Here is a 72,089-nt window from a genome sequence, read left to right as displayed (position 1 = left end):
CGATTTCTATTTAAATATGCACTTTAGGTAAAATGCAAAAACGGGGATACACTCTTCACACATAAAGCATTTCAGCAAGTTAATGTGCTTTAGGGATCCTGGAGTATCTTTTAAATATGATATGCCTGAATATGTCAGGGATTTAGTAGATAGAGCCCAGAATGCAGTAGCAGGCGGAGGGCAATCCAAGGTGAAATATTAACCGGAATGAAGGAGAGACGTGGTCAAGGTAACAAAGTGTCATTCAGGTAGCACAGATTCATAAACAGAGTCATAGAGGAGCATGAGAGTGCAAGGTGAGTGACAGAGCAGGGACCTGACAGAATATTGCGCTTTTGTAAGAATTTAACCAGTCGCTGTTTAAAAATCTTCACAAACTCTGATATAACCACCTCTTCAGGCAGAGAATTCAACATTTTTATTATTCTTACTGGAAATAACACTTTCATCTGCTTCAGACTAATCTTCTTTCTTCCAGTCTAAATGGGTGACCTTATGTAACAAGTATCCAGAATCAGGGCTTGAGTCCTGCAGGAACGCGTGGGAATGGGGTTTCTGCGTTTTCTCCACAGCAGGAACGCCACTTCCGTTAGTAGTCCTGCAGGACCTGACAGGGCCGATCCTGGGCGGGTGCACGGGATGTATGACTTATATTTGCCAAATATATTTATAAAATGTTATCGACTGAGCCACTATTTTTCTAAACTAAACTGATTTAAATTTGTTAGCCTTTCTTCATAACTAAAAACTCCCATTCTTCTTATTAAGTTTAACACGTGATGAGAGGTTTCATATTTTGGTTAGTCTTCCTTTACTAAGCTCCACAGCAGCATAAAAGAACTAGAAAAAAACATAAAGCAATCAGAAACAACATAGGAGGTAATGTAAACCTGAACCACAACAGGCACCTCCCCTTTTTTTGCTGCTCCATCAACAGCATAGGTCAGAGTATTACTCTTCCCCTACTAATTTAGCATTTCTACCACTCTATTTTATATTGCTTTGTGTGTATATATATATATATATATATATATATATATATATATATTTAGCTTTATTACCTTCATTATTCCCCAGAGTCTCTCCTATTTGCTGTCTCTCCCCTTCTTTGTTTTGCATTTTATATTTGCTTTCTTTTATTTTATTTCTGCACCTTCCTCTTCTGGCTGATCGCTTTTTTGCCACAACTACACTTTTATTTTATTATTATTTATCTCGGGGGTTGCCAGGATGCTAGGCAGTGGCGGAACTACCGCTGGTGTGGCTGCAACAAGTCACGCACACTGGGGTGCATGGCATATACAAACACTCAGACACACACCTTGACACACAGTTACACATACACTGACACACAAATTATAGTGATAGTGTGCATATCCTTGTGAGCATGTGTATTTGTGTGTCAAGGTGTGTAGCGTACGTACGTACGTACGTACGTACGTACACACACACACACCTTCAGAGTCTGTGTCAAAGTGTGTGCATATGTCAAGAGGTTGTGATAGTGTCACTGTCAGAGCCTGCTAGAATTGCGTGCGCTGCCTCCACCGTATAATGGTGTGCCATCTTAGGACGATTAGTTTAAATTGTTACAAAGGGTTAATTCAATTAAGTTTCATACCTGCCTAATATACACTATCACGCCCACCAATTCCCCACTTCTACCCACAGAAAACTTAACACCTAACCCCAAAATTAAAGTAAAATTACTGAGTGACCATAGATCAAGCAACTGCAACCAGCTCTAAAAGGTTTTTTTTTTTGTTTGTTTTTTATAGGAAAAAAATATCCAGCTTGATCAGAGAGCCCTTTGATCACACCAATACCATGCAGTACACATAGTGTACATTACATTGATCATGCAGCAGGCGAAAAGGTTAAAAAATAAAATCTGCTATAGCTGACAAAGTGTTAAAAAATGACTTCGGTAATAATTATCCTTAATCAATCTGATCACATGGTTAATGCTGTGATCAGGTCTGAAAGTGTTAAAAAAAAATTTAATTTAAATTAAAAGGTTTTAGTTTTAGTTTTTTTTGCATTATTTTTAACACTTTTCACAGTTTTGTCAATCATCTCTCTGAGTCTCTAGTCTCAGTTCAAAGTGAGAAGATAGGATCAGAGATGTTTCAGCTAATGTTACAAATCAATTGTATCAGCGATAATTACGTGTCTGTTAGTCCACCCATTGTACAGCGCTATGGAATTTGCTGGCGCTATATAAATAATAAAATAATAATAATTGTGTTTACAAGTTGTCACCGTCCTACAGATCACTGTGATTAGATGCAGGGGACTGCCTGAGTTGCCAGGCAGGTCCCTTTGAGTACGATTTGCATGCTTGGGAAAGGAGGTGGAGCAGATGGAGGGCCCCAACAGTGTTTGAGCCATCCTCCTGCAGGACGGCAGTGCACGCCCTAGAGGTGTGAAAGCTTTAATCATGTAGTGCATGATAGGGTCAGGAACACAAACATGTATTCCTGACCTCATAGTGTTAAAACCCAATCTAGCCCCCCTGGGCCCGTCATGCCTCCATAAATATTGCAAAATCTTACTGTATTCAAGCCAGAAGCTGTAAATCTGCATGCCGTTTGCCTAAAAAAACAAGCAGTCTGCTGACATCATCAGAAGGGGTGACCTGATCCAATCACAGTGCTTACCCATAGGATTGGCTGAGACTGACAAAGAGGCAGATCAGGGGCAGAGCGAGCATGTTTCAAACACAGCCCTGGCCAATCAGTATCTCCTCATAGAGAGAACTGAATCAATGGACCTCTATGAGGAAAGTTCAGTGTCTACATGCAGAGGGAGGAGACACGGATTGTTTGGATGCATTTTAGGCAGCCATGACCCAGGAAGGATCTCGAACAGCCATCTAAGGAGTGGCCAGTAAAGTTATCACCAGGTTTTAATGCATCATTTACATTACAGCCTAAAGGTAATGATTCTACTCACCAGAACAAATTCAATAAGCTGTAGTTGTTCTGGTGACAATAGTGTCCCTTTAAGACAAAATTTTACTTACCGTAAATTTATTTTCCTTAGGATTCGAGGAAGTGCATTACAACAGAGATATCCACCATCCCCTTCAGGGAAAGGCAGGCAGGAACTCAAGGGGGAATTAAAAAAAATAAACATAATCCCCTCCTAACTTCCCTTCCTAAACATATAATTTAACATATAGCCAAATTGCCCCAGAGAGTACACAAGCCAAGTAAATGCAAAATCAATTAATTAAATAGGGAGGGAAAATAAAAGAAGGGACAGCAGAGGACTTCTAAGCCATCATAATTGCTTCTTCGAGCCATCTGGCCAAGGATCCTTTGGACACCATCAGAACGTTCTTTGATGATGAGATTAAACATAGCTCTTAGTTCTTTCCAGGTAACAAATGAATACTTTTTACATTCAGACAACTGAATTTCCTTTCTTTCTGGTTCAGTGGATTCTGCCAAGAAGTAGGCAGAAACATTCTTTAATATTGTCTACTGAAGCCACCTTAGGAAGAAAAGAGTTTAAAGTTTTAACACCACCGTATCCATATGGAAGATTAGGTGAGCATAGGCTGCAAAGACTTAAAACTCTTCAAGACGGTTTACCAATGTGATTGCAATGAGGAAAAATACGAATGACAATCATGCAGTGATTTTATTTAAGGCTGGCAGAGAGCAGATACGACCAAATTAAGATTCACCTGATTGTAGAAAGGGGAAAAAAAGATCTGAAGAATCTACAAACGAGAATAGGATGTCAAGTATCTGATTAAACAAAAACTTATTTCAGAAACTTGCACTCTTAATAGATTACTGCAAACTTTTTTAATTATTTAGAGTGGTTATGGTGGTAAAAGTCTGCATGTGAAGTGTTTCAGCTTGAACGAACAAAAAAAAAAACCCTCCCTCACTTGCCTGGCCCCATAGAAAACAGCAACCCTTTAAAGAAGCAAGACGTAACTCTTTTTCAAAGCCCCGTTGAATATGTCTCAGAATGCAGGGAACAGAAGATTCTTTCTTAGCAGCCACTCTAATATCTACCATTTCAGGGTTTTAGCATTTAGTTTGAACATTTAATGTCTACAGACAAATTTTGCTCTGATGTTGAAAGGTGAAAAAGTTTCCTTGGGACAGGCTCATTGAGATGAAAGACCAACTTCTCCAGGGCTAGAATCAGGGCTCGAGTCCTGCAGGAACGCGTGGGAATGGGGTTCCTGTACTTTTTCCACAGCTTGAACGCCATTTCCGTTCGTAGTCCTGCAGGACCTGACAGGGCCGATCCTGGGCGGGTGCACGGTGTGCATTGCGCGAAGGCTCTAGGAGGTGGGGAGCGCCGTGCGGAGTGGGCCGATGACCTGTCACAGGGAGCCCAGCAGGTGGCCAGTCGGCCACCTGAGGGTGCCCCCGCAGCAGCACTTATTTAGCAATGCAGAGTAGGCACCTACTTGTCCCAGAGACAGGGCCGGGTGAGGACAGAGTCAGACGAGGAAGCGTTGTCTGAGCTGATGAATTTCCTGCTCCCTCGCACGCCCTCTGTGGTGATGCCGAGAACCGGAATATGACGTAATTCCGGCCCTGCATCACTAAACAGCGCGAGGGAGGAGCGAGGAGAAGGAAGAGCATCGAAGACACTGGACCCCAGGGAGAGGACTCAGATGACTCCTAAAGGTAGGAGAAACAAGCAATACAATGAATTTGTGAGTGTGTGCAAGACTGTGTAAGTGTGTATGTATCTGAAAGTAAGTGTGTATGTCAATAAGGGTGTCTATCAGTAAGTGTGTGTGTTTGTCAGTGTTTGTGTGTCTGTCAGACACATACACTCACACACTTACTGACAGACACACTCACACACTTACTGTGTCAGTGAGTGTGTTACTGTGTGTGTCTGCTACTGAATGTGTGCGTCTGTTAGTGAGTGTGTGTTTTGTAAGTGAGTAAGTGTGTGTCTGTCTGTCAGTGAGTGTTTATGTATGTCTGTCACTGAGTGTGTGTCTGTCAGTAAATGTGTGTCTGTTAGCTAGTGTGTATGCGTCTGTTTGTGAGAGTGTGTGTGTGTGTCTTAAGCACTTACCTTTCTCCAGCGCCGGACTCCCTTGGCGCTGGGGATCTCTCCACCCCGATCCGCCTCTCCGCTCCGAATGCGCATGCGTGGCAAGAGCCGCAGGCGCATTCAAACCGCCCATATGAAAGCATTACTCAATGCTTTCCTATGGACGTTCAGCGTCTTCTCACTGTGATTTTCACAGTGAGAATCGCAGAAGCTCCTCTAGCGGCTGTCAATGAGACAGCCACTAGAGGCTGGATTAACCCTCAGTGAAGCATAGCAGTTTCTCTCAGCTGCAGGATTAAAACTAGAGGGACCTGGCACCCAGACCACTTAATTGAGCTGATGTGATCTGGGTGTCTGTAGTGGTCCTCTAAGTGAATGTGTATCTGCATGCACTGGAGTACATAACGTGGTCGCAGGGGTCGCAGCCCTGCGACCCCTGCGACCAGGTGCCCGCCGCCATGTGTTCTGGGGGAGCCCACGGATCAGTTTTTGCACCGGGGCCCCATGGGTTGTGTGTACACCACTGATCATACCCCATTTTTGAAAATAGAGTTCTTATGTGTACCATGATTTTGGATTTGGTTAGTGGGTTGCAGTGTAGATTTAGTAGCGGGGCGTTCTTTTCTTGTATCTTTATGCGTGGATAAAGATAGTCAAATAACTGTACGGGGCACCATTTGTTACCTGTGGGCAGGGCCGTCTTTAGCGCGGGGCAAACGGGGCAGCTGCCCCGGGCCCAGTTGCTCCTGGGGGGCCCCAGAGCAGCTGCTCCATGGGCCCCGCGATTTGCGCAGCCCCCCTTGGACCCGGCAGTGTGGCTGCACAGAGCCGCAACATCCCGCATGCTAAAGAGGGCCCCCGGGTGGCCCATGCACAAAGGGCCACCCGGTGGGCATGTGCCAGCAGGGGCCCAGTCGGACGCTGTTACGCTTAGACAGCGCGACCGGGCCCCTTCCTGTTCGGCAGCCGGCAGGGAGGAAGTGAGTGCCGCGCGTCACTTCCTCCCACCGGAGATTAGAGCCGCACAGGAGGAGAAAGGCAGGGAGGAGGGGAGTTTCAGAGTGGAACTCCCAACTGCCTCAGCCTGCCACTGGACTCCAGGGAAACCACCCTCCAGAAAAGGTAAGGGTGGTTGGAGGGTGGCTAAATGTATGTTAGTATGTTTGTGTGTGTGTGTCAGTATTTCTGTGTGTGTGTGTCAGTATGGCTGTCTGTGTTTCAGTGTGTCTGTGTGTGTATATCAGTATGCCTGTGTGTGTCAGCATGTCTGTGTGTGTGTGTGTGTCAATACGTCTGTCAGTGTATGTGTCTGTATGTGTGTCAGTATATCTGTCAGTGTATGTGTCTGTGTGTGTATGTATGTGCGTCTGTGTGTATGTCAGTATGTCTGAATGTGTGTCAATATGTCTGGCAGTATATATTTGTGTGTCAGTGTATGTGTGTGTCAGTATGTATCTGTGAATGTTTTAATATGTCTGTCTGTGTGTGTATGTGTCAATATGTCAGTGTGATTGGGGGTTGGGCGTAATTGGGGGTTGGTGGATTGAGAGAGTCGCAGGGCCAAGGGGGCCCAACAAAATTCTTTGCCCAGGGTCCTATTCATATTATAGACGGCCCTGCCTGTGGGGTATATTGGTATTTCGTCCGGAGGTCCCGTTTGATTGGTTTTGGAGTGTTTTAGTGTCAAAACATAGTGGTCTCCAGTTTTGTTGAGGTCTGCATTTGTAAGCTTGTTGGTGGTATGAGAGGTTTGGATAGTGGTGAACTCATTTGGTCTTAAGAACCTGTAGAAGGACAGATAAATAGCAATTTTTAACGTATTGTTCGTTTCATTTTCAAACAGCAGTGTATCCAATGTATCGGATAATGCCCGAAACTTGTTTGCATCTATTGGTTGGCGTTTAGTGGGTTTTTGTACTTCAAGTTGTAAGATGCCTTTTAAAACGTTTCTAATCGGATTAGTGGACATGAAAGTGCTGTGACTGGGATATGTTTGTGAGGTGATATTGTATACCTGTGAGGTATAATTTTATGGTATTATGCGCTAGTTTTAGATGTAGGTGGCAAAAAAAGTAAATGCCACCATGGTGTCTAACAACCATGGGTTACTGATTTTGTACTCTGTGATGAACCTGTTGAAAATGGTAAGGGCTCGGTTATATGAACGCCTGGTGTTTGCAGAGAGTGCTGATTGCGCTAGCATTCTGCCATGCGCCATGAGTGCATTTAGTCCAGGATGAGGTACTGGAACAGCGGATGGTTGTATGGGTTTATCTCGGCCGTGGGATGTTCTTGACGGAATACCTGAAAGTTAGAGCGAGACAGAGCATCAGTTGCGGTGTTGTGGTGGCCCGGTATGTGCTCGCATGTGAGGTGAAACTGTAGAGTGGCCATACTGGTCTCCTGATTAACCTCATTATGGTCAAAGTGGAAGATCTGCCTTTGTTGATAATATCGCATGTGGCTGCGTTGTCAGTGTAGCATTTGATGGTTTGTCCCTTCCATAGGTGTCCCCAGACTTTAGCAGCAGCCACTATAGGGTATACTTCAAACAGGGCGGAAGTGGTATTAAACAAGGGTAATGCAGCTGTCTCGACTGGCCATGCGCTTCTAAACCACCTGTCACTAAAAATAGCTGCGTACCCCATGTGTGCTGCTGTGTCAGTCCACAACACTGGGGAAAACTCTGTCCATGGTGGAATGAACATATTTATACCATTCCACTGAGACAAGAATTGTCTCCACATTGACAAGTCTGACCTAGCATGTTGGTCAAGAGTGACTGTGCTGAGGTCATTGCGTAATTTGGGTAACAGGCTGAGTAGCCTACATATGAACGACCGTCATTGTGGAATAATTCTCATCGCAAAGTTCAGAGAACCAAGTAGAGACTGTGGGTTTTTCCGGTTGGTAGTACCTCTGTTTAGAAACAGGTCTATCTCTGTCCTCTCAACCTTGCCTGCGGGGAGACTAGCCTGCATGGTGACCGAGTCTAGGCATATGCCGAGAAATTACAATCTAGTGACGGGCCCCACTGCTTTGTCCAAGGTAACCGGTACTCCAAGTGTTGCAAATAGTGCCACAGTATTTGTAATGATTAGTGGGACAGACTTGTGTTTTTCTACTGTCAGGAAGTCATCTAGATAGTGGATAACCACTGGACAGCCCCCTATATTTAACAACACCAACATAGTGTCTCAGCGAATAAATCGAATAACTTTGGGCTGCTTTTTGCTCCAAAAGTTAGTCGAACGGCAAAATAGTCTTTCCATTTTACTCCATGTAGATGCCACAGTGACTGGCGTATTGGGAGCAGCTTGAAGGCATTGGAAATGTCTGTTTTCCCTAGCCAGGCTGCTTTCCCTGCCTCCAATATCGCCTGTATAACGTTGTCTACTGTGGCATACTGCAGGGAGAATTCATCTGACAGTATGAGTGCGTTAAGGCTAGGTGTGACAACAGAATGAGGAGCTGATAGGTCTATGATTGTGTTTTTTATTGTTGTAGTTCCCTGTGGCGATACCTATAGGATTGGTACGCCAGCAGGTGAACGCGGGCGTATGGAATTGCCCGATCATGAAGCCTTTCTGGACTTCGTTATGAAGGGGTGGATCCACTGTGGTGGGGTATAAAGTTGCCGACTGTAGGTTGTTACACTCAAGCGTACCTATGGGGAGTGCAATTAGCCCAGTGTGGAACTCTTCGGTGAAGCCCGTGATAAGGAAATTGACTAGGTGCGGGGATGGGTGAGTGACAAGGTAAAAGGCTAGTGTATCAACTTGTTCCTCCATTAGTCATTTTTGGGGGAATTGACAATTAGGGCACATTGTTTTGGCGTGGGCTCTAAAGCAGATGGCACAGACATGCAACAACCTGCAGGCACTGAAACTGCAACCGCCCATGTTGAAGTTGTTGCATACCTGTGCCTTCCCCAGAAAGACTATCGGTCTACCCAGTTTGTCCCTTAAACCACTTTGTTCAAACGTGCTGGTGCTTGGTGTATTGTAGTTAGTGGTGCTCGGTGTACTATAGCTAGTAGTGGGTAAGCTGGGTTCAATGGGGCACAAGTTGGAAGTGTGGGAATTAGACGAGCAGATTGCCAGGCGAGTGCCACCAGCTTGTGCTAAGTGGCGGCAGAATAACTCGTGTCCATGTGGCTCCAGTTTATCCTTATATTAAACTGAGCTTTAGCCTAGAAGGACTTGTGATAGTCGTAAAATGTAGTGCCACCGTACTTGTTACCCAGGTCTAACAACTTGTGCATGTAGAGGTCTAACTCCTCTCTGCGTTGTGGGAAATTAAAGCAGATAATATCTCTGTAGAGACGGAAGGCTAGCACAAAGTCCGTGATTGACAGTTTTTTGTCCAACTTGTCTTTAGCCTTAAGTACCACAGACACGTCACCATAGTTGTACGTCTTGTTGTCAATTATGTCTTGGGACGCTATCAGGAGTAACATAAGATTCACATCCTTACCCTCTAATATATCCTTTTTTTATATTGGGTGGGACCATGTGTGCAGGGGTGATTATGTGCGTGTCTGACCCCTGTGCAGGTGGCGTGAAAGTGGCATTACCCTGTGTGGCTGCAATTAGTGTGGTGGGAATGGTGGTTGCGAGATCTGTGGAGTTCATGTTAGCTGGGGTTGAGGATTCCAGCTTCTCCATTCTCTAGTCTAAGTTATTGATAGACGCCAGCATTCCTGACATTGTGGTTTGGATCCCGGCTAGAGTATCGCCAATGCTGGCTTGCGAGCTAGGCCCAGGTAGAGGATTGTCTGAGGCGGCCATTAGTAATTTATACAGTTCCGCTTTCCTGGCGGTGGCTGGGTACGAAATTCCTCTACGCCTTAGTTCAGAGGCTATCTTTGGGATTGTCCATGATCTCATAGAACAGGGAAGCTTGAAGTCTCTAAATTCTCGCTTATGGCGGTGGTTATGGTTGAAGTAGCTGGTCTGGCCGGAGTACTTGGTAATGAGAAATCCTCTCCTTGATCCGACAGGTGAGACATGACAATGTATAGTAGTAACGTAGTGATTATTCTTGGGTTGTAACCTTATAAAGGCCAGACGGCGAAGAACTTAATTACATTTGGGGAGATGAGGCCCTGCTAATTGCCAAGAGGCTGAATAGAGGCTCTATCTATGATTTGGTCCTGACTGTTCCATGAATTGATGGCGGGGTATATGCCTCTGAGCTGTGAATTAGAAGACAGAGGGGAGAAGAAGAGTGGTACTAACTACACCCCGAGTGGGGTGTGCGTGACCCTATCAAAGGATTGGGTCGTGGGGCGTACGGTACCTCCGCATGAGGATGGTTATAAGTCTCATTTGTGACAATCTACGTTCTGATCTTGGGTGACTTATCAGTTAATGGTGTTTTGGAAAAGTAACCGGTGGCCGTGCGTACCTGTAAGCTAACGGAGGGTCTTATTCCCTGACGTAGTAAGTGAGCGAATGAACACAGTTGTCTGTGAGACCTAAAATAAATGTAGCTTTATACACTTTACGGGACACTTGCAAGTTAAACTGAGTACTTTAGTTCCTATATACGTAAATACATAATATTTAGGATTTGAGATTATAATTTATTGTAAGTAGTCAGGGAGGGAAAAAATCACATCCTGTAAAAAAAACATTTGCAAAGTGTACGGCAAACCTCAATTACCATACTGAAATATAATAACATTTTTATTTAACCACAGCTAAAGTGGTTAAGCCCAACATATATTGCCTAAAACAAACAGCATAAACGTTTTGGGGCCTGTTGTAGGCTTAATATTCCTAACCCTTGTGGCTGTCATGAACGATTTCTGCCGGTAGATGGTGGTGTAGCTTTGAGGCTCTGTGTATGAGTCATGTTTCATACGTTTTGTGTGCTCCTCCGTGAGAGTTATGCGTTCGTCTGAATCCTCAATGTGCATTAGTGGTTCGTGAACTTCGTCTACATTGACTTTGATCGTACGTTTATTTTTTAACCGTTCGTATGAGTTTGTTCGAATGAATAGCTGTCTGTGTAATTGACCGTTTGTATGAATAGCCGTTCGTATGAGTGGCCGTTCATATGAATAATCGTTCGTGTGAGTAAACGTTCGTATGATAGCTGTATATGAAGCTAGTCGCATGTGAAGTAACCGTTCGTGTATAGAGGCATTCATACATGTCGTGAGTAAGAACGTAATTCGTGTGGTTTGTACGGCAAGAGAACCGGGGACGCAGCGAAAAGGGAGTCCCAGTAGATGTGGCCAACGGGATCGTATTTTCCTGGGGTCGAGGAAGCACTGGTAGTCAGGAATAAACACCGGTAGGCCCAAGAAACCATGAGGAACACTGGATCTGGATAACTGGAAGCGGAAGTGACCAAATCGTCGTCAGCCTGGTATGGAGGTAAGTCTAGGTTTTTATAGGCCGGATCATCCCCTCCCACATCTCCAGGCTCCGCCTTCCCATATATATATATATATATATATATATATATATATATATATATATATATATTTGATGCTTAAAGCTATATCAAGTGTATATATATAACTCCATCTTACTAGAATTCAAGTATGCAGCTGCTGGCTTTCCACTGTTTCCTTTGACCTGCCTGCTGACATCAGCAGAAGTGGTAGCCTGATCCAATCACAATGCTTCCCCATAGGATTGGCTGAGACTGACAAAGAGGCAGATCAGGGGTCAGAGCCAGCACAATTCAAACACAGCCCTGGCCAATCAGCATCTCCTCATAGAGATGAATTGAATCAATAAATCTCTCGCAGCCATCTGAAGAGTGGCCAGTGAAGTTATCACTAGGCTGTAATGTAAACACTGCATTTTCACTGAAAAGACCGTGTTTACAGCAAAAAGCCTGAAGGTAATGAATCTACTCACCAGAACAAATTCAATAAGCTGTAGTTGTTCTGGTGACTATAGTGTCCCTTTAAACAGTGTGTGAGACAAAGACTATCAGTGAGTGTGTATCAGTGAGGGCATGTTGTCTGTTCATCTGCCTATCCACACTGTCATCCCCACACCCTGTCACCTTCCTACACACTGCCCCCTACACTGTCACGTTCAAACACACTGCCCCTCCACACTGTTACCTTCCTACATACTACCCCTCTCTACGGTCACCTTCCTCCACACTGTCCCTCCACTTCCAGCCCACAGGTAAGAGGCAGGGAGGGGGTTAAGCCCAATTTAATTTAAATGGCTCACCCCCCAGCACTGATCCAAAACTACATACACTGCATCCACCACACAAACTAGCTGCTACACTACACACACACTGCATACAATACAAATCACATCCACGATATGGAAGAAGGGGGGAGAAAATACATAAAAGGGAGGGGAAAAGAGACAGGGATGTAGGTAGATGCGAGCTGAACGGACGGTGCGGCTACATCTAAGGTGTGACACATTGCCTACCTGGCTGAAACTGCAGTTTGCAGAGGGATTAAAGCGGCACTGTCATGCTGAACTTACCTTTCCCCAATCGATTCCTCTTCTCTCCCTCTGTCAGGATCTGTTCTAGACATGTGCAATTTGTTTCGGACCGAATATGAATTCGGGCAATTCAGACATTCGGGTACTTCCGAATGTCCGAATTGCAGAGGTCCTGAATTTCCAAAGTGTCGAAGTTGTCGAAGTGCCAAAGCACAGTATTGCCTAAGTACTAATATACTTACTGAGTGGAAGAAGAATGTTACACTGTGTACAAGTTTCAATAAAAAGTACACAAACATAGCCAGGATTCAGCTGTAAGCACTTGCAACAATCAAGTAACACACATTAATATAAAATGTAAGTTACTTAGCCAGTCAATGTAATGACAGGAATGAATACGTAGATAACTCCCTAATTCCCACGGAATTAGTGAGCTATCTACTAAAAGGCTGAAAGACCTGAACTGGTCTTTCAGCCAAATTTACTAATACTAAGTAAAGATTACTTAGTATTAGTATATTCTGCCCCTACTCGCTATACCACAACTAGGGGCATGTCTAATAAACAGTGAGCAGCCTGTGTCTGCTCACTGTAAAAAACAAAACAAAAAAAAACACGTCCCCCCTCCCAAGCTCCCACCCGTGCCGCGCGATTGGGGGCTTCTAACCTGAATGTGGGACCTATTGCCCCCCCCATCGCCCCCACCCCTGAGCGGCAGATGTAGGCCCTAAATAAAAAAAGTAACCCCCCCTCCCCCAGGTGACTAGGGGTCCCCAAACCCGTAGTCACCCCACTCCCCAAAAAAATTTGGTTATTATGGCTTTTTTTTTTTTTTTTATTCTTTATTTTTGGTTTGTCAGAAAATGCGAGAACACGTCTTGTGCAGTTTGATCGGTTTGCGCAGAAACCGTCCATTACTTATACATTTTTGTTATTACAGGTCATAGTTTCATTGCTTACGCAGAAGCCAAATATAAACTTTAGTGTTGGTGTCTTCACAGTCGGTTTGTGTGGATGCCGACCAGCACTCCCATCAGCTGACATTTTTATCATTTAGTAGTTCAAATCATATTAAACGTGTGCTCCTTACATGTTTGTTGATCATCTTTCAGGAGAAAAAATAAGTTTGAAGACGTAGCTGGGTAGTAGAAGAGAGAGGGAAGGAAAATAGGATGGGAGAGAGAAGGGGGGGGGGGGGGGGAAGAGACCCTCCCTGGCTTTACAATTTACTGGGATGTTTAGCACCCGTACCCCACACGCCGTTGGGTATGTGGGTCTGCGCGCTGGGTTTTTGCCACGGAGGGCTTACTACAGGAGGTACGAGTATAGTCTCAAGCCGGTGTTGATATGGGAGGCCTAATTATGGGCTGCTGGAGGCGCGCCCCTCCCGGGATGGAGTGGGCTCTGCTGCCGGGCGGGGGTTTAAGTCACTCTTTGTAGGTCTGAGTATTCCACCCATGGTTCCCAAACTTTGAGGAAGTGTGGGTATGTGTCCCGTACCTGAGCTGTCAGCTTGTCCATGAGACAGGCTTCTTTGATGTTTTGTATTACCTTGTCCATGTGTGGGGTGTCTGCTTGAAGCCACACCAGTGCTAAGGCCCTCCTGGCTGCAAGAGTTATTTTGTTTAGGAGCTTTTGGTCTTTGTTGGGTAATGTGTCTATTGGTTTGGCTATTAGAAATGTCCAGGGATCTGGTCTTATTGGTCTTTTAAGTATCGTTGTCAGGAGTTTGGCCACCTCGTCCCAATACCGGGTAAGTCTCGGGCATGTCCACCACATGTGCAGATAGGTCCCCTTTTCCCCACATCCTCTCCAGCATGTATCTGTAGGGGTCTTGCCCATTCTGTTCAATTGCACAGGGGTCGTGTACCATCTCATGAGTGTCTTGTAACACTGTTCCTGGTGTACCACACATATGGAGGATTTGGCTGCCGCCTCCCAGATGTCCTGCCACTCCCCTGCCTCTAGAGTCTGTTTGAGGTCTGCTTCCCACTGCAGGACGTAGGAAGGTGTTTGTGTGTTCTTTGAGGGTGCGCTTAATTGGACATAAAGACGTGTGATAAGGCCGGCACGTGATTCATCAGACACGCAGAGTGTTTCAAAGAATGTGGGCTTGAGTCTAGCCGCCTGTGCCACAGCAGGTGTTTTGGCAAAGTCCCTAAGCTGCATATATCTAAAGTAATCTTTTGTGGCTAGCGGTGCCAGGGTTTTCAGGTTTTCGAATGTGCAGAACACATTAGCCTGAAATAGTTGGCAGTAGCGTTGGATTCCCGTGTCCTCCAGACCTCGGAAGTCCCTTGGGGACATTCCCGGGGGGAACGCTTTGTTTCGGAGGTATGGGGTCATGGGTGACGTGGGGTAGGTGAGTGCATATTTATGAGCCGTGGCGTTCCAGACTCTGATGGAGTTTAAGATAGCCGGGCAGGTAGTGTGCAATTCGGGACGGTCAGCTTTTGGTACCCATATCCAGAATTGCGGTAAGTCTGTTCTCATTAGGAGCGTTTCTATGTCTACCCATCTGTGTCTGTCAGGTGGCGAGTGCCATTCGATTATCTGTGCTAGATGAGCTGAAAGGTAGTATAGGTGGAGGTTTGGCAGGCCCAGACCTCCTTTGCTCTTGGGTGTGTACATTGTATGTCTTGCTACTCTGTGTCTTTTCCCTGCCCATATGAAGTTGTCTACTGCTGTTTGGAGTGGTTGTAAATAGTTTTTTGATACTGCTACTGGCAACGCCTGGAAAAGGAACAACAGTCTCGGCATGAGATTCATTTTAATAGTGTGCAGCCTACCCAACCATGAAATGAGTTTGTCGTGCCACCTATCTAGGTCCTGTCTTAGGGTGGTTAGCAACTTTTGATGGTTCTCGGCATATAAGTCCGAGTAGTTTGGCGTGAGTTTGACTCCTAGGTATTTGATGGCTTGTGTACTGATTTTTAGGTCAGTCGTATGGCGCAGCCACCGGATCTCATCGTCAGAGAGGCCCAGGGGCATACCCACCGACTTCTCCATGTTTATTTTAACCCCTTAAGGACACATGACATGTGTGACATGTCATGATTCCATTTTATTCCAGACGTTTGGTCCTTAAGGGGTTAAAGCCAGACACTAATTGGTATGCACTTAAGATGCGGAGAAGATGTGGGATCGATTTTGTGGGGTCTGTGATGGTGAGCAACACGTCGTCCGCATATGCCGAAATTTTAAATTCCTCAGTCTTGATTTTGACGCCCTCAATTCCCCTCTCTGTTCTGATCATATGCAGTAAGGGTTCGAGTGCAAGTATGAACAAGAGGGGGGAGAGGGGGCAACCCTGGCGAGTACCGTTTTTAAGATCGAAGGGCCGAGGGGCTGTACCGGGGAGAGAGATTTGGGCTCTGGGGGCCGAGTAGAGCGCTCGGGTGGCCTGTATGAACCTAGGGGGCAGCTGTAGCCTTTCCAGGACTGCAAACATGTAGGGCCATTGGATTCTGTCGAAGGCCTTCTCCGCGTCCAGGGAAAGGATCAGAGAAGGCCTTCGGGTCTTGTTTGCCCACCATATCAGGTCCACTGCCCGTCTTGTGTTTTCGTAAAGCTGCCTGGTCGGGATAAATCCCACCTGATCCGCGTGCACGAGTCCAGTCAGTACTGAGTTGAGTCTGATGGCCAGGATTTTTGCATACACTTTTAAGTCAAAGTTAATCAGGGATATGGGGCGGTAATTTGCTACATTGGTGTTGTCTCTGTCGGGTTTGGGGATGAGGGCTATGTCTGCCGTAGTTAGGTCTGCGTTGGGTGCGTCCCCCTCAGTCCAGTCTTTGTACATTGCGGCCATATGGGGTATGAGTTGGTCCTGGAAAGTTTTATAATAGGAACCATCAAAGCCATCCGGGCCTGGGGCTTTTACCCCCTTTGAGGTCCGCTATGGCCCTGCTGACTTCGGCTATTTCGATAGGTTCCCCCAAATGGGCTGTGGCCTCCACCGACAGGTGCGGTAGTTTGGCACTCTGTAAGAAGTCGTTAATTTGCGCCATGTATGCGTTGTTGTCGCGTGTGAGTGCCGGGGAGTGATTATAGATCTTAGTGAAGAATGTGGTGAATTCCCTATTAATGTCGGTGGGGCTGTTCAGAATTTGTCCCTGTGTATCTTTGATGTATTATGGCTTTTTTATTTGACCTTTTTTGGGCTGAAAAAATAAGATTTTAGAAGAAAGAAAACATCAAATGGTAAGTTTTATTTTATTTTTAACAGGTACTTATGGTCCCCCCTCATTATTTTTAGGGTGAGGGGGGTAGGTAGGGGTTAGTTTTTTTTTGGGGGGGGGGGGGGGGCTGACTAGGGGTTTGGGGACCCCTAGTTACCTGGGGAGGGGGGGTTAATATTTTATTTAGGGCCCCCACCCGCCGCTCAAGCCTTAGGAGTGTCTGGACCTCCCTTCAGTCTAATCAATTCTGCTGCCACAGATAGTACCTTCTTTATTTCTAAGCCTGAAAATATCTTTGTAAACAGTTTACCCAGACTTCCTTCTAAGATTAGCATATATTCTCCAAGAAAACTCTTAATACGTAGGTAGTTGAACACTTCCCTAGCTGGTAGATCAAATGTATTCTTTAACTCCTCAAAACTTTTCATTTGGTATTTACTATAAAGGTCTTTTACTGCATAATTTTAGTTTCTATACCAGTTTTTCAACTTTATATCGGTCATAATTAGTTCTAAGGATTCCATGCTAGTTTTATCATAAATTTTATTATTGATGTTAAGGTGTTTTTTTATAATCTTCCATTCTTTAAGAGTTTGCGTGAGAATCAGAGAGGAGTTATCCGCAAACTTGAGAAGAAAGTTATTATTACCCACATCTCCCCATAGGAGAACTTCTAAATTATCTATCCCCGCTCTACGGGATTTAATTTTAAACCATGCTTGAGTTTGGTAGTCTTTTATCTGTAATTTACTAGCATGAACCACCATATTAGCCTGATATATCTGTACAATTAGAGGGTAACCCAACCCACCCTGATATCTTTTCTTTGACAGCGAATATGTGTTGATTCTGGGTCTTTTGCCTCTCCAAATATAATTTGTAATGCTACTTTGAATCATATTGAGCCAATGCAAAGAAATCGATAGGGGGAGCATCCGAAACAAATAGGGAAAATTTATTCATACATACCGTAATTTTCTTTTCCTGGCTATTATTCATGGCAGCATTTAACATATGGGTTAGCTCCTCCCTCCAGCCAATAGGACAGGAAAGACAAATAAAGAATTCAATTATCCCTGAGGTATAAGAGATCCCAGAAGACTAGGTTCCTCAGTCTAGTAGCAAGCTGATCCGACATAATGAAAAATGGGTGGGCAACCCAAATGCTGCCATGAATAATAGCCAGGAAAAGAAAATTACGGTAAGTATGAATAAATTTTCCCTATTCCTGGCTAATCATGGCAGCATTTAACATATGGGGAATACCCAAGCAGTAAATACCACAGGGAGGGAATAGATGCTCAGAAATATTTATTTGCTTTGAGAAGAACAAGAATTTAGGACCGAAAGGCCAAATTGTAGATTAGAATCCGAAGAAACATCCAGTTTGTAATGACTAATAAATGTCTCTATAGAAGACCAATTAGCAGCTCTGCAAATGCTCTCTGGTGATACTCCAGACTCTGCAGCCCATGAAGTGGCAATCGATCTGGTAGAGTGTGCCCTTATATTCTTTGGAACGGGAACTCCTCGGACCTTATAAGCCCTTGAAATAATGGAGACAGTCCAGGAACGGAGAGTAGAAACAGAGGCCGCTTCGCCCTTACAGGAGCCCGAAGGGACAATGAAGAGTTGAGGAGACTTCCTCCATGCCTTAGTCTGTTGAATGTAAATCAAAAGACACCTCTTGAGGTCCAGCATGTGACACTTTTCTTCCATCTCGTTCGACGGATTCTGAAAGTAGACTGGAAGAACGATCTCTTGGTTCAGGTGGAAAGGAGAGACCACCTTAGGCAGAAATTCCGGTCTGGGACGGAGAACGACCTTGTCATGATAGAAAGTGGTATAAGGTTCTTCTACCGAAAGACCTCTTATGTCCGCCATTCTTCTAGCTGAAACCAAGCTCTTGGGTCTTTTGAGTCAGGGATAACATAGGGATTTTGTCCAATGGTTCGAAAGGTTGTTCCATCAAGGCCTGTAGGACCAAAGGTAAATCCCAGGGACACTTGAATGCCCGGATCGGTGGTCTGATCCTAAGAACTGCTTTCATAAAGCATATTACCATGGGGTTTACAGCCCATCTGACACCAGACATGGCAGAGATAGCAGAACAATGAACCTTGAGAGTGTTCAGACTTAGACCTCTATCCAACCCGGCCTGTAAGAATCCTAAAACCTGAGAAATAGAAGGTGACTTTAAATCCTTCACATCTTCATGAAGCCATTCCGCGAAGGCCCCCCATATCTTATAGTACGTAGAAGAGGTAGAAATTTTCCTGGAACGCAACAAGGTGGAAACAACCTCTTCAGGAAAACCCTGTTCGCTTAAGGATTTCCTTTCAAGAGCCATGCATGAAGACGCAGCTTGTGTGGCTCCTGGTGTACTAGAGGTCCTTGGGACAGAAGATTCCGGAAGACTGGAATTTCCCATGGTTTGTCTATCAACAGACTCTTCAAGAGGGGAAACCACGGACGACGGGGCCAGAACGGGATGATAGCTATTATCTTGCATTTTTCTTTGGAGATTTTCTTCAGGAGGGCGGGAATGAGCTGGATTGGAGGGAATACATATGCCAGCTGAAACGGCCATATTGATAAAAGGGCGTCTTGAGCATATGCCAGAGGATGAAATCTCCTTGTCATGAAGCATGGAAGATGAGTATTCTGAGCAGTAGCCATTAAATTCACCTGTGGGAGCCCCCACTTCATTACCAGTTCATTACCGTCTCCTTCACTTGATGTCTGCTCAGAAAGTTCGCAATCGTATACTCCTTCCCGGGAAGGTATAGGGCAGAGAGCCCTGCTAGAATTTTCTGTGCCCAACTCATGATTGGCTTGATCTCCTTCATCAGTGCATAACTTCTGGTACCTCTCTGATGGTTGATGTATGCAACAGCAGCCCTGTTGTCTATCCTTAGTTTCACCCATTGATTCTGAATGAGAGGCTTGAAGTGTAGAAGGGCCAGGAAGGTTGCTCTCAATTCCCTTATATTGGAAGGAAGATGACAGGTGTGCAGGGGCCATAGAGCATGAACAAAATTGTCTTTCAGATGTGCACCCCAACCATCCTGACTGGCATCCGTGGTGATTATCATCCAGTTCACCTCCCTTAAAAGGAAACCCTTGGATAGGTTTTCCCAAGAAAGCCACCAGTTGAGGGATAACTTTATGTGATCCGGGATGGACATCTTCATTTCCCATTCCTGTGAGCCTGTATCGAACTCCTGAAGGAAGTATTCTTGTAGAGGGCGGAGGTTCCACTGAGCCCATCTCACTAGGCCAATCATGGAGGAAAGGGAACCTATGATTCTCATACAATTTCTTGCTGTAGTCGTCTTTTCGATTTGAAATTCTCTAATGCGTGACAGTATACTCGGTTTTCTGTTGTGGGCCAGAGACACTACTGCTGACATGGTGTCGAATTCCGCTCCTAAAAACACCAGCCTTCTGGCAGGCAGAAGTTGACTCTTCTGGTAGTTGATTAACCAGCCAAAGCGTTCTGGTGTCTGGAGTACCTTCAGTCGATGTTTTAGCAAAACCTCGCATGTTGGAGCGACTATCAGGATATCGTCGAGGTAATGGAATACTGCTATTCCCTTCTTTCTGAGTAATGCGATAACCGTCACCAGGATCTTTGAAAAGGTCCTTGGGGCTGTACTGATTCCAAACGGTAGAGCCCGGAACTGGAAATGTAGATTGTTTACGCAGAATCTGAGGAACCTCTGCTGATGAAGAGCTATTGGCACATGGAAGTAAGCGTCCTTTAGATCTACTGAAATTAGCCAATCTCCTTGACGTACCATCGGTATGATAGAGCGAAGAGATTCCATCCTGAATTTTCTCACCCTCAAGTGAATATTGCGTTGATGTAAGTCCAGAATTGGTCTCCACTTTCCTCCAGGTTTCTTCACTAGGAAGAGAGAGGAATAGAAGCCCTGAAACATTTGTCTGTCTGGAACAGGAACAATCACCCTTTGATGTAGAAGATCTCCAGTGTACTGAATTAACGCTTCTCTTTTTTGTGAATTCAGGGGCAAACTGGTCCTTATGAATCTGGATCGGGGAATGTCCATAAACTCCAGAGAATAGCCTTCTGTAATTATGGACTGCACCCATTTGTCTGGGATCTCTGCCCAAACCCTTTGGAAATGCATAAGTCTTCCTCCTACCAAAGGTGCTTGGGCTTAGTAACCTTCAGAATTGCTTGGAAGGACGAAAGGAAGAGGTGTTAGGCTTTCCTCTGGTGGACTTGTTGGTTTGACCACTTCTCCAGGAGTTAGGTCTGTAGTATTCACGACCTGGCCTATAAGCCTTACTGTCTCTATAGGAAGGGTGTTCCCTATATGAACGACGTTCAAGTGGAGGTCTTCTTGGACGTCTATCTTGCGGAAGCAGAACCTGCTTGACATCGAGTGCTCTCTTGATGGCTTCTTCAAGGGGTTTCCCAAACAATACCTCACCCGAAAAAGGAAGGGAACATAAGTTATGTTTTGAGGCCATATCAGCCCCCCATGATCTGAGCCACAGTGCACGTCTGGCTGCGACCGAGAACGCCATAACCTTCGACATGACTTTAATTATATCCGTAGAGGCTTCTAAGAGCCATTCACTGGCTAGTCTGACTTCCCTTTAGGAATCTGCAATGTGTTGTCTTCTGACCCCTTTGTCCAAATCCTCTTCTATGTCCAGGATCCATACTCTCATAGCTCTCATAGCAGAAATAGAAACCGCAGGGTGACATCCAGTACCAGCTGCTAAAAAACATTTTGAAATCTCAGCATCAATTCTTTTCTCCATAGGGTCTCTCAGCGAAGCATTGGAATCTATCGGGAGAATAGAATGTTTAGCCACCTTAATAACTGAGGCATCAACCTTTGGGTTAGAAGTCCAAAGTCTGGAATCCTCCTCACGTATGGGGTATAATTTTGGCAGACGGTTTTGCAGAGAAAGTCTCTTTTCTGGAGTCTTCCATTCATTACTTATAAGATCCTTCATGGACCTGTGTACCAGAAATGAAGGTTTCCTTTTACTGAGATCCCCAAAGTGTTTGTCCGCTGCTGAGGTTTCTAGCACCTCGTCAGGTAATTCCAGTGTTCTTCTCACGAGAGAGATCAAACGCTCTATTGCTTTAGAGTCTAGGGGGCAGGAGTATTCCTCATCACTGGAAGACATCTGTTCAATGTTCAGGGAACCTGAATCCTGTCCGAAATCTTTGTCTGAAGAATCGTGATTTTCATGGGGATATTCACATCTAGGAAGTTTGCCTTTGTGTGATTCAGCAATGCCTTCCGCCACTGCTTGTTTTATCCATGAGGCTATATCCTGGGCAGAGGTGGATGCTTGTGGAGGCTGCTGGAATTCAGATTCTCCTGCAACTCGAGTCAAACATCTTTTGCATAGCCTGCAGTTATCCAAGGGTCTGGAGCCACATCCAACGCAGGCTGCCGGTTTATCCCTTCTCCTGGAAGGAGATCTAGGGCCTGTCCGGTCTTGAGGGCTGAAATTACAGAAGTCAAGACACTGTACCCTCTATTGCACTCTTTTTATTATGAAAAAAAAATTACATAAATCAATGCTCACCTATGACCTAGAATCGCTGATTTAGCTGAAGTGGGAGAGTGATCCATTATAAGAACACAAGTTCAGGCTGAGAGAAAAAAAAAAGATTGAAGAAAGGATATTTTAACAGAAAAAAAAACATTTATACCAAAGGTATCCTGAAAAGGGAAAAAATGTAATAAATAAATACCTGCAGAGAGAGGGAGCTTGATTCCCAGAGAGCAGTAAGTATTTCTTGATGGATTTGAATTTTGCGGCAAAATTTAAACCACACGTTTCCCCTTTAAATAGAAAAGGCGCGCTGTGTCTTTAATCGCGCATGCGCGATACGCCGCAAGCGCCCGGAGCCACCATTTTTGATACTGGCGAACAAAGGGCTACTCGCGTCCACTTACCATTGCGCATGTGCGGGCGTCCTGATCCGCCGAACCGGAAATCTGGCGTCAGAATATGAAGATTCACCTGCAGGAACGGGCATTCAGCCGCTCTCAGGAGGATGCCAGAGGAACACTAACTCCTCTGGCTACCAGGGGTCCCCAGCTACTAGGAGGTGGGTTGCATGTACCTGGTCTTCCTATAGAGGGAGGCTGACCTCTTAGGGAGTAAGGCTGAAGGACATAGCCAGGTGAGCATAAAAGAAAGTATCCTTGTAATAAATACAAGCTTTCCTGTCTGGCTAGGAGGACAGGAAAAAAAAGACTGAGGAACCTAGTCTTCTGGGATCTCTTATACCTCAGGGATAATTGAATTCTTTAATTGTTTTTCCTGTCCTATTGGCTGGAAGGAGGAGCTAACCCATATGTTAAATGCTGCCATGATTAGCCAGGAATATGTCCATTTTGGGATTATATAGGCTTTTATATAATTCGACCCCACCAAGATATTTCATACGTACCCTATTCTTTTAGTAAGGCATTAGTCTGCTTTAGCAATTTTAAAAAGTTCGTTTCCATGGCTGGTCTAGGGTCTGCCGTAATAACTAAGCCCAAATAGTCAAATTATTTTACAGTCCATCTAAACTCATACCCTTTCTTTAAAGCAATTAAATTATCAGTTTGGGTGTTGGTCGCCAGAACTGTTGTTTTATTCATTTTCAGTCTGTAATTAGAGACTAAACTATAATTCTCAAATTCCTGCATCAAAAATGGCAGGGAGACCAGAAGATCAGTTATAGATATTAATATATCGTCTGCATACAGACATATTTTCCAACCATCCTCCTGTCGCCCAACCCCTTTAATCAAATTATTATTTCTAATATTATTAGCTAAGGGTTCAATAGTTAGCACATACAATAACGGAGACAGAGGGCAACCCTGTCTTGTCCCATTAGTGATATTAAACCACCCTGAGCATAACTCCCGCCCCACTATTCTCGCTGTGGGATTAGCATAGATTGCTCCAACTTCTTCCAAAAACCACCCCTCAAAGCCAAACTGTTCCATAGTGGACCGAAGGAACTCCCATCCGACCCTGTCCAAGGCTTTCTTTGCATCTATCGACAGGGTCAGAAAGGGAGTTCCCTCGGCCCGAGCCCAATCCAAAATATCCAATACTCGACGAGAGTTATTATTATCTGCCCATCTTAAATCCTATCTGATCTTGGTGAATCAGAGACGGCAGAATTTCCTTCAGCCTTTCAGCCAAAATAGCTGCATATATTTTAACATCTACATTCACCAAGGATATAGGCCTATAGTTGGCTACTTCCGTGGGTGCTTTATCTTGATTGAGTATTGGAATTATATGTGCTCTTAGTAAATCCTGCAAGGCAGACCCTTTAGCCGTGATTTCATTGAAAGTATCTGTTAAAAAAAAAAAAAAAGGTTAGAATACCCATCTGGGCCAGGGACTTTACTATTTTCCAATTTATTAATTACAGTTTCAACTTCCTTTTCAGTAATCTTTTTATTTAAATACTCTCTCTGGAGAGCAGATATTTTGTTTAATTTCAAATTTTTTAGATAATTCTCTTAGATATTTCGGGAGATTAATTCAAATTATAAAGCTTTACGTAAAAAAAATCTAAATTTATCCGCTATATCTTCGGGTTTATAAATATTAATATCCCCCTCTATTAGCTTATGAATCTTTTGATCTACCTCTCGTTTTTTTAGTTTCTGTGTTAGAATTGCATCTACTCTATTTCCCTTATAATAGAATCTAGTATTAAGTTTCTTTAAATTCCTTTCAATTCTATTACTAATCAATTTATTTATCTTTTCCTGGCATGTCTTTATAGATAGAGCTCTTTCCTCTGAGTAATTGTTTTTATTTGCCTTAGACAAAATTCAATATATAGGTCTGCCAGATTACTATCAATATTTATCTTCTGTTGAGTAGCAAGTTTAATCCAGTACCCTCGAATTACGACTTTAACCCCTTAAGGACACATGACGTGTGTCATATCATAATTCCCTTTTATTCCAGAAGTTTGGTTCTTAAGGGGTTAAACGAGCACCAAAGGCATTCCTTGGAGATATCGTCTGACATTTCTATTCATTCATTCGTCTTTCTGACAAATGAATGGATGAAATTCCCGTTCGCATGCCCAAGTGTTTAACTGGCCATGCGTGGGAATTTCACAGCGCTATCTAGTGTGGGCAGATGACGTTTCCCACAGGGACTTCATCAACCCACACAAACATGGCAGCACCCAGAACCTAGGTCCGGGCAGAAAATAACGTTTAAAAATTAGGAAAGGCTTAGGAGCATTTGGGGGTGGCTAGGGGTCAATTCAATGTAGTGGAGTCGGGAGGGGGGTTAAACCCCCCCCCCCCCCCCCCCCCACAAAAACAGGATTCGGAGGGAGCCTAACCGCAGAGGGAAGCAGTCGCACCAAACTGGAGCTCCGAGACCCACAAGGGAAAAACGAAGAAAACACCCAAAACGGCATACCCCCCAAAACAAAACTAAGACCCCCTACGTGTCCCCAACGATATGGGACGAAAAACGAAGAAAATTACCGCAGAAAAACCCACCACCGGACTTACAATAGGAGACATGTGGAGGCAAGCGCATGGCGCCAGCGGGTCCAACATGGCGGCTCTCCACGGAGGCTGCTCGGACTTCTCCGATGACATGTCGGGAGAAGATTACTCATCTGCTCCAGCACCGAGAATACCCTCACAGCCCGATAAACCCGCACCGGACTCCACCCCGGTAACTACGCTAATCCTGAAACAACTACTTGCAGACCTACAGACTAGCCTGCAGAAAGACATCATGGCGCTGAGAGGAGACCTGAGAGGTCTGACAACTCGCATAGACACCCTCGAAAACGCCTCCACAAATAACTCCCGAGATATTGGGGAGCTCCAAAAGACCGTGAGTGACCTGCAGCTACAACAAAGGAACACGGCACACCGCATGGCGGAACAGGAGGACGCCAGGAGGCGCAACAACCTTAAGCTGAGGCGCAACAACCTTAAGCGAAGCAACACAGCTGCTGCAGGCCTTGGGCTTACCGCGAGAATCTCTTCCACCGTTGAACCAGAAGAACGCATCGCCCCCACACCACTCCTGGGATCCGTCTCGAATAACCCCCTTTGTGCCACAGGTACTAACACCCGACCCCTATGTTACAGTTACCACATGAACGATGACTGGAAGATATTTCCCCAACCGGGACGCAATGACTGCTACCACATGGATAAGCAGACCGCCTACCATAGACCCTACTATTGCCTACTGACTTCTTATCTTGTTTTTACTTTTCGTTCCTTTTTGTAAACAGTTATATTGCTTAGTCAGGTTACTACTGGGAATGTTGTGCGCTATATATATGTCCGAATTATGTCCGGCCTATGTTCCCGAGCAGCTTATTGGTTTTTCTTTTTGTTTGCTTTTATTTTTCTTATAGCAGAGTCTACAATTTATGTTTAACTCACTTTATACTTGTGTGTCTCACAAATGCCTAAGCAACCATTTTAAGCGCAGCACACTCCCTCGCCTTCATGTTTTAAAACAAAATGTACGACTACCTCGAAGACCCAGCGTGTTGCCAACCATATATTGGCCTAATATATTAGCCTAATTTTAGATTATTTTTCTTCTGGCAGAGTCTACAATTTATTTTTAAATCACTTTGCACTAATGAGGCTCAAATATGCCTAAGCAACCATATTACGCGCAGCACACTCCTATGCCCTCATGTTTTAAAATAAAATGTACGACTACCTCGAAGACCCAGCGTGATGCCAACCATATATTAGCTTAATCGCAAGTACTGCCTAGCGGGTCATCCCACATTTAATTGTTATATAAACAATCATATTCATATGCTACCTAGTCTCCATAATATCCACAGGACAGAACCCCGGCCCACAAGCCCAGCATACAGAGCCGGCATTGGCTGATTGAAACATAAGGCACCGAAGACCAGCTACTCTCCTGAACACCCTTGGGCAGACAGGCCATTACTCTAACCTGGCTGAATATAATTAATTTGCGTGTTTCCTTTCCTTTTATGGTTTCTTTTATTGTTCCTCTTCAAATACTGCTACTTGGAATGTAATTGGTACTTAATACCCCACAAAATACGCAACCTTTAGCGATGTTTTCTACTACCCACCGTAATCTAACCTTTGCACACGCAGTATGACCCGTTTATGCACCACATATTAACTAGTTACTACTGTAAAGCAAAACATGTCACTACATAAGTACACACCAGTCACTCTACTGCTATTACCGACACTTTGCTCCAACATGTGTACCTCTTTTTATAGCTGATTGGACTACTGTTAACCTGTTTTATCTCATAATTATAAAATGTGCAACTGTTTGACTAAGTAGAATAACATTTGTTAACACAGTGCTTAAACCTATCAGCATATATATATATATATATATAGGCCTGCTGTTACTCAACATTTACTTAAAGCAAGTTTATTAACATAATCTACCATTTTGAGAAAAAGCTTTATTCTCCTGACATACACCCACGCGATTATATTGCTTTAATCTCTTATCAAACAGATATACCCTCAGTACATATGCAACGAATTGCACACCGTCTGATAACCCGAATATAACATTTATGCTTGTGTAGATGCTTACCAATGTTACCTTTTGCATATATATTTAAAATGTGCAGTACTATCTAATGCCACTGTTATACTAAATGTGTTTATGCTCTTGCTCCTGCTGTTGTGGCAGCGCAAGACTGATTGTTACTTGAGCACAACAAAAATAAAGAATTTATAAAAAAAAAAAAAAAAACAGGATTCGGCTGTGACAGTGCCGCTTTAAGGGAACGTGTGTGTATATACACACACGTTTTATAACTGGCCCACCATATTCCCCCCTTAAAAATTAATCCTAGAGACGCCACTGTACTCTGGCTCTGTCCCAAATGACCTTCTGCAGGACTTTTAGAATTAAAGGAACTGGAAGACAGGTGGATGTTAGATCAAAGTCCCAAGGAATAGCAAGTGCTTCTAAGATCGTGTGGCTGATCTGAAATGTTGATAGATGCAAACTTTGTGACCATGAGGTCTTCATCTGGTTTTCCCAAAAGTGTCTCCCTCACTATATTCTGGCTAGATACCAATCTCTTTGCTGCAAATGATTTCTGCTCAATGTATCGGCTAGAATGTGGACTATGGTTTAAATAAGTGCCTGATACAAGAAAAGATGAAGCTGCGCCCACAGCGTAGCACAATCTTACTCTGAAAGATGAACAAGTTCCTGTGTCTGTTGATATAAGCCATTGTCGTACAGAACTTTAACACAGTGACCTTGCATTTGTTTGGTTCTTGAAAGGGGCAATCCAAGCTGCCTTTTGCCAGAATGACCAAAATGAAAAGAACCAGCACTTTCATAATCTTCCTTATATGCACATTACTTTCATCTTTACACAAGCCAAAGATTTTGAGAAAAGATCCTCATAAGAAACAAGTCTATAATTAGACCTAAAAAGAAAATATGGTCTTTATGCATCCCAAGAGCTCCAAAGAAAGTTTAAACAATTGAGCTTTCTAAGACACTTCTAGATGGTGCTTGTGACCTTACGGAATGATTCCAGCCGTGTATTGCATATCAGCCTCTCTACAGACTTACAGCCTACTCACATCAGGAATTGGGAAGCGGCCGTATCCTTCTTGCTCATGGTTGGTGGACTTTGCGAGTCTCTCTAACACCCCCAATCAGTGAGTGTTAACCCAGCACCTAAAGCACACACTGCAATGTTTGGATGCAGGTATCCAAGATAAGCTGCAGCCCCAGTCTGCTCTAACATGGCACACACCACGCTTAACTCCCACGAGCAGCCATACCTAACTCTAGCTGCTCTGGATAAGTTTGAGGATTTCTGGACCAAACTTCAAAATTACCAGCTGGCAATACCACGGATAAACACCTCTCCTCTGTCATCACAGTCATGTGGGCATCCCACACTGGGTCTGGAGGCACAGGCAGGAGCAACTCCTTAGAGCATATCAAGGAGGTGTGTGTCCTTGAGACCACGGTTTTGTCTGCAACACCAAATCTGAAGCTGCTTCTACCGGGGTGAGCACAGGTATTCAACCTTCATGACACCTGGTAACTACGTGGTGCAACACCCATGTCGATACAAGCCTGGGAAGCCCTCAGCACCAGACCTCTCGCCCCATATCTTGTTTTGGGACAGGTATAGGATGACCGAAGGTCTGCAACTAGGGCTGGTTGTCCAGTGGTGTGCCTTGCGGCCCTCCTGCTCTGGAACATTTCACTGTAGATATACACACAAACCACACACAAGTTTTGCTATCCATACTTCTGCTTTGTTTAATATTCCTGATTATTTCATAATAAAAAGACACTCCACTGCCCAAAAATTAAGATCACTGCTTAATAAATATACACAAATTGAAAATGTGCATGAATTTAATTATGCATTTTTTTCACTAGAGTTATATACAGGCATACCCAGCTTTACATACACTCCCACGCCTCTTCTGTTTGCGAGTGAACAGTAAATGGAAGGTTCTTTTCTTGTCTAGAGCAGCTCAGTTCTGCGTCATTGGGGCAAGAACTTTTCACACCTTCGCCTACTAGCTGAACATATATATTTTTTTCTGCCCTTTATTGTCCATATTCTGCAATTGGCGCAATTCAGTGAAAGTGTTTACCCTGCCATTTTCTATAACTGTGGCTTAGCTGCATTCTCCACAATTCTGAAGATTCAAAGTTAAACCATAAATGCTTAAAGTGATGAAGAGGTGTTTCTAAACAAAGTGTGCAACTAAGCTGCTAACAAATACAAATTGGCACTGTATTCACAGAAAATGACCCAGTGGGAAGGTTTATTTTACTTTTCCTCCCAGTTTAAGGTTGTCAGATGAGTAAAACATTTTTTTTTACGGTTTGTTTTCACCGAATAAAAGCCCACTGGAAATCACTGGAAATCTGCAGTTGCAGTATCAGTTATGCATGTAAATGACCATTGCAATGCCATCCATGCATTGGGAAGTGAAAAAAGGTATTGCTTCACTTTAAGTACATTTTCGTTTTACATACATGCTCTGGTCCCATTGTGTACTTAAAAGTGGGGTATGCCTGTATAAAACAGCTTGCAAAATCTGCAGCTCTCTTGTCTGCTGCCTTTGCAAGCCCTCCTCTTCTAGCCCCGCCCAGACTTTCTATAGCTGTCCAGTCACATACTTCCCAATGCAGCTTAATGAGAAGTCTTTGCCAGGAGGGTACTCCGGGAAATTGCTGCCTCTTGAGTCCAGTACAACTAAGCTAACCAAACCAGAAAGTAACAGGACCTGTCCCTTTCTTACTCTGACTAGCTGGCCTTTTTAAAGAAAATTGTGCAGTTAGGTCTGTTTTTAAATTACTTGCCAATATGGTTAAGATATTGCAAACATGTTTTTACTCTTGTGCACGGAGAATGCCAAGATGCTAAATCTGTTGGCCAGCTTCATGCATGAAGTTATCCCAAGGTGAAACCCATCGCAACCTTTAAGTGCATTCCACCTCAAGATGGGAGTTAAAGCTTACACTCACTACTTCCAGTGCAAACTGGGTGGAAGTTATAGAACGCAGGCACCCGGAGTTTTCGAATGCCAAGAGAGAAGAACAGAGGCCACACGCTGAGCCCACGTAGTGCACTTGTATGAAAATTAAAATTAAAATGTGAGTAATGTAACTATTAATGCCAAAGACAAGCAGATAACAGGGTCAATTTGGCAAAGTTTTACAGGTTTAGGGAGGAGGATGAGGAGTGGGCTTATGTTTTAAATGTATTATTTAGTTCCTGTCTGCCTTTACCTGAAGCAGTTGGTGTATATCCACATTGTAATGCACTGCTTAATCTGGAGGGAAAAGCTCATTTATTGCATCTCCTGACTCTACAGGCAACAGCCAGCACAGTCGTGAAAAGGTATAATATGGTGACATTGGACACATGACATTTATAGCCAAACAAGTTTATTAGACCAAAAAAAACAACAAAAACACTCACCACCCCCCCTCCCCATAATCCAAACAAACAAAAACCCACACAGAAAAAAATAATTCTGTAACAATGTTGGACAAAACAGCACACGAATTAGGAGAATTCTAGTGACCCTCTCCATAGACCCTGCAATTAGTACATTCAACAAGGCCAATAACATTACAAACTCATTCACAGTATAAAATATTCTGAACATATTTTAAAAAGGTGCCTATAAACAAGAGGTAGACAAATAAGGCATTTTTTTTTTATCAATCACCCTATGTGCAGTAATACTGCACTCCACTTCATGTAAAAGTGAAGGTGTCAATCTCCTCCCATCCTCTCTCCCTTCCCCCCCCCCCTCCCCCCCTCCCCCCCCTCCCCCCCTCCCCCCCCTCACTTTGTGCAAAACAGAGCCCTTACTGACAGACGACATTTAAAACATAAAAATATTAAGGTAGATTTTAAGGCTGTGTAAATATCTTAAATCCTTCACTGAATACCAGCTGAACATATTGCACAGGGAGAGAGATACACAAATGGATGTACAGTAACACCAGTGTTTATAGTACTGCATTGTAGTGTGCAAAGAACAGGTGCAATTTTGCTTTACGAAAAAACCCCCAAAAAAACATTAAAAAATAAATAAATACCCCCACAAAAGTAGATATAGCTTGTGGTTGCATATTGCTACATATAACCTGCAAAGGGAGAAAGTGGAAGAAAAAAAACAAACAAAAAAAACATCTAACTACAGAATAGAAAAAAATAACATCTCCACTTTGAGAGAAAAGGGCAATGTTCAATATCAGTGCAAATAGACAACAGAAAAAGAATTAATGGCAACCCTAGTCCAGACATTAATCCTGAGATGGTCCGTCCCCATGTGCCAATTCAAGTTCATGTCTTGCAGGAGGATATGGCCCTGAGAACATACAGCAGAGCAGCTTGCAATTTAGCTTCTAAAAGGAGAAAATTCAAGTGAACCTGCAGGAGATATAAAAACAAGTTTGGCATGAGCAGCTGCTTTCAATATTGTATCAATCATAACTGTTACCACCTAGCAACTCTAAAGAGCCAATTTATTAAAACATTCTATAACAGTAATTCGATTTACAGGATTCAAATGCAAACACTTTGTCATTTATTAAACATTGATCCAGACGCAGATAGTTTCATAACAGTGTATGATAACTATACCTACACATACAATGCACTTCAGGAGCATGCCATTAACACATGCTTGTTCTGGGGAGTACAGACTAAGTAAAATTATGACCACAAGCAGGAATTACTATTTAAAGAACACAGTATAAAATAAATATCTACAGGCAAACAGTAGGCGCTATATATTTAGTGATAGTGAATATAAATATTTATTTATTCCAAGTGAAGCAATATTAAAAAAGCTGCACCTTAAATTGTAAAATAGCTCAAAAAAACACCACTATACATACATTGCAGGAAAAATAAGGTGCGCTATGACTTTAAATAACTTAATAGTGTACAATACAATAATAATTCTTAATATTATTGTTAAAAGTGCATGTGCAATGTGCAACACGTGAAGAAAATGGGGTAGCAAATCCACACTCACAATTTTAACGCCACTGGCGTGGATCACCCCTCAGGGCTATGCAAATATGTAAAACAAACAAAAAAAGAGAGATCATAGGGTAATATGTCTTTAAAACTAAAAGTATATGTAAGGGGAAATATTCACACTTACAAAAGTAGAGCAGTTAAAGTCTGCTCTAACTATGATGGCAGAAGTCCTCTTATCTCAGGACTCAGAGACCTTTAGTATTCAGGACAGCAGACAAATCCTTCTGAAGCAATTTTAAGATCAGGATCAGAATGCAGAAATAGATTTGTTGAGATAAAATATTTGAAGTTGAGCGCCTCACTGGCAAATTCTCAGTTATTTTCCTTGGGAAATACTTCCTTGGGAAATACTTCCGGTAAGGAAGTATTTCCCAAGGAAAATAACTGAGAATTTGCCAGTGAGGCGCTCAACTTCAAATATTTTATCTCAACAAATCTATTTCTGCATTCTGATCCTGATCTTAAAATTGCTTCAGAAGGATTTGTCTGCTGTCCTGAATACTAAAGGTCTCTGAGTCCTGAGATAAGAGGACTTCTGCCATCATAGTTAGAGCAGACTTTAACTGCTCTACTTTTGTAAGTGTGAATATTTCCCCTTACATATACTTTTAGTTTTAAAGACATATTACCCTATGATCTCTGTCTTTTTTTGTTTGTTTTACATATTTGCATAGCCCTGAGGGGTGATCCACGCCAGTGGCGTTAAAATTGTGAGTGTGGATTTGCTACCCCATTTTCTTCACGTGTTGCACATTGCACATGCACTTTTAACAATAATATTAAGAATTATTATTGTATTGTACACTATTAAGTTATTTAAAGTCATAGCGCACCTTATTTTTCCTGCAAGGAATTACTATTTGCCATACATAATGTTTAATTTGTATCACATATGGAGAGTGAATATGGTTATATTGAAGTTCTAAAACCCTTTAACCCCTTACGGACATAACTTGTGGAATAAAAGGGAATCATGACAGAATATTTCCATCACGTGGCCTTAAGGAGTTAATAAATATGTTCAAATATTTACCTTTTCAGAGTGCTTGAATTGCCTCCAGAAATCCTTGTAGAGTTGGTGTGTTACTCTTTCTGGATGACAAGTCACAGTCTTCATGTAAACCTTCAAACTCCGTTCCAGTAGATGATTTACTTCACCATAATCATAATCATCATACCTAGGAATATTACATTCCAACATTAAAAATGTAGCCAGGAATAAGACAAACCCAACATTTTCCATACTCATGCACTGGACCAGAATGAAAAGTAAGTTGGACTTTTGAGGCAGGTGAGACACAGATTTAAAATTTCGAGAAGCATATTTTAGACACAATCAGAATATTTATTAAAGCAATCTCTGTTGGTGGAAATTGTTAAACTATTTGGATGTATTAATCAATGTTAACCCTACTGAGTCACATGTGAAAATTGTGCTTGTTGAAAATGAAAACCGTGACAGAAAGTAACCAACATAATCCATTTATCAGATTCTAATCCTATATTACCTAATGCCATAGATGCACTGGATATAGTTCCAGATAGCTCGACGTAGTCTAGAGGTGTCCACACCCTGATGAGTAGCAATGGTGTGATAGGTCAAGTTGTATGACACTTGGAATTTTTCATCCAGCAGTTGTCCAATCTCAGAGTATAATCCATGCATGAGCGAATACCCATGGCAGTCCCATGTGAATTCCTAAGTGAAAAAAACCCATACATTTAATTTTTACAAAAATAAAGCATTAACCAGAATAGTTTGTTTGATTTAACCCCTTAAGGACCAAACTTCTGGAATAAAAGGGAATCATGACATGTCACACGTCATGTGTCCTTAAGGGGTTAAGCTTATAGGACTTACATGAGCACGGAAAGTAGGAGGAGCCTGCTCTCCACGTCTGGTGAAATCAATGTATCCAAATTCCGGGTGTTCCAGGAAGCGGTATATAGCAGGAGAGAAGAAGCACTGTGTGATACGACCTGTCAAAGCAGATATAATAGAACTATTCAGATGCTTATACAGTAAAACAAACCTTTGAATTTGTATTTAGAAAACCTAAATGTTAAGGATGCAAAGCAGAACAGTTACTAGAGTGCAATTTTCTATACTTGCTTTTATAAAGTGGCAGAAGATGTTCTCTATATGGATTTTAGTAAAGACTTTACATACAACCCATTTCAGAAATGGTATGAACTAATACAGGGAGGGGGTGGTGGTGTCAAAAAACAAAACAAAAAATAAATAATTTTAGCCTTCTTTTGCTGTTACAGTGCCATAGTGACCTGGTGTCTTTTCAAGGGGAGAGGGTAAAGCGTTTTACAATTTACCAGAGGTCACCTAGATGCATGTAGAACTGGCTACCTGGCTGAGAATGCGTATTTCTCTCAGCTAATGAGTCAAGACCTGCACTATCAGCCCAAAGCTGCCAGCATAGGCAGCAACCGGCAGACCACAGTTAAACTGCTGAACAATTTTCAATAGTTTGACTAATTAGCCAGGAACGGCACCACAAACATTAATGGCAGGTTGTAGTGGTTATAGTGCTTGGAATGTGCTTTTATATAATTTTGACCAATATTACACCACATTTGAAGAATGTGTCAATGAGGTAGCTTTCTGGTAGAAGAATGCATTGCCAAATAAAAATGAAATTATTCGGGCACTTAAGAGTAGAGTATAGTATAGTAATTGTCACTCCATTTAATACAAGACATATTAACTACTATAGAATGTCAAGAATGTGTGCCATCAAGTTAAAAATCCCAGGGAACTATAAATGGGACACCACCAATATAGTCTATTTCCTCAAACTATTCACGAATTTGTAGTGGAGAAGAAAATAAAAAAATCCTGAATGATTGTGTTATATAAACAAAATTATACAATTTGATTTTGTGAATAATGCATAAAAACCAAAATACATACACACACACACACACTACATACCATTGGCAGTCACCATGACACTCTCAATCTTTTCCTTTTCAAATCTAGTTTCCATTTCCTCGCGAGTGGCTTCTTCTCCTTCCTCATTTAGTTTCAGCATTTCAGCTACAACACGCTCTGCTTCTTCAGCACTGTTGAGTGCCTGTATGTAAGCAAGCAAAAGTTTGACACATTTTACACACATTGATCTATGCAACAGACCTAACAAGACATACATATTTACTCGCAATAACAAACGGTTTTTAGATCATAGGAATGTGGCATCAAAATAGTTTTCTGGGTAATACCATGTTTTAATGCATTAAGAAACACATTGTAAAATAAGAAATTAAACTGCAATTATTAAACAATTATTCTGGTCTTCTGTCTATAGACCAGATCATATTCCATAACATGCAGTCCACCAGAATATAAGACGGCATTAAGTAGTTTATTCCCCCCCCCCCCCCCCCCACTCTAGTTCAAATCGGATGATTGGAGCTGCAGTTTGAACTGAAAAGGAGACAGGGCACAGGGTTCTCTAAACATCATGAAATTGGCAGTAAGAGGTTTACACTGACCCTTACTAGATAAAAGGAAATTATCGCTGCACATTCATAAATCAATAGTCTTGGAATATATTTTGCAACTCACTGCTTTAAGTAATATTGCCATCTGGCTAGGAAGACGTATGAGAACTCAGTGACCACCACTATTTTTTATAATATCTCTTCCACGTTGAGGGAGACCAATTATACACACTCAGCTCAGAAGACAAGGAATATATAAAGGTTTTACATGTACATGCTACTAAGAAATAATAATCAAACCAAGTATAAAACTTGGCACAAAGATTAGGTCTACAGTGTATGTAAATATGAAAACAAAACAAAAAAAAAAAAAAGAAGAAAAACCCCAAACAAGTTGTACACATGTACAGATCATTATTACAAGACACTGACAAAGAAAATACTAGCCCACAACTCAGAAGAGGAAAAAACATGGCTGACTGTATAACAGGTAAAGAATGTATGTGCAGTAACCGGTATGGTTTGAGTCGGAGACACAAACCTAGAGTGCCATCAAAAACATTTTCGAATACAGATTCCTAAACAAGCAAAATGTGCAAAATTGGTTGTTGAGGCTATAAAGCCACAAAGACCGTTGCCCTTGTTAAAAACAGATGAATATACAAATGATAAACTGGATGCTAGTTCAGCAGGTATACAGGCAATTTATGCTCAAGTTTCAGTAGACATTTATTAAATGTATGCAGTGTAGAAAATTTGCTTAATTGAGAGCTCATAGAAGGGATGCATCCACTCACCTCATTGGATTCAACAGGAGATGGGGGCCTGGAATTACTCAGCTGACTCTGTGGGGTCCGGATACCACAGCCCATGATGAAAGAAGATAGTGCATGAAAGTGAGTTAGCAGAACAATTGCATGGATCAATTCAGCTAGAGACCAGGAGTTACCTTCACGAGGGCGCAGAAGCAACTGTGGATAGAAGAGTTGTTTATAAGTGTTAGGTTTGTCTTATTTTCCTTGACTGTTTATTTAGGCTTTATTCGCCACATGAAGACACAGAGATCATCAAGAGAAGGACACGTTTGCAAGTAAAATCTGTCATACCAGGTTTAGCTAAACAGGTTTATATATTTTCTTTGGAAGCAACTTTTCAAAATGATAAAGTTATATTTTCTTTAAAAGCCATAGCAGTCTTGATTACCTTCAAGATTTCATTATAGCAGCACCAGGATTGGAGGACTGTTGGTGTTGCACTACTCCAATACAAAGTCTCTGGACCCACCTTCCCCTTGCACCTCTACAACATGATCGGCCTAGGTTGGGGAAATGTTTACAAGCTGGGCAATCCTACCGCTAGAACAACTACAAAGCACGCCATTCCAATATTAGCCCAGTACACCTTCCAACATTAAAAAGAGCCCTTAGTGTCAGAACTAAGGGATAGGGCTACAGAAGAAAGTGGTATTTCAACCAGGCTGACTGATACCCTACCTGGCCGTACTCGGTCAGGTCTACAAATGTAAATACTTTTAAAGCACTTTGGACATGGTCTTATTATAATTTTGTATAGTGCAAGGCCTTTCTTTGGTTTTCTTTTGGTACAGTGATTGGGAAGACTGTCAATAGCATAGAGATCTGTGCTAAACAATGAGTGGACAAAGAACAGTGCAGATAATCAATTGGCAGGTGGAAGATGGACCACATGTGGGGGGGGGGGGGGTTTCAACATTTACTAGTATTTTCAAGGACAAATGAGTATGTTTGATATTCGTATATTTTATACTATACAATTGTTTGGGTATAGATGGACATGCCAATGATGAATATGATTTTTGACAACACACATTGGATTTGCATCCTGAATGTGCTAAAAAGACAGGTCACCCTATTGCCATGTCTTCTAGGGCTGTTATTTTGAAAAAGCATAGGCAAATAGAGTCAGAACTCTAAAGTACATGTTTTCCCAGATATGTCAATGTCTATATGTGTAAAATAAGGCCTGTTTGGTCAGGAGTTGAGTACATGGGATTAAGTCAGAGTCTAGCACTACCATCTTTAAAAATTAATGAGCCACCACTGGTATACTTTAAATAACACTTTCCTAATACACAGCAATAGATCTTTGACAATCACATAAAATAATATTCTCCCAACCATCCTTCAACATCTCTTCAGATATTGGCTCCATGCTCATACTTCTCTCCTCATAAGGAGACTCACATGTCCTTTGCCCTACTTACTGCTATATGTTCTTTGGCCAGCATCCACGGCCTGTGTGCAAGGAACTTGTTCAGGTCATTCAGTACACGCAGTTTAATAGGTGCCTGTTGAATGCCCTCCAACCAACGGGGATCTCCTCCAACCTGCAGAAAGCAGGAGGAGTGGAGCGACACCAGATAAATACATTGGTGCCGAGCAGCAGCCTGCCAAAGAACAAAGTTGAGAGTGAATGAGAAAAATTGATAGTGAAAGATGACATTATCCAAGTTTTGAGAGGGTAGAATCATAACATGTAAGACCAAAACAGTTATATATAAAAAAAAAAAACTTGTATAATTAAGAGAAGGGGGGCTGGCAGTGAGAACCTGACATGCCTAAATACAGACAAAAATTAAGTCAGTTCATTCTCTCTGGATATTAAACTTTTCCTTGTTGAAACATTTAAGTTCTGTGAACCAATTATTTCAAATATTTGGAAGAGAGCTAATGCACGTTCTGTAAGGGACTGTATTCAAAGTTCAGTTGATTCTACTTTTTGAAGTGGATGCATTTTTCTTTACACAGTAATATCAAATGTTCGTGGATATTTGGTCTGACTTATTAACCTTCCCTAAAGAAACAAAGCAGTAGACTAACTTGCGGGTTCTACTGCAATTATAGTTCTTATTATATCGATTGTGATCAGTCTCTCATACTAGCATACTTTTTTTTTTGTCAATCTGTTTTTTATTTAAGGCATATGAGATGGGGTACAGAAGAGAAAACAAGGGAAATGTACGAATAATTTACAGCATTGGGTTTAAGACATCAGTAATGTATCACATTTCTAGGTTGGTAATGCCTAATTTTTTTATTTATTTTTTGAGAACTAGAAAAAGTTTGAACAGAAGCTGAACCTAAGTAGAGTAAGATTAGCTAAAATGACACCGCCTAGATCTAATCAAGTCAGGTATACAAGATGCTACGATGCGTAGTTAAGTTAGTGTGATTGTACTATACAAGCGCGTTGTGCCACGTTTTTAGGCAGTTCGGTTATGAGACTAGTCGATTAAGATATATCATTGAGGCTCAGTACCATTCTAGCGTAAATGCATGCATACAAAGGTGACTGTATAGTCAGGCCAGTACATTTTGCCCACTGTGAAAGTGAGCTGAGAATGAACAGTGAGTAACAACTGTGGTGTGACTCTGCGGTTTCATCAGGTTTGTGTCGATAGACCTATGGTGTTTTATGATTGCGTGCGTGGGGTTACGTGTAGACTTCCCTGCCTCATCTGTCGAGTTGGGCTTCTTGGTGTGGTACGTTTGAGCTGAAGGGAGCGTATGTCCCTGCGAGCTCGGGTGTTGGAGTGTGGAGGTGCTAATGGGTTGAATTGAATTTAGCCGCCGCTGCCTAACTACCAGAGGTGCTGCTCTGCTGGAGCGTGCAGGTGACCACCTTGCAAGGTGTGCCAGTCTTTGCCTGAATGGCGAGGTGCTGGTGGTGTTGTGCAGGATTCATGGGGCGCGTCTTTGGGGGTACCGAGCGTGTTTGGGTGTGTGTGCTCTACAGTGCAGCTACTGGATTGGTGAGTGTGTTCTAGGTCCTAGATTAATTACTCCTGACCAAGGGAGTTACGGGGGAGTAGGAGGGGTGCTTTCGTTGTTCCGCTACAAAGTGTGAATGTAAATGTAGGAGTAGTGCCATGTCCTGTCGATTTGAGGTGGGCTATGCAGTGCATCTAGTGTCAGTGGTTGCTAGATGTTTGCAGGTTCTATCCTGTAGAGTGGTGACTTAGAGGCTACATGGAAGCCTAGTCATTCACCATTGAAGGTTAAATAGGCAGGCCAACATAAACAAACAACAACCCCGAACAGAGAAAAGAGAAAAAGAAAAAAAATTATACAAAAAATAAAAATAGTTGTAGGATTTGCAAGGATTAATTAAGTCCTGAATATGCCTCCGCTGAAGGGGTTAGGTGCCCTGCGTCAAACCAGTCTCCAGAGGCGGTCGCTGTTCTGTGTTCTGGGAGCTCCCAGCCTGTGGGACAAAGGGAGTGATGCGTTCTGGGTCCCATCTATTCGTAGTTGTTCTCCGAGGTGGGATAGCAGCGATCGGGATGTCCAGACCCAGTGTTTCTAGGAACACGGGTGCGCCTTCCATTGAGGTAAGTGTGTGTAGAGTTTCGTTTCACTGTCAGTGAACCGTTGGTCCTCCACCTGTATTCAATGCTCGCCGATCTCAAGCTACTGGTGAGCAAAGAGGTGGTTTTTCTCCAGGTGAGGGTGGCTCTCGTGAGGTCCTGGAAAAAAGCCAATGTAGTTCCTTCGAAAGCCAGTGGTGTTTTCCCTTTGAGAGCCGCCATGAGCTGAATTTTGTCTTGTACTGTTGGGCACTTTAGTATCACGTCTCGGGCAATGTTTGTAGGTGCCCTGGCGGATGAGAGTAGGCGATAGATCTCTGCTGTGGCTAGTTTTTTTGCTGTAGCTGGAGGCAAGATTGTGGCCAGGATGCGTCTGGAGAAGTGTGGTAGTTCGTGAGATTTCAGCAGGGATGCCCCTTATTTTTATGTTAGTGCGCCTTTGCCGTTCCTCCAGAGCAGTGAGCTGTGCAGTCATGTCTCTTAGGTGTGTATAGATTTGCTGCACTGATTCTTGTAGCTCAGACAGGTGGTCTTGCATGCTTGTGGTTTGTTTTTCTGATGCCTGCACCCAATCGGCAACTGCTTTGATTTTTTTTTTTTGTTTAATTACGTTTTATTGAGTTTTCAATTTGAGATATCGAAACAAGGGGTACAGAAGAGAAGGGAGGCTAAGCACAGGTTGAACATAGTGGGGTTGCATACAGTTATACATCAGCGGTAAACTGGTCAAACAGTAGTGCTCATGTAATACCGGAATACCTGTGCCGTTTTCAAGCCACTAAACCTGTGGCTGGGGGGGGAAATAGCTGGAGTAAGGTGTTGGGGCGTGTGGGTAATGGGGAGAGATGAGGGGGGGTTACCTGTTGCAACTACGCTGCGGTGGTGTTTTCCTTGTGTTTCGTCAACCAATGCAGTGTGTCCTATCATGCTATGTTGCGTTGCCTGCTAGCCGCTGTGGTCGTAGGCGGCGGGGTTGTGAGTGGGGTTCCCCAATAAGTGAGCCATGGTTCCCAGATCTTGAAATACTTGTCCCGCTTGCCCTGGGACGACCAATGTATGTCCTCCAATTCTCTAGTCCTTTCTACCTGAAGAACCCACTGTTCCCTAGTTGGTATTTTAGTTTGACGCCAATACCTAGGTATGAGGGCATTTGCCTCCCCTAGGAGAGTGTGAAGTAGACGTTGCTTATGAGGGTCTAGCTGAGACGCACCCTATGAGTATTTGTGAGGGAGATAATTGTGTTCTTAGGGATAGCAGTTTCTTAATATAGAGAAGAATTTGGGTCCAGAACGGACTTATGTGCTTACATCCCCACCAAATATGTGCCATGTTCCCCTGTGCTGACTCACATCTTCAACACTGATCGCTAACTGTGGGGCAATAGGTATGGAGCAGTGCTGGGGTTCGGTACCACCTAGTGATCCTTTTATAGTAAGTCTCTTTACGAGCAACACTAAGTGGGGTTTTTATTCCTGACCCCATAACATATGTCCAGTCGGTAGGAGTCATATGTATATGAAGTTCCTACATCCATTGACGCTGAAATGGGTGCGTTGGTGGGTTGCTCGTGTCCAATTGGAGGAGGTGGTATATGGCTGACAGGGGTCTCTTGGCTTTGTTTCCCTTAGTGCATAAGAGTTCGAATGGTGTTTTAGCTCTGTTCGCCCAGTACGGGAGAACCGAGCTGGTGAGGAAGTGGGTCAATTGGGCCCTAGCCATTGCTTCTAGCATTGTCTGTCAGTTAGCTGGTGTGGGGTAAGTCTTTAACGTAGGTGGGTTGCCTGTTGTCAGAATTGCCGCCAGGTCTGGGCAGGGGTTGCCTGTGATTCGGGATAGAGTGGTGCTGCCGTGGCCATCTTGGAAGTCTGGGTTATTCGCCAACGGGAAGAACGGGGATAGTCCAGGGGACAGACCCCAGCCCTCTCTGTCTTCTCCAGAGTTGAAGTGTGTTGTGGATAAGTGGATGGTGTGTTGGGGAGAGTTTTGTGAGCTGGCATGTTTGCCAAGGCAGGGTGTGGAGTGGTACTGCCGCAAAACTCTGTTCCAGCCCATACCAGGCTTTAGGTGAGTCCACACACGTCCATTCCCTAACTCTCGTGAGCAGGACCGCTACATAGTATTTGTACATGTGGGGCAACCCCAACCCGCCTAGCCTGGGTGTGGATGTTAAGATGTTATTGCCGCTGATGTTTTGGCCCCCTATATTGCAGACATTGTTAGTATGTCATTTGCCACCGGAGTTGTTCCTGGCATTCTGAAGCAGGCTGTGGTTATCCCTCTGCTGAAGACTCCAACTGTGCCACGCTCCGAGTTGAGCAACAATCGACCCATTTCCACCTTGCCTTTTTTGGCCAAGATCATCGAGAGAGCGGCGGTATGGCAGATTCAGCCTCACCTGGAGTCTAATCACATTCTGGATGACTTCCAATCGGGATTTCGACCTGGTAGAGGGACAGAGACTGCCCTGGTTAAAGTCCACGACGATCTCCTGTGGGCCTTGGACAGAGGGGAGGAAATTGCCCTGGTACTCCTGGATTTATCGGCGGCCTTCGATACCATCGATCATGATAGATTGATAGAGAGGCTACTTACTGTGGCTGGTGTGGATGATAGGGCGCTGGCTTGGGTGACCTCGTTTCTCCACGACAGGGTTCAAAGGGTAAAATTGGGAACATTTTACTCCTCTAACATCGCCCTGACGTGTGGAGTCCCCCAGGGTTCGGCTTTATCTCCAATCCTGTTTAACATCTATATGAGGCCACTGACCCATATCATCCGCCGCCACATGCTTCCCTATCATATCTATGCCGACGATACCCAGTTGTACGTTCGCCTGGCCAAGAAAAAGGAGGATCAAATCAATCTTTCTTCCTGCCTACAGGATATCCAGTCGTGGATGGGAGCCAATTTAAAACTCAATGGCTCCAAAACTGAATGCATCATCTTCAGTAACCAGGAGGTGAATAGTATCTTTCCCTCATGGCCGGACTCGTTTTCTCCATCTCCGAGTCCTGCCACCAAGGTCAGAGATCTGGGAGTCATTTTCGACTCTAGGTTGACACTGAAGCCCCAGATCAATCAGGTGGTAAGCTCTTGCCACTACCACCTGAAGCTTCTGAGGTCTATTTTTAGATTTATTGCCCCCTCCGATCAAATCTCGGTGGTCAACGCCATCATCGGTAGCCGATTGGACTACTGCAATGTCCTGTACCTTGGACTGCCTCAGAACATCATACACAAGCTACAGTTGATACAGAACGCAGCTGCAAGGCTACTTACGGGTGTGGCCCGCAATGACCATATCACTCCATCTTTAAAAGCCCTGCACTGGCTGCCCGTTCGTGAACGGGTTCTGTTTAAAAATGGTTGTTTGGTATATAAGGCAATCCACGGTATGGGACCAGACTATCTGAAGGATAAATTCACACGCTATGCTCCCAGTCGATCCTTGAGATCGGCTGATTTAGCCTTATTGAAGATTCCAAATTTTAAAAAGAAAAAGTGCGGAGGGAGGACGAGTGATGTTCAGGGAGCGCAATTTTGGAACTCCCTGCCTCTGACATTAACACTTGAGAATGATCTATTGAAGTTCCGCCGGAGCTTAAAAACAGTTTTATTTGCTCAGGCATACGGGATGACATGAAATTTTTAACCTGGTTCAAATGCATGTGATTATAATGCTGTTGTGTGCTGGATATTGTTTTGCTTGTTTTTGATTGCTGGTATGCGCATCGAGACCCTATGGGTAATAAGACTGCGTTTCTTAAGAATTTTTAATAAATAAATAAGACTGGGTAAGCTATCCTCGCGGGTTTGTGTCCCCATGTGTATTTCGTTACCAATGTCTTCATTTGCCTGAAGAAGGCAGCTGGGAGGGGTATTTTTATTATATTAACACGTCCCATTAAGGAGAAGTGGGGCATGTCCCATTTTTTAAGGTCACAATCTATAGTGTCCATAAGCTTGGGGAAGTTCTGCGTGTATAGGTCTTTGATCGATGGGGTTAGACGGATTCCCAGGTACGTCAAACCTTTTTGTGACCAGACGAAATCGTGGGATTCTCGAATCTGGTCCTGCAGTGACGGCGGTGTAGAGATCCCCAGGATCTCGCATTTATCTGTATTCATTTTAAAATTCGATAGGGCTCCGAATGTCTCTATTTCCTTCTGTACCTGTGTGAGTGTTTTGAGGGGGTCTGTAAGGGAAAAAAAAGCACGTCATCTGCGAAAGCAGAGACTTTCACCTCCCCCTCGGGATAGCGGTATCCCCTGATTTTGTCATTATTGCGTACAGCCGTCAGGAACGGCTCTATCTCCAGTACAAACAAAAGGGGTGATAGTGTGCATCCCTGGCGGGTGCCGTTGCCAATTTGGAAGGGTGCTGACAATTGTCCATTTACCCTGACCGAGGCCGAAGGGCCCCTGTACAGTGTATGTATCCAGTTTCTCATTCTAGTGCCAAAACCCAGGTGGTCCAAGACTGCGAATAGGTACGCCCAGTCTACCCTATCGAAGGCCTTTTCAGCATCTATACCTAGAAGTAATGTAGGGGTGTTGGTGGCGTTTGCTCCGTGGATGACACTTGGTATCCGTGAAGTGTTATCCTTGGCCTCACGGCCAGGTACAAAACCCGCCTGATCTGAATGAATCAGGGTCGGTAAGAGAGGTTTGATTCAATTAGCAATTAGTTTGGCGAACAATTTGAGGTCAAGGTTGATAAGGGAGATTGGCCTATAGCTACCACATGCCTCAGGATTCTTCCCAGGTTTGGGAATGATAGAGATGGATGCGTGCAACATTTTGGGGGGGGGGAGGGGGGGGGGAGGGAGGTGTCCTGTCGAAGCCCGTTTAACATGGTAAGTAAATGTGGGCCCAAGTCTACAGCTAGGGTTTGGTAATATCTGGCTGTCAGGCCATCTGGACCAGGGCTTTTGCCCTTGGGCATAGCTTTAATGGCGGAGGAGAGCTCCTCTAGAGAAAATGGTGCATCTAAAGCCTGCGCTGATTCTGTTGGAATTTTGTGGGTAATTTTGGCCTTCAGATAGTTTTGGATGTCGAGAGGCGCACCTGCCGGTGGCGTAAGGTTGTAGAGATTATGGTAAAATTCCCTAAACGCCTTTGCTATGTCCTGCGTGGTGTTGCATTGTGTCCCCTGGCTATTCTTAATGCAGGCTATAAAGGATTTCTGGTGTTTGGACTTTAGTGCCATAGCCAACAGTTTTCTGCTCTTATTGCCGTGGGCGTAGAAGATACTTCGTTATTTGGGTTGCCCTATATGCGTGGAGGGAGAGAAGGGATCTAAGCTCTATCAGCTTGTGAAAGATTTCCGGAGTGGGGTTTTGTTTGTGCAATGTTTCTTGTGCCTGTATGGGTGCCAATAAGGTGTTCAGTTTATGCGCACGTTCCTTTTTGATCCTAGATCCCCATTTGATCAGAATTCCCCTGATCACCCCTTTGTGTGCTTCCCATACCCATGTGTCCGAGACGTCAGCCGTCAAGTTGTCTAGGAAATAGTTGCGTAAGGTCGCCTGGAGATCCTCGATCACTCTCGGATCATCCAGGAGGGTCTCATTGAGCCTCCATTGTGAGCTACCGTTGGTGGAGTCAGGTAGGGAGAGAGTCAGGAAGATCGGGGCATGGCCTGACCAAGTGATGTTACCTATACTTGCTTCTTTTAATATAGGGAGAGATCTGTGGTTTATGTGAAACATATCAATTCTAGAGTAGCTTAGGGCGGTTTGGGAGTAGAATGAATAGTCCCTGTCGTGCGGGTGGAGTATTCGCCAACAGTCCATCAGCTGGTGTGCCTATAACGCATTTGCCAGGAGGGTGCGCTGTTGTCGTCGCTTATCTGTGGTAAGTGTGGTGCTGTCTATCGTGTGGTCTATTACCATGTTCCAGTCACCTCCAACTATCACCACTCCCTCTGTGAAACCCTCTAGTTTGTTCAGGCAGGACCTAGCAAATGAGCCCTGGTCTGCATTCGGGGCATAGACATTAGCTAGTGTTATCCACGTGCCTTGACATTTCCCCTTGACTAATATAAACCTCCCCCCGGATCCGTTTTCACCGTGGTTTCAGTGAGGGCTGCCTTAGCGTTCACCAAAATTGCCACCCTTCTAGATTTGCTTTTCCCAAAGTTGCTATAATAAGATTGTTGGATATGTTTGGATCGTATCTTATGTTGGACATCACCCCTATAATGCGTTTCTTGAATAAAAGTGATGTCGGCTGTCTGTCTATTTCTTGGGCCAGCATATTACGCTTCTCAGGGATATTGAGTCCCCTCCCATTAAGGGACATCAGTTTAAGTTGTGCCATCATATGAGAGTGTACGGCTACACTTTTTAGAATGAAGGAGTATCTGCATAGTTAGGTAGGCAACAGCGATAAAGGTTGGGGTGGGTGGAGGTAACCAAAAACGATATACATAGAAACGATGTGTTAGCATCATATTTACAAGGAGTTGGCGCTACCCTTGGGGGAGACCCAGACGTGTCCCAAAGTCGCAACCCAAGCGCCTCTCTGTGGGGGGAGGGTGAAACTCAGGCCCTTGTGACAGCGCCCGGTCGGGGGAGGGGAAGTGAGGGAACATGAGATACCCGTGGGACGGGTCACATATACCCCATGGGACGGCTATTACCCCATCCCTGTAAATGCACCCGGATCCGGGCTTCCTCGTGGCTCCCTGGTGAAACAAAGTCATATTGGCATTATGCGGAGCCCTAGTAGCTCGGACAAGCAGTCAAAAACAGAAGTAGTTGGCGGCAAAATATACATAAATAAATGTGGGTAAATAAATCAAAGGCAATGAAAAACTCGGAAACCTGGTTAGGTTTTCAAACATAAGAGCTTAAAAGGATATGCAAGAGAAGCTGTAATGTCCCTCAGGTTGCCCCATCTCGTATTGTGCTGGACGTCTCAGGGTCCGCCTGGGGTTGTCGCCTCCGTTTTCTTGGTGTCCTCTGCCATTTGGGTTTGTGCTGCTGTGGTGTAGCTGTTAAGCATGCTAAGCCAGTCCAATCTTCAATCGCAACAATGGGTAGGTCCAGTGCCCATTGGAAGTCGGGAACATCCGCTGGTGTGGTGATCGTGTGGCTCCCATTAGAGGTCGTCACCGACAGGGCAAATGGAAAGCTCCACCGAAATTTGATTTGCTTCTCGAGTAGGGCCGTGGTGTTCCGCTTAAGAGCCTGCCTAGCCTGCAGGGTAGATGGTGAGATGTCTTGGAAGATAGCCACAGGGGCCCCATCGAACTTTAATGCTTTGTTCTGTCAGGCTTTGCGGAATATTTCCTCTTTCAGAGGGAAGTGGTGGATTCGGCATATAAGGTCTCGTGGCTTGTCCCTCGGTAATTGCTTAGGCCTCGCTGCCCTATGGGCCCTGTCAAAGCGGATCACTGTGTCTGCTGGCCTGGCGAGGATACCATTAAAAAGGGTAGTCAGAACCCTAATAGGGTCTTCTGTGGCGCCGTCCGGGCACTCCGGAATCCCCCTCAAGTTATTTCTTCTCCCCCTGTTATCTATGTTGTCTAACTTACGTTGGAGAAAGGTTATAGCCTCCAGTTGCTGCGTTTGTGTGGCGTGGCAGTATGACCATAGCTGTTCAGAGGCTTCCTCTGAGTCTTCCAGGGCCTGCACTCTGTTGCCCAGGTGCTGGATATCTGCATTCACAGCCTGCAGTTTCTCACTAAATGATTGCTCCAGCTTCTGGAACATGTCCCTGAGGACTTTTTTTGATGGCAGTTGGGTGATCAATGCCCTGATGTCCGTGTCATCCACTGAGCCCTCAGAAGGTGACGGGCTGGGCGGCTGGCTGCCGCGTGTAGCGCTCGCGGGCGCCATTTTGTGAGGTTGGTGTAGCGCTGTGTTGTCCGTGAAGAACCTCCGCAGGGAGGACTTCGCTGGCGGGTTATCGGTGGCCGGGGTAGTCCCCGCGGTGTTGCAGAGTTTTTTTTAGTTGCCATTGCCGCTTAATTTCACTGGGTATTGTTTATTTACCCCTGATCGGGACGGAGCTCCTCTACTCTGCTGCCAGTCTCGCCGGAGTCCAGGCCACGCCCCCTTAATGTCTTTTTTAATGGGAGCAAGTTCTGCCGCCAGGATCTTGTGAAAGTCCGTCAGCAGGGTTTTTAGGTCCTGCCTGGTGATTGGAGCCATGTCAGCTGGGTCATCCAGCAGTTTTGGGCACTCTGCTTGGGTGTCTGTGGAGGCCTCTGGGTCTGGGTGATGGAGTGAGTGACGGGCGTGGGGATTCAGCAGGGGCGGTTTTGGCCTGCGTGGGCCGTTGAAGCATGGCCCCAATATCCCTGCTGTCTGTGGCGTGTAGTGGTCGTTGGGAGCGACGTCCCATAGCTGGCATGTGTGCCGGTAAGTCTGTCGTGTTGGGGGCTGCCCTGTCCCACACTTGCCTTGCCACTGTACCGCTCAGGATCGCCTCCAGGCCTGCGTATGACAGCGTGGGGTAGGCCCTGTTTTTCTTTCTCCGCTTGGGCTGATGGCTGGCCGCGAAGAACGGCATCTACCGCCACAGGGTGGGTTAAGGGGTCTTGGTGCCCACTTTTTGTAGCTGGATGGGCCATATTCCCTGGATTTAGCGAGGTTTGTGGAGGCGCTTACAGCAATGGCATCTCTCCAGGTTGATGGTCCATACTAGCATACTTTTAAATGGTTATATTATCTAGTTATCTTCTAGTTTTGCAAAAGGGAATAAATAAGTGACAGCTTTTGTATTGGTACAGAATAAAAATGCATCTTTTTGCCTGACTGCAGTTTATCAATGTGTTTGTTTCTCTCTTGTAGTAGTCTTAACATTGTATGCATTTCAAATGTCTAAATTTGGAATATTGACTCTGTACTGTGCTCTTGATAAACTTTGAAATAAAAAAATTAAGTGTAAAAAAAAAAAAAAAAAATATATAGTCATATTATAATGGATGAAGGGGTCAACTTATCTAGGCATGTCAAATAGGTACGTAGAATGGTGCAATCCAAGAGATGGATGAGAAGGAAGTGGAAAGGGGTCAGGTCAAAATACCTTAAAACTAGGGTTGAGACAGAATGGAGTACATAAACTAAAGGAGAGCAGCAAGAGAAAGGGGGAGGGGGAAGACAGAGTCAGGCAAAAAAAGAAATAGGGGGGGCGGGGCCTGCCCGCCATGCAGACCAGCCGCAAGAAACAACAGCTCCTGCAATCGAGCGCAATTTTACCAAGTAAAAGCCAAACTGGTACCCTCCTAACGACCAGAGAACGTGGTCCGATACATGAAGGGGCACTGGACCTGGGGAGAGTCTTGCACTCCGTGTTTTAGTCCCCCAGATTGACTCAAGTCTCTGCACAGGATGAGGCCTACTTAGGCGGTGAGCGGGGTAGACGGCCGCTGCCCCGCTATCCCGCCCGACTGAATCACACTAGACCCCCTCGAGGTCATGGAGCAGGCCCCGTCTCTCCCCCCCCTGGGGCCGGTGGTGGTTATCCCGGCCCAAGCAACAGTGGTGAGCCTACAGCAAAGAAATACTACCACACTGTGGATGAGATCCTGAGCGGCGTGCAAAATGGCGGCAAACGTATTCAATACACATGGCGTCGGAAAAAAGCGTGTACCTCACCCGTACAGATTGCCAGCAATATGCCCTCCACCGCAATCAGCCTGCAGAGACCAACCTTCAATGGCACACTAGCAATGGCGGACACCACGTGTGACAGTGATCCGCAAGGAGTGCTGGCCAGAGCTCTCTCGAGACAGGACCGCATTTCTGAAACATTCTGTCAGAAGCAACATCTCAGATACCGCACACCCCCCCACAAAACCTACTAACACGCTCACATGGGAAATCTACCCATCGTCCCCGGGCTCAACCTGTGGCTACCGACTCACCGAAAATGCACCTCAGACAGACAGAAGAGGTTGCACAGTTTTCCTGACTTCACACCCACAGCTTTCAAACTACAGGACCGACAAACCCACGCTGCCTTATGGGCAGGGGCGTATTAGCCGCGAGGCAAACAAGGCATTTGCCTTGGGCGGCATTTTCCAGGGGGCGGCAAAAAAAGCCGCCCGCAAATGCCCAAGGCAAATGTCTTGTTAGACAGACATGCCGGCGGGCTGCTGGGCGATCGGGCGGCGCGGCACTGCCTGGCGGGCGGCCGGCGAGGGAGCACTTCCCCTGAGCTGTCTGCTCAGCTCCCTCGCCAGCCGCAGAGTGAGGCTGGGAGCCGGAATATGACGTCATATTCCGGCTCCGCCTCCCAGCCTCACTCTGCGGCTGGCGAGGGAGCTGAGCAGACAGCTCAGGGGAAGTGCTCCCTCGCCGGCCGGCCGGCCGCCCGCCAGGCAGTGCCGCGCCGCCCGATCGCCCAGCAGCCACTGGACCACCAGGGAGGAAGAGACACCCCCCTCCCCAGCATTCCCAAAGGTAAGGAGGGGGGTGTTAAATAAAAAAAAAAAACGTGTTAAAAATAAAATAAAAAAAACGTGTTAAAAATAAAATAAAAAAAACGTGTTAAAAATAAAATAAAAAAAACGTGTTAAAAAAAAAATTAAAAAAAAACGTGTTAAAAAAAAAATTAAAAAAAAAAGTGTTAAAAAAATAAATTTAAAAAAAAAGGGTTAATGTGTGTGTCTGTTAGTGTGTGTGTGTGTGTGTGTGTGTGTGTGTGTCTGTCTGTTAGTGTGTGTGTGTGTGTGTGTGTGTGTGTCTGTGTGTGTGTGTGTGTGTGTGTGTGTCTGTCTGTCAGTGTGTGTGTGTGTGTGTGTGTGTGTCTGTCTGTCAGTGTGTGTGTCTGTCTGTCAGTGTGTGTGTCTGTCTGTCAGTGTGTGTGTCTGTCTGTCAGTGTGTGTGTCTGTCTGTCAGTGTGTGTGTCTGTCTGTCAGTGTGTGTGTCTGTCTGTCAGTGTGTGTGTCTGTCTGTCAGTGTGTGTGTCTGTCTGTCAGTGTGTGTGTCTGTCTGTCAGTGTGTGTGTCTGTCTGTCAGTGTGTGTGTCTGTCTGTCAGTGTGTGTGTCTGTCTGTCAGTGTGTGTGTCTGTCTGTCAGTGTGTGTGTCTGTCTGTCAGTGTGTGTGTCTGTCTGTCAGTGTGTGTGTCTGTCTGTCAGTGTGTGTGTCTGTCTGTCAGTGTGTGTGTCTGTCTGTCAGTGTGTGTGTCTGTCTGTCAGTGTGTGTGTCTGTCTGTCAGTGTGTGTGTCTGTCTGTCAGTGTGTGTGTCTGTCTGTCAGTGTGTGTGTCTGTCTGTCAGTGTGTGTGTCTGTCTGTCAGTGTGTGTGTCTGTCTGTCAGTGTGTGTGTCTGTCTGTCAGTGTGTGTGTCTGTCTGTCAGTGTGTGTGTCTGTCTGTCAGTGTGTGTGTCTGTCTGTCAGTGTGTGTGTCTGTCTGTTAGTGTGTGTGTCTGTCTGTCTGTTAGTGTGTGTGTCTGTCTGTTAGTGTGTGTGTCTGTCTGTCTGTTAGTGTGTGTGTCTGTCTGTCTGTTAGTGTGTGTGTCTGTCTGTCTGTTAGTGTGTGTGTCTGTCTGTCTGTTAGTGTGTGTGTGTGTCTGTCTGTTAGTGTGTGTGTCTGTCTGTTAGTGTGTGTGTCTGTCTGTTAGTGTGTGTGTCTGTCTGTTAGTGTGTGTGTCTGTCTGTCTGTTAGTGTGTGTGTCTGTCTGTTAGTGTGTGTGTCTGTCTGTTAGTGTGTGTGTCTGTCTGTTAGTGTGTGTGTCTGTCTGTTAGTGTGTGTGTCTGTCTGTTAGTGTGTGTGTCTGTCTGTTAGTGTGTGTGTCTGTCTGTTAGTGTGTGTGTCTGTCTGTTAGTGTGTGTGTCTGTCTGTTAGTGTGTGTGTCTGTCTGTTAGTGTGTGTGTCTGTCTGTTAGTGTGTGTGTCTGTCTGTTAGTGTGTGTGTCTGTCTGTTAGTGTGTGTGTCTGTCTGTTAGTGTGTGTGTCTGTCTGTTAGTGTGTGTGTCTGTCTGTTAGTGTGTGTTTGCCTGTGAGTGTGTGTGTATGTTAGTTTGTGTCTGCTAGTGAGTGAGTGTGTTTGTTAGTGAGTGTGTCTGTTAGTGTGTGTGTGTTTCTGTTAGCGAGTGTGTGTGTGTGTGTGTATTTAGAATGCGGGGCAGGGGGGAAAGGTTGGGTGGGGGTGGCGCGGGGGGAGGGGTGGCCTAGGGCAGCACAAAACCAGGATACACCTCTGCTTATGGGACACTATCTTACCTGTCGCAGATATTGGCTGACTTTGGCCTAAACATGGCCTTGCTTGTCTAAATTAGATGCTTGATTTTCTAGTATGCTAGAATAAATGTATGTTTATTACTTCCTGGCAGAGAACACAGTGAGCTATTTCCTACTGAGCATTGTGGTCATCATTCACCTATGGGGTCATGTGGGGTGGGATACTGGCTGGTCAGCAGTCCATGTAAACGTATTTACTATTCTTATGACTAACTCAGCGATATTCCAGCTTCTGTGTGTATAACTGTCCAACAAACATTAGACCTGACGTGTTTAGCATTAAATGCGAATGTTTTCCAGCGTATTACCTTTTTTCTTATAGTTATGTGCATCGCTTGGGTTTAACGCAGATATAATCGCCTGTTTAATAGATTACTAACGTATACATAAAATTGCCTAGTTTAGCATGTTCAACGAAAACAATCTATAACATGCCTAAATAACGTGATTTAAGCCTGTTCATAAATATAAAAATAGTGCATTGTACTACCATACCCTAATGCTTTCCATGTTATCACTCTTTGTTTTGAAATATGCATGCGGATTGCCTTTGGGGTACCACGTGCCTAAATGTTACCACCATATGCACTGCAAAAATAAAGAATTAAAAAAAAAAAAATAATAGGGGGGGGGGGGAGAGAGACAGAGCCACCAGATAGCTGGTTTAAAAAAATAAAAATAAACAAAAAGTGAGAAGACCGCAAAATACATTACACACCTACGACCAAAACTCACCATTATTGCCACATAGTGTCTCTCTGGAAGGGAGAGAGCACCGTCCATTCGTAGGAGCTGATGTTGTGTTTTCCAGAAGATATGCAAGTACTCTGGATGTATACCCATCACAGCAGCAATGTTGTCACCAAAGTACGCCCCTGCCAACTAAAATATAAAATGTTTAGGAGATAGATATACATTTCAATCAAGGTTAGCAAATCCACCGACACTATAGTAAAACCACATTACCTCAGACACAGGTATGTACATACTGGGTCCCCTGGGATCTCTGTTTGGTTGATTTTTTTCCTGTCAAATAAGAAGCAAAAAGACGTTTATTACAACAGGAAGTGGGAATGACTGAATGAGAAGAACAACAAAAAAACAAAAAAAACACACACGCCAACCAGAGCTCAAAGAGAGTGTGACACGACTCACGTGTACAAGCAAGCCTACTGAAGTCTGACACAGCAGTTATATTCACCTGCACAAATTCCGCCTCAGGTAATTAACACTCAGCAAAGGAATGCAGTGAATAAGAACGAAAAAAAAAAAAAATAACGCTATGATCTGTAAGCAGACCATCTTGTATACTTTTAAGACCAAAAAAAAAAACAAAAAAAAAAACACAAATCAGTTCAGTTTGTAAACTAGACATCCTGAGACACACTTGCTTTTTTTTTTTTTTTACTTGCTATAAACGTGTGAGCCAACACAATACACATGCATAGTCACATACAGGAAGTTGATGCATAAACAGTGACACGTTATGAAGTACAGCGAAAAAAAACAAAAAACCAAAGCCAACAAGCCATAAGATAGTCACAATAGTGACGTTTAAGAAACAAGAACAAATCTGTACATGGTTTCCAGAAAATCTCTGAATAATACTAGCTGAAATGACAATGTTAGGTTTTGAAAGTGCATTGGAGTAGGTAATAGTCAAGTATGCACAAAAATGTTCAAATAACACTGCAAGGTCTGTAAGAAATAGTGTAAACACAGCCTCCCAAAACGAATAGCAAAATTTTTAAAATGTATTGTTTGTGGCATTAACAAAATATACAATGAGGAAACACTGGTTCAAGGAGAGCCAACAAATGTCAACTGACACATGCCTCGAGTCCTCCCTACCTTTAAAGTTTGTTATCCGTATATTGCAGGTTCAAGCAGCCCTGTTAAAAAAGGGACATGCATCACTTTGAGATATCTGTCTCATTCGAATGCGCCAGTTGCCTCAATCTACAGGCTAAAAAAAAAACAAACAAAAAAAAAAAACCATCTCTTATGCATTCGACACCCATGTGCATTGGACAAACACTCAGTAACTTAGCCATACAATTTTAAATTAAGGAACAGGATTGATTTGGAAAAGCTCCCAGCACAACAGGAGTTGAAACGGGAAGGTGCAGGCCAGAGGATTTGCCCAAAATATACACATTCTTATCATCGTTAACCAGTCCAACCAGGAATGCGTCTGGAAAGGCAAATTTTACACAGATCAATGTGGTAAATAAAATGATGCAACATTTTAGAAGTGGAGCAATCATGAAAGCCACTTGCCAACATTCCACACTTTCCATGGTGATTGCTACTATAAAAGACTGAACAATCACAGGGGGGGGGGCGGGGGAATTGAATCTTCCTCGTCTGTTCTCAAGAAATCTCAGCAAACTTGCTTCAAATGTATCTTTATCTGGACATTTCTACAGTTACTGCAGATTTTAAGTTATCATGCTAAAAGGACTACGGATGTCACCCAAATCCCTTCATCTAAATAAAGTGGCCTGGGTGCAGTGACCCTTTCAATTCAAAGCTTCAAGGTAAAAACACTGCAGTTTTGCAGAAAATGGCAAGGATTAAATATCTCCACTGACAGCCACCGAGGCACTTCCGCTGCACTAACAGAGTAAAACTGTTTTGGGACGCAGATGCCCACCATAGGAAAGCATTGAGTCACTACTTTCCTTTGGGGTATCTAGAAAGTATGCTGTGTCATGCACATCATGTCCCCAATGCTCCTCCATGAGAATCACTGGACCACACCAGAGGAGGAGGTCATGCTGCCATGATGCTGCAGGAAACATGGAGGTTAAGGAGCACTGAGGGAGCATGGATGCTGAAAAAATATATATAAAACTTCTTTATTAACAAAAAAGTAAAAAACGGTAAATTAAATAAAATACTATCCACATTATGAGACTAGAGGGGAGAGAGAGAGGGGAGAGAGAGAGGGGAGAGAGAGAGGGGAGAGAGAGAGGGGAGAGAGAGAGGGGAGAGAGGAGAGGGGAGAGAGGAGAGGGGAGAGGGGAGAGGGGAGAGAGGGGAGAGAGGGGAGAGAGGGGAGAGAGGGGAGAGAGGGGAGAGAGGGGAGAGAGGGGAGAGAGGGAGGGGAGAGAGGGAGGGAGAGAGGGAGGGAGAGAGGGAGGGAGAGAGGGGAGAGAGGGGAGAGAGGGGAGAGAGGGGGGGAGAGAGGGGAGAGGGGGGAGAGGGGGGAGAGGGGGGAGAGGGGGGAGAGGGGGGAGAGGGGGGAGAGGGGGGAGAGGGGGGAGAGGGGGGAGAGGGGGGAGAGGGGGGAGAGGGGGGAGAGGGGGGAGAGGGGGGAGAGGGGGGAGAGGGGGGAGAGGGGGGAGAGGGGGGAGAGGGGGGAGAGGGGGGAGAGGGGGGAGAGGGGGGAGAGGGGGGAGAGGGGGGAGAGGGGGGAGAGGGGGAGAGGGGAGAGGGGAGAGGGGAGAGGGGAGAGGGGAGAGGGGAGAGGGGAGAGGGGAGAGGGGAGAGGGGAGAGGGGAGAGGGGAGAGGGGAGAGGGGAGAGGGGAGAGGGGAGAGGGGAGAGGGGAGAGGGGAGAGGGGAGAGGGGAGAGGGGAGAGGGGAGAGAGGGGAGAGGGGAGAGGGGAGAGGGGAGAGGGGAGAGGGGAGAGGGGAGAGGGGAGAGGGGAGAGGGGAGAGGGGAGAGGGGAGAGGGGAGAGGAGAGGGAGGGGGAGGGGGAGGGGGAGGGGGAGGGGGAGAGGAGAGGGAGGGGGAGAGGAGAGAGGGAGAGAGGGAGGGGGGAGAGGGGGAGGGGGGAGAGGGGGAGGGGGGGAGAGGGGGAGAGAGAGGGAGAGAGAGGGAGAGAGAGGGAGAGAGAGGGAGAGAGAGGGAGAGAGAGGGAGAGGGGGAGAGGGGGAGAGGGGGAGAGGGGGAGAGGGGGAGAGGGGGAGAGAGAGAGAGAGAGAGAGAGAGAGAGAGAGAGAGAGAGAGAGAGAGAGAGAGAGAGAGAGAGAGAGAGAGAGAGACACGCACGCGTATTGGCTGATCTTGGATTTCCAAATACAGTGTGGACAGTCTATTGTTTTAGTATTTTAAGATATCCTAACCAGCCTCAGGAATCTTCGTTTTGGGAAAGTGCCATCCCCTCTATAGTGGCACTACGCCTTAGAGCCAGGACCTTTGGCTATAGATAAGGTGAGCCCAACACCTACCTTACATTGGTCTTTTGATTTGATTGACATACTACACCATATCGGTCTCTCTTATTATTGGAGGATATCTCCTATGAAGGAGTGGTGTGATGCTGCCCTAAGAGCATAGCCGACTGATATACGGAGCCAATGTATATAGGTTGCGTTACATGGTGAGTGGTCTGACTTTAAACTATTGAATCATTGACACATTTTTACCATCTGCATTATATTTGTGTGTTTTTTTTTTTTTATTATGTACTGAATTGCATACGGTGTATGCCTGATATAAACGGGGGCAAGTAATTCCCCATATTTTTTGCTCTTTAGCGCTCCACTCTAGGTACTAGTGTATCTTGTACAGTTAGATGTTGTATAATGGCTTGGCTGAGATCATCAAGACTGATTATTTCAGCCAGGAAAAATGGCATGGTGAGGGCCATCATTTTAAGTGACACCAATACAACTTTAAGACATTTGATAGATTTGGCCTCATTAATATGCTGTACTCTTTTGCATGCTCAATTCTTTGCGCAAGGGAAAATAAATAAGTGCTTCGGAGGGAGCGTGATGCAATAGCGCACTGCCCGCAAGAGTAAGATTTTTGCATCATACAGTGCACTCCGACAGTTTTTTTTTTTTTGCACAGAATAGACATTGGTAGCCCAGAGCAGAGTTCTGGGGTGCCGATGACGTGTGCTGGGGATGTATAAAAATGAATATTCCTGTAAGTGCAGTGTTTCAAGCAGAAATACTACACGTATATACTCCTAACACCATGACCACTTCATATGACTAAAGTATTCATGGTAGATAGAATAAAAAAATAATATTTTTTATTGTGCATGGGTGGGGGAAGTCACCTAAATATAACACTATAGCTTTAGGAATACATGTTCTCAGAATGACATATGAAAAACTCTGCAAGCAAGACTTAAAGTCACATGGAACACTTCAGAGTATGCAATGGATTAAAACAGAAGAGCAATATTAACCAAGATAAAAATGTCATTGCTAAAAAAAAATAAAAAAAAACACACAGACATATGTAGGATACATGGCCATGCTTAGGCAAAACAAAGTTTTGAGTCAAGGGGAGGGGTTTTAAGCAAGGTAGATGTGTAGAAGGAAGACAGAGGACCAGCTTATTGTGGAAAAACACAGTAGCTTTCTGATGTAACCTTTAGCCAGAGTTACAAAGAGATAGAGTACATGCTTAGATTAGAGGAATGCAAAGTGCAGGATGGTAAGTGGGATAAGAAGTGGAACTTTTTACTCCTGTTTTCAAATCACTACAGGAGGAGACAAACTGAAGTTGCTCCTGTTAAATACTGCTATATATGATTGTATGTCACTCACTGCATATTCATAACTTATGTGCACATGGAGTACTGATCTGCCAAGGGCTAGAATAACAGCCTATAAAACCAGCTCAGGCCATGAGAAGTATATCATACTGTAATGACAATCACACATATACACACACACACACATTTAATGCACTATAGAGTTTTTAAACTTGTCAAGTGTCAAAATTGAGTCCAAAATTGGCCGATCCGGAAGACATTTCAAGTTCCTCTATATGGTAACAACTTGGCTATTTAAGAGTAAATCTTACAGTTCAGATCTCAATTCGAGTCTACAATTTGCAGCTTATTGAATAACTCCTTCGATTTATTTACTCCTTGCCAGATCGTGCCATTCGCATGTAAACCCATAGAATTCGTAGTTCAGCGGATAGACCGCAGTGTCTGCAATAACAGGGTGATAAAAGGAGGGACTGGGAGCAGTGTGTCTGCACTCAGGAAGCGCTAACACGGATTTAAAGTTTAGTGGGCGGAGCTACATGTTTAAATGCCCAGAAATCTCACAGAGCTCTGCAAGCAAGCAGCCCCAAAGCTGGAACTACAACCAAAAACAGCCCCCGGCACTCCACACAGCCTGTTTTACTGCCATTCATAGTCTGACAGGCTTGGGCAGCAGCAATGGACTGCTAGGGGTCATGTATCCATAACAAAACACTACCAGTGTAAGGCATGGGCTGCAGGATCACGATTTCACCTCAGAGCTGGGCTGCCCGGGATGGTCTGTAATGCTGCCCATTAAACCCATGTCCCGGGATTGTCATACAGAGTCAGAGACCCCAATCTCTATCCCACTATAACGGGTTCCATTAGTTTTACACACATCGCGAGTTGGCAAGAAGACTCTTAGTAAATAAACCCAGAAGTTACAAGTCCGCTCACCTCCTCCACGCCATTCAAGCCATTAACCGGGCTGGTCTGCGGGTCGGGGCTACAGTCTTGGCGGGCATTAGAGGCGCTGTCTGCCGGCCTCACAGGAGAGATAGGGCACACCGCTGCCATGACCACCACCGCCGCCCTCAGCGAGCAGAGGGCACGAACTTAGTGCTAAGCAGCAAGCGGCACTAATGAGCGGCGAGTCAGCGCCCAGCGGCAACTAGTCCGGGCAGAGCTCCTCCCTGACTCCGCCCTCGGGAGCTCCCTATAGAACTGGAACTCGGCACGCCAGCCCAGTACAGCTTTCTGGAACGCCGCCCACGGTGTAGAGGTTCTACCAATCACGGTGTAGAATCTCAGAAAACCACGCCCATTCATCTAGCCAATCATCAAAGCGTCCCTTATTCACTATAGAACTAAACTAAAGGAATACATTATAAATTCTCATCATTATTGGTCACGTTCTATATTGGTTCTATCGTAGAATTGCGCTGTGTAGTTTAATGCTGGTAAATAAAACTAGTTAAAAGAAAAAGGGCCGGACATTCATTCTTTTCAGACATAAATCATTTACACCCACCTATTATTGATCCCTCCCGTGTTATCAGATCTCTAAGAAATATTGACATATGAGCCCAAATATAATTTTTTTTGTACGTTTCTCTTACGAAAACACTCACTTTATAATATATTCTTATTTCCATTCAGTTTTATTTGCAGTCATGCTTTTGCTCAGCTTTGCATATTTTCATTCATACTGTGGTTTTCGTAAGAGGGTAAATTTCGATTAAAATTAAATAATTTCGTTTAGACGCAGCCATTACGATGTAATATTAAACGAATATTTGCATCAGTTTCCCGCGATGTGTCATTGCCGGACATATCGCTTGGACTAATCATACGGCCAGTATGTCAACGTTCCAATTAACACGTGTCTTTTACGTTGTTTTTGAGCACTCCTTATAAAAGCTAAAATTCATGAAAATCGGCATTCATCATTTTTAGATATTCCCCCCCAATATTTCACCTTTACAATTGCAGGGTCGGAAGCCGCTATTTAAACATCTATATTAATGTGCATGTTAATTTCCTTTATTTAATAATATTTTGAATATAGTTTTAAAGGTGGATTTTGAAAGCCATGTTTCTTAATTTCTTTTATATAAATAGAAGGTCATACGGATGGGATTGCAATGAGAAACATGTTTAATAAGATGTGAATTCGCTTTAAAAAAAAAAAACAAAAAAAAAAAAAACGAATCATAGTGACTTAAAAATACGAATTTTAAAATGTAAGCAAATATAGTTTACTTGGGAAAAAAATAATCTCCTACTCAGCTACAGTTACAGCTTGTCAATTTTAGCGATTTTTCAATTTACTAAAATTCTGAGTTTTGTTACAAATCACCTTGCAATGCAAAAAAAAAAAAAATATCTTACTAATTTTAGAATCTAAAATAACTTATTTTATTTAACCTTAATTACCCTTCTTATATTTACATTTCCTCAACCAATTCCTTTTTAAATGTACATACTTTATGAAAAGAAACCAAAAACCCCCATCAATTTACACGAATCATTTTTTACACTGTACCCTAGTTCCTCTTTTGTAAATACTGAGCTCTCCACCTTCCATGCCCTCCTCCACCACATACTATCAATAGGAATGGGGGTTGGAATGGTAAGGTGAGATTTTCTTCACTCTTTCCACTGCACAGTTGGGGGGCTGTGCTAAATCTTATTTACAATTGCACAATGTATTTACCTGGAGATAACTTTTATTGTTGAGAATTAGAATACAATTGCTAATTGTTTGTGCTTTACTCAACTCACAAATATCTGTGTGCATGGGAGATTAACAAAGTTATTCACTAATGTGAGAATTCAGAGTGATTTGAACAGCATTTCAAATTTGAGACGGGAATAGCTAAACTGAAGCTTAAACAAATATGAATACCGCACTCAAAAAGATATTTGGGCAATAAAGCTTATTGCTAATCACGCTTTTAATTCAAAATATTTATTGTGTAAGTTTTAAATAAATTCATAAAGGTAATAGTATATCCTCATAGTGACACTCATTTCAAACTATTTACATATATATACACACACAGGACCCTCCCTCGTCTGTAATAAAGTTCATAGTATATACACATCAATGTACAATAGGTAATGATCCAAAAAAATGGAAAAAACACTGAGAAAAAATGATAAGAAAAAAATGATGAAAATGATGAAATAAAAAATAATAATAAAAAAAGAGAGATAAACTGAAAAAATGAAAAAATAGAAAAAATCTAAAAAGTAGAAAAAAGTAGAAAAAAGTAGTAATGATGAAACGAAAAATTGATGAAAAAATCAAAAAAGAGAAAAAATAGTAATAATAATGCAGTCCTAACAAGATAGTAGTCCAGAATATAGTGCACTATATGTTTCACTTTATAATGGATGGATCTCACCAATGTATCAGTAGCTGTATGGTGTCCGTGGTAGGAGGATGCTGAAGATTGCAGATGGTGATGTCCTGAAAAGGGATGAAAAGAGGTGTTGAAAGTTTCCTGCACAATGTACAGTGATCACTCCGTCATCAGTGGTCAGCCAGTCAGGTCACTAGGTACTCCTTTGGATGTACTGGTATATGATCCGGTCAGATAGGCAGGTCACTGGGTAATCCTTGGATGGGCGGGAAATCCTTTAAATGGGCTTGAATGGGCTGTGCGCTCGGGACGTACGTGTCCCTTCGATGGCCCCTGTTCTCTCCGTTCTATTGAGAATGCAGGTATATTGGTTTATATGTGTTTGAAATTGGCGGCTAATTTCCGCCGCGTCCATCCCATGGACCTACTTCCGCATTCTGACGTCAGCGTGCGTCATGCGTCATGCGTTTTTTTCAAAACAAACTTTATTGTCCATAACTTTTATACACATATAAACACCATAGTACTTTAAACCACCATGCTAATAGCTTTATACTGAATAACTCCACATAATGTTTTATATGCAATAAAGAAAGCATCTAGGGGGAGCCTAAATGGTAAATACATTTTAGTCAAGTTGAACAGTTTATACACTCTAGTGGTAATCTATGTACAGAGGACAAAATAACTAATGAGGGAAAGCAGAGAAAAGACTGTCAATGCAATATTTAGCTAAACAGCATATCTAAATGGCACCATAACCACAACCAAAAGCTTTAAAATAAACTCAAAATAGTATAGACTTATAAAGAACACAAAAAATGTTAACAGAAAAAATGGAAAAAAGATATTTGATAATAAAGAACAGAAAGAATTCTTTCCAAGTAGTCTCTCTAACTGTTAACCACTAATTTTAAAGCTCACCTGTAACAGATGATCAAGGGTAAGAAACTGCAAAAACTCTGTAGATATAAGCCAGTTAAACCACCAGCTATATGAGAGAAAGAAATTATAATTTTAAGAAAAAATGTGTAAATAGAAAAAACATATATACACTAAAATATGAGTATGCAACTCACCTGTCTCACAATGCCCCACAGTGATGTTTGAGATCGTAATCTTCATTAAGCCCTAATGGTGACAGGGTCTCCAAGATACTTATCCATTTGGTTTCTCTCTGAAGTAAGAGCTTCTGTCTGTCTCCCCCCCTACGTAGGGGTGGGATTACGATCTCAAACATTTCTTATAAGACGTTCATATTTTCACTTTTGTTTGCTCTATGATTTTGTGCTCCTTACAGAGGCTCTCCTTGCAGTGGCGTACTAAGGGGGGGGCGGGGGGGGCGGCCCGCCCCGGGTGCCACTGACTAGGGGGGTGCCATGACTTCCAGTGTCATGTGTCACCCCCCATCATTACGCTGCGCACAGCCGCAGCACCTTTGCGGCCAAACACCGGCGGGACTTCCTTCTTTATGAGGAGGAGGAGCGTTGCGGGCCGCGGCGTCGCGCAACGTGATGACGACGTGCGCAGTGCCGTCAGTCCGCCTTCACGGATCTTCAGCGGAAGGATCCATTTCCGGGCGGTGAGGCACCCAGTGGTCAGACTCGGCGGGCAAGCAAGGCATCATCAAAATGTAAGTATAAAGTAGTTATTTTATGTCTGGGGCTGAATTAATTAAAGGGGGGGTGTATTAACTAGAGGGGGGGGGGTGTATTAATTAAAGGGGGGGTGTATTAATTAGAGGGGGTTGTATTAATTAGAGGGGGATGTATTAATTAGAGGGGGGGTGTATTAATTAGAGGGGGATGTATTAATTAGAGGGGGGTGTATTAGAGGGGGGTGTATTAATTAGAGGGGGTGGATTAATTAGAGGGGGTGTATTAATTAGAGGGGGTGGATTAATTAGAGGGGGGTGGATTAATTAGAGGGGGTGTATTAATTAAGGGGGGTGGATTAATTAGAGGGGGTGTATTAATTAGAGGGGGATGTATTAATTAGAGGGGATGTATTAATTAGAGGGGGTGTATTAATTAGAGGGGCTGAAATAATTAAAGGGGGGTGGATTAATTAGAGGGGGTGGATTAATTAGAGGGGCTGAAATAATTAAAGGGGGGTGGATTAATTAGAGGGGGGTGGATTAATTAGAGGGGGGTGGATTAATTAGAGGGGATGGATTAATTAGAGGGGGGTGGATTAATTAGAGGGGGGTGGATTAATTAAAGGGGGTGGATTAATTAGAGGGGATGGATTAATTAGAGGGGGTGGATTAATTAGAGGGGGTGGATTAATTAGAGGGGGTGGATTAATTAGAGGGGGGTGTATTAATTAGAGGGGGTGTATTAATTAGAGGGGGGGGTGTATTAATTAGAGGGGGTGGATTAATTAGAGGGGGTGTATTAATTAGAGGGGGTGTATTAATTAGAGGGGGATGTATTAATTAGAGGGGATGTATTAATTAGAGGGGGTGTATTAATTAGAGGGGCTGAAATAATTAAAGGGGGGTGGATTAATTAGAGGGGGTGGATTAATTAGAGGGGGTGGATTAATTAGAGGGGCTGAAATAATTAAAGGGGGGTGGATTAATTAGAGGGGATGGATTAATTAGAGGGGAGTGGATTAATTAGAGGGGGGTGGATTAATTAAAGGGAGGGTGGATTAATTAAAGGGAGGGTGGATTAATTAAAGGGGGTGGATTAATTAGAGGGGGTGGATTAATTAGAGGGGGTGGATTAATTAGAGGGGGTGGATTAATTAGAGGGGGTGGATTAATTAAAGGGAGGGTGGATTAATTAGAGGGGGTGGATTAATTAGAGGGGGTGGATTAATTAGAGGGGGTGGAATAATTAGAGGGGGGTGAATTAAAGGGGGGTGGATTAATTAAAGGGAGGTGGATTAATTAGGGGGGGTGGATTAATTAGAGGGAGGGTGGATTAATTAGAGGGGGTGGATTAATTAGAGGGGGTGGATTAATTAAAGAGGGGTTGTGGATTAATTAAAGAGGGGTTGTGGATTAATTAAAGAGGGGTTGTGGATTAATTAAAGAGGGGTTGTGGATTAATTAAAGGGGATGTGGATTAATTAAAGGGGGTGCAGCACGGGGGAAGTTTATTTAGAGTGGGTATGTTTAATTAAAGGGGGGTGCAGGTTTTTTTTTATTAAGGGGGTTGCAGTATTTTATTTATTAAGGGAGGATGTGCACTGCAGATTTTTGTTTTTATTAAGGGGGTGTGCAGGGTTTTTATTAAGGGGGGTGTGCATGTTTTTTGTTAGGGGGGTTGTGAAAGTTTTTGTTTTTTATTAAGGGGGTGTGCAGGGTTTTTATTAAGGGTTTGCAGGATTTTTTTTAATTAAGGAGGGTTGTGCAGGTTTTTGGTTTTTTTAAGGGGGTGTGCAGCTTTTTTTTTTAATTAAGGGGGATGTGCAGGGTTTTTTATGTGTAGGGAGTGTATGAAATTTATGTGATCGGGGTGGAGGTATTTTTAGTGTAGGGAGTGTATGAAATTTATGTGATCAGTGTGCAGGGTTTTTATATGAAGGGCGAAGGGCAGGGGTTTTCTAGAAGGGGCGAGACCAGGGGCTTTGTAGAAAGGGGCAGGGGAGGAGTTTTCTAGAAGTTTCTCACCAGCCCCTTTCTACAAAAGCACTGGTCTTCCCCCTTCTACAAAAATGGCGCATTTATACAAAACCCCTGCCCTGGCCCCCTTCTACAAAACCTCTGTCCTAGCCGCTACATCTTTTGAACTCAAATCCCTTTCCTATGCTATTTCTAAGGATCCGCTCAATAAAGTGGTATGGGTGCCAGGTCCCTCTAGTTTTAACCCTGCAGCTGAAAACATATGTTTCACTGAGGGTTAATCCAGCCTCTAGTGGCTGTCTCACTGACAGCCGCTAGAGGCGCTTCCGCAATTCTCACTGTAAAACTCACCGTGAGAAGACCCTGGACGTCCATAGGAAAGCATTGAGTAATGCTTTCCTATGGGCAGTTTGAATGCACATGCGGCTCTTGCCGCGCATGCGCATTCGGATCTAACGTCGGCAGGGGGAGGAGAGGTCACCAGCGCCGAGGGAGCCCGATGTTGGAGAAAGGTAAGTGGCTGAATGGGTTTTAAGGGGTGACCTCTTCTCCCCCGCCGACGTCAGCTCCCGAGTGGAGCCGAATCCACATGCGCGGCAAGAGCTGCGCGCACATTTAAACAGTCCATAGGAAAGCAAAAAATTGTGGGTGTTTTCTTACATTTTTATTATGGGGGGGGGGGGGTGCCACACTCAGGGTCCGCCCCGGGTGCCAAATGCTCTAGGTACGCCCCTGTCTCCTTGACCAATCATGGTCCGATGCCCTTTCCTGCCAACACTTTGACCCCAATTGGGTCCGCTACCTGCCAGCAGCACAGGGTCCCTCACACACCTGGCCCGGGTACACTGTGGGGCATTGTGAGACAGGTGAGTTGCATACTCATATTTTAGTGTATATACGTTTTTTCTATTTACACATTTTTTCTTAAAATTATAATTTCTTTCTCTCACATAGCTGGTGGTTTAACTGGCTTATATCTACAGAGTTTTTGCAGTTTCTTACCCTTGATCATCTGTTACAGGTGAGCTTTAAAATTAGTGGTTAACAGTTAGAGAGACTACTTGGAAAGAATTCTTTCTGTTCTTTATTATCAAATATCTTTTTTCCATTTTTTCTGTTAACATTTTTTGTGTTCTTTATAAGTCTATACTATTTTGAGTTTATTTTAAAGCTATTGGTTGTGGTTATGGTGCCATTTAGATATGCTGTTTAGCTAAATATTGCATTGACAGTCTTTTCTCTGCTTTCCCTCATTAGTTATTTTGTCCTCTGTACATAGATTACCACTAGAGTGTATAAACTGTTCAACTTGACTAAAATGTATTTACCATTTAGGCTCCCCCTAGATGCTTTCTTTATTGCATATAAAACATTATGTGGAGTTATTCAGTATAAAGCTATTAGCATGGTGGTTTAAAGTACTATGGTGTTTATATGTGTATAAAAGTTATGGACAATAAAGTTTGTTTTGAAAAAAACGCATGACGCATGACGCACGCTGACGTCAGAATGCGGAAGTAGGTCCATGGGATGGACGCGGCGGAAATTAGCCGCCAATTTCAAACACATATAAACCAATATACCTGCATTCTCAATAGGACGGAGAGAACAGGGGCCATCGAAGGGACACGTACGTCCCGAGCGCGCAGCCCATTCAAGCCCATTTAAAGGATTTCCCGCCCATCCAAGGATTACCCAGTGACCTGCCTATCTGACCGGATCATATACCAGTACATCCAAAGGAGTACCTAGTGACCTGACTGGCTGACCACTGATGACGGAGTGATCACTGTACATTGTGCAGGAAACTTTCAACACCTCTTTTCATCCCTTTTCAGGACATCACCATCTGCAATCTTCAGCATCCTCCTACCACGGACACCATACAGCTACTGATACATTGGTGAGATCCATCCATTATAAAGTGAAACATATAGTGCACTATATTCTGGACTACTATCTTGTTAGGACTGCATTATTATTACTATTTTTTCTCTTTTTTGATTTTTTCATCAATTTTTCGTTTCATCATTACTACTTTTTTCTACTTTTTTCTACTTTTTAGATTTTTTCTATTTTTTCATTTTTTCAGTTTATCTCTCTTTTTTTATTATTATTTTTTATTTCATCATTTTCATCATTTTTTTCTTATCATTTTTTCTCAGTGTTTTTTCCATTTTTTTGGATCATTACCTATTGTACATTAATGTGTATATACTATGAACTTTATTACAGACGAGGGAGGGTCCTGTGTGTGTATATATATGTAAATAGTTTGAAATGAGTGTCACTATGAGGATATACTATTACCTTTATGAATTTATTTAAAACTTACACAATAAATATTTTGAATTAAAAGCGTGATTAGCAATAAGCTTTATTGCCCAAATATCTTTTTGAGTGCGGTATTCATATTTGTTTATGATTATGATTAGGAGGTTATTGTGGGGTTAAGCCTCGAATACCTGCACCTTGCGTAATTGAGTGCCAGCACACAGTGTGTTCTTGTAAACTGAAGCTTAGGTGACTTAGAATTTTTGTCTAATTCAGCAAATTTGACCTAAAATTTGATAGTCACATTGAATTCACCTTCACTTTAGATAGTAATCATTTTTTCAATTTTTTTTTTTTTTTTTTTATCAATATCCTTCTGTCCTCCCCCCCCTACCACTTCAGCTGGAAGGCTATTCCAATGCGTCCACTACCCTCTCTGTTAAGTAATACTTCCTGAAATTATTTTTAAACCTTTACCCCTCTAATTTAAGACTATGTCCTCTTGTTATGGTAGTTTTTCTTCTTTTAAATATAGTCTCCTCCTTTACTGTGTTGATTCCCTTTATGTATTTAAATGTTTCTATCATATCCCCCCTGTCTCGTCTTTCTTCCAAGCTATACATGTTAAGATCCTTTAACCTTTCCTGGTAAGTTTTATCCTGCAATCCATGAACCAGTTTAGTAGCCCTTCTCTGAACTCGCTCTAAGGTATCAATATCCTTCTGAAGATACGGTCTCCAGTACTGCGTACAATACTCCAAGTGAGATCTCACCAGTGTTCTGTACAATGGCATGAGCACTTCCCTCTTTCTACTGCTAATACCTCTCCCTATACAACCAAGCATTCTGCTAGCATTTCCTGCTGCTCTATTACATTGTCTGCCTACATTTAAGTCATCAGAAATAATCACCCCTAAATCCCTTTCCTCAGATGTTGAGGTAAATTGGGTATCAAATATTCTGTACTCTGCCCTTTGGTTTCTAAGTCCAAGATGCATTATCTGGCACTTATCCACATTAAATGTCAGCTGCCACAGCACTGACCATTTTTCTAGTTTACCTAAATCATTTGCCATTTGGTTTATCACTAATAGAAATATTAAAGAGAATGGGTCCAAGTACAGATCCCTGAGGTACCCCACTGGTAACTAGACCTTGCTTTGAATATACTCCATTGATTATAACCCTCTGTTGCCTGTCACTCAGCCACTGCCTATTTGGGCAGAATACATTCTACATTCACTAAAGTTAGGAGACATAGGTGCAGCATTGCACTGTGTTTACACAGCTGTCAGTAAGTATTCAATATGCATGTGTGTGACATCATATGCTTGCAGTGGTTATCTGAATGATTTCAATAAGACTTGTGCACAATTTCCTGCCAGCTGTGTTGAACGAGTCAAATGCCTGTCAATTTATGGACAAATAAATCGATTTGTCTAGGATTTAACTAATGAATCACTTTATTTGGGAATAAACTAACAAATCGGTCAATTTGTTCTGCAGATTCGCAGTGATTTCATTGGTTCAAAGCAGCTAAACAGCTCAGACATTCATAATTAAAGGGACACTCCAGGCACCCAGACCACTTCTGCCCATTGGAGTGGTCTGGGTGCCAGCTCCCACTACTCAACCCTGCAAGTGTAATTATTACAGTTTTTTATAAACTGCAATAATTACCTTGCAGAGTTAACTTCACCTCTAGTGGCTGTCTACTAGACAGCCACTAGAGGGCACTTTCTTGTCCCTAGCACAGGAAACCTGTGCATGCGCATTAGTCTCTCCAGCCGGTGGGCGGGATCAGTCTCGCCCACCAGCCGACGTAATACAGAGGAGGAGCGGCGGCGGAGGAAGAAGCAGCGACGTGGGACATTGTTGCTGCCTCTGGTAAGTTACTGAAGGGGTTTTCACTCCTTCAGCAACAGGGGATTGGGGGGTGGGAGGGAGAGGGGACCTGCAGTGCCAGGAAAACGGATTGTTTTCCTGGTACTGGAGTTTCCCTTTAAGGCAAACCCAACTTGGAGTGACCATTTAGTATATGTGGAGTTATGGGGTTCATGGGGAGCACTAATATTTTGTTGATGGTGCACACGACCTATTTACTGTGTTAAGAGGGTGCCAAACTACTTCATACTGAAACGACCCTTTACTAGAATAAATGTGTTTATAATTTTACATCAATAAAACAACAAATAAGCAATGAATATCTACTCAAAATGCTTGATCCTGTTATTTTGCCTTAAAATCTAAATCACTAAAGCTTTCTTAACTGCCCCATATTAAAACTCCCAGGCATTTAATTATGGATTTGTTTTCCATTGGAGTTATATCTAAAAAAACACTGGCAAAACCTGCAGATCTCTTGTCTGCTGCGTTTGCAAATTCTCCTCTTCTTACCCTGCCCACACTTTCTGTGGCTGTCCAATCACAGACTTCCCAATGCTGCTCAATGAGAAGTCTTTGCAACGCAGGCAGGGGCGGACTGAGAACCCTCAGGGCCCCCGGGCAAAATAAATCAAGGGCCCCCTTACAGGCCCCACCCATACTCCGCAGCAAGCGCCACCCATGTCCCGCCTCCAGCCACACCCTACACAATCTTTAGACACAAGGAACAAAAGTGCAATAATCCCTTCAAGGCCCCAGTAGAGACTACAATTGAGGGCTAATGGGCCATGGAGGGGGGTCTTTCTAGCAGAGGCTATCTCAGTGTCCTTTAGAGAGTGTGTTAGAAAGAATCCCCTCCAGGCCCTATTAGAGACTACAATGGAGTCTAACAGGCTTGGAAGGGGGTCTTTCTAACAGAGGTCATCTCAGTGTCCCTGCTGGAAACAGTCGCCTCCAGGCCCCAGTAGAGACTACAATTGAGGGCTAATGGGCCATGGAGGGGGGGGGGAGCATTCTAGCAGAGGCTATCTCAGTGTCCTTTAGAGAGTGTGTTAGAAAGAATTTCCTCCAGGTCCCATTAGAGACTACAATGGAGTCTAATGGGGCCTGGAGGGGGGTCTCTCCAACACTCTGGTTCCTATTCACAATATAGCAACACAACATAGCTGATACCTAGGCCAAGTTGGCTCCTCTTACCTTAATTACTGTTGCTGGCTGGCAGTCTGTGGGCTTGCTGGAAGGCTGTGGGCTTACTGGCTGCGGCTGGCAGGCTGTGGGCTTGCTGGCAGGCTGTGGGCTTGCTGGCTACTGCCGGCAGGCTGTGGGCTTGCTGGCTGCGGCTGGCAGGCTGTGGGCTTGCTGGAAGGCTGTGGGCTTACTGGCTGCGGCTGGCAGGCTGTGGGCTTGCTGGCAGGCTGTGGGCTTACTGGCTACTGCCGGCAGGCTGTGGGCTTGCTGGCTGCGGCTGGCAGGCTGTGGGCTTGCTGGCTGCGGCTGGCAGGCTGTGGCTTGCTGGCTGGCAGGCTGTGGCTTGCTGGCTGCGGTTGGCAGGCTGTGGGGTTGCTGGCTTTAAGCCTAACTGGTGGCCTGTAGGCTGGCTGGCTGTCTACTGGCCAGCCTGTGGGCTGGCTGGCCTGTGGGTTGGCTGGCTTGCTGGCTACTGGGGCACTCGTAGATTATTTAAAGAAATAATCCATGCACAATAACCACTACTACTCTGTGTAGTCGTTATGGTGCCAGGAGGGCCGGGCCCCCCTCCCAGAGTAAGTAGTCAAACCGTTTAAGAACAGTTTGACAACTTACCTGGGGTCTGCTGGGATATGAGGCTGTAGTAGGGTATAGGAGCAGTGGTGCAATGTGTAAGGGGTGCAGTCTGTGTGAAAGGTTCAGTGTGTGTGAGGGGGTGTAGTGTGTGAATGTGTAGGGTGTGTGGGGCAATGTGTGTACGAGGGGGCTGTGTATGTGTGTGGCAATGTTAGTATGGGGGGCTGTGTGTGTATGGGTGGGCAGTGTATGTGTGTGTGTGTGAGGCAATGTGTGTAAATGTGTATGGTGTGTGTGGGGGCAGTGTGTGTGTATGGGGGGCAGTGTGTGAATGTGTATGGTGTGGGGGCAGTATGTTTATGGGGCTAAAGTTCACTCTCACCACTGCGACCACCAGGAATACCTGGTGGTCACAGTGTTGAGAGTGAACTCTAGCCTGTAGCTCCAGGGCTAGAGTTTACTCTTGCAAGAGCCGTAACGTTGCCGTGGTAACCGCGGCAACGATCTGTGCTCGCGCAAGAAGGACCCAGAGGAGCTGCAGGCTGAGCTCCTGGGTCCTCTCTTCCTCCCTCCCCTGCCGGCTGCCCGCACGGTGCCTGCGGACAGGGGAGGGGGCAATTGCCCTCCTCTTACTCCCCCCTCCCCCTCTTCTTACCCCCTTCTTACTCCCACTCTCTTCTTACCCCCATTCTTACTCTCCCCTCTTCTTACTCCCCCCTCCCCCTCTCCTTACTCCCCCTTCTTACTCTCCCCATCTTCTTACTCCCCCTCCCCCTCTTCTTACTCCCACCTCTTCTTACTCCTCCCTCTTCTTACTCCTCCCTCTTCTTACTCCCCACTCTTCTTACCCCCTCCCCCCTCTTCTTACCCCCTCCCCGCTCTTCTTACCCCCTCCCCCCTCTTCTTACTCCCCCTTCCTCTTTTTACTCCCCCCTCCCCTCTTCTTACCCCCTTTACTCCCCCCCTCTTCTTAATCTCCCCTCTTCTTACCCCCTCCCCCTCTTCTTACTCTCCCCTCCCCCTCTTCTTACTCCCCCCTTCCTCTTTTACTCCCCCTCCCCCTCTTCTTACCCCCTTCTTACTCCCCCCTCCCTTCTTACCCCCTCTCTCTCTTCTTACCCCTCTATTCTTACCCCCTCCCTCTCTCTTCTTACCCCCCTCCCTCTCTCTTTTTACCCCCCCACTCCCCTCTCTCTTTTTACTCCCCTCCCTCTCTCTTTTTACCCCCTCCCTCTCTCTTTTTACCCCCCCTCTCTCTTTTAACCCCCCTCTCTCTTTTAGCCTCCCCTCTCTCTTTTAACCTCCCCTCCCTCTCTCTTTTAACCCCCCCTCCCTCTTTTAACCCCCCTCCCTCTCTCTTTTAACCCCCCTCCCTCTTTTAAACCCCCCTCCCTCTTTTAAACCCCCCTCCCTCTCTCTTTTAACCCATCTCTTTTAACAACCCCCCCCTCCCTTTTAACCCCCCCGCCCTCTCTCTTTTAACCCCCTCCCTCTCTCTTTTTACCCCCCTCCCTCTCTCTTTTAACCCCCCCTC

At 44.2% G+C, this 72,089-nt stretch overlaps 1 protein-coding gene across 1 annotated transcript; it reads right to left on the bottom strand.

Moving 5' to 3' along the window:
• Positions 1–31,065: 31,065 nt before the first annotated feature.
• SESN2 (sestrin 2) lies at positions 31,066–58,895 on the bottom strand. Its single transcript, XM_063444444.1, has 10 exons — positions 58,649–58,895; positions 53,212–53,271; positions 52,981–53,127; positions 37,948–38,130; positions 36,503–36,676; positions 35,197–35,338; positions 34,111–34,229; positions 33,758–33,948; positions 33,283–33,427; positions 31,066–31,631 (listed from the first exon to the last, which is right to left on the bottom strand). The coding sequence occupies exons 1-10, from the start codon at positions 58,766–58,768 to the stop codon at positions 31,545–31,547; spliced, it is 1,368 nt and encodes a 455-aa protein (XP_063300514.1). The 5' UTR covers positions 58,769–58,895; the 3' UTR covers positions 31,066–31,544.
• Positions 58,896–72,089: the final 13,194 nt, after the last annotated feature.

This window comes from Pelobates fuscus, chromosome 1 (assembly GCF_036172605.1).
Source record: "Pelobates fuscus isolate aPelFus1 chromosome 1, aPelFus1.pri, whole genome shotgun sequence".
Taxonomy (NCBI): domain Eukaryota; kingdom Metazoa; phylum Chordata; class Amphibia; order Anura; family Pelobatidae; genus Pelobates; species Pelobates fuscus.
Note: the sequence above shows the minus strand (reverse complement) of the source record. Positions and strands in the feature narration are given on the sequence as shown.

Coding starts and splice junctions, on each gene's coding strand:
- SESN2 (XM_063444444.1), bottom strand. CDS start 58,768: ATGGCAGCGGTGTGCCCTATCTCTCCTGTGAGGCCGGCAGACAGCGCC. Junction 53,272..58,648: donor GCTTGAATGGCGTGGAGGAG/GTGAGCGGACTT, acceptor CTTATTTGACAG/GAAAAAAATCAACCAAACAG. Junction 33,949..34,110: donor CTCCTACTTTCCGTGCTCAT/GTAAGTCCTATA, acceptor TTTTTCACTTAG/GAATTCACATGGGACTGCCA.